General features: G+C 34.2%; 3 protein-coding genes across 4 annotated transcripts; 1 reads left to right on the top strand and 2 right to left on the bottom strand.

Moving 5' to 3' along the window:
* Positions 1 to 35720: 35720 nt before the first annotated feature.
* On the top strand, positions 35721 to 42847 carry LOC131621706 (protein NETWORKED 1D-like). Of its 2 annotated transcripts, none has more exons than XM_058892744.1 (5): positions 35721 to 35924; positions 36220 to 36295; positions 36520 to 36651; positions 37357 to 41330; positions 41559 to 42847. In XM_058892744.1, exons 3-5 carry the CDS (start codon positions 36549 to 36551, stop codon positions 42747 to 42749), a joined length of 5268 nt encoding a protein of 1755 aa, XP_058748727.1. In that variant the 5' UTR covers positions 35721 to 35924; positions 36220 to 36295; positions 36520 to 36548; the 3' UTR covers positions 42750 to 42847. The 2 variants fall into 2 exon arrangements, with proteins under 2 accessions (XP_058748727.1, XP_058748726.1); XM_058892743.1 differs by having other exon boundaries at positions 36484 to 36651.
* Positions 42848 to 42962: 115 nt separating this feature from the next.
* LOC131621707 (protein ANTAGONIST OF LIKE HETEROCHROMATIN PROTEIN 1-like) lies at positions 42963 to 44872 on the bottom strand. The gene is made up of 2 exons (XM_058892745.1): positions 44619 to 44872; positions 42963 to 44416 (listed from the first exon to the last, which is right to left on the bottom strand). Exons 1-2 carry the CDS (start codon positions 44743 to 44745, stop codon positions 43338 to 43340), a joined length of 1206 nt encoding a protein of 401 aa, XP_058748728.1. The 5' UTR covers positions 44746 to 44872; the 3' UTR covers positions 42963 to 43337.
* A 12383-nt stretch (positions 44873 to 57255) lies between these two features.
* Positions 57256 to 63479, bottom strand: LOC131621705 (sulfate transporter 3.1-like). Its single transcript, XM_058892742.1, has 11 exons — positions 62880 to 63479; positions 62471 to 62678; positions 61690 to 61861; positions 61491 to 61556; positions 60258 to 60371; positions 59015 to 59131; positions 58382 to 58795; positions 58101 to 58291; positions 57938 to 58023; positions 57768 to 57844; positions 57256 to 57677 (listed from the first exon to the last, which is right to left on the bottom strand). Exons 1-11 carry the CDS (start codon positions 63220 to 63222, stop codon positions 57492 to 57494), a joined length of 1974 nt encoding a protein of 657 aa, XP_058748725.1. The 5' UTR covers positions 63223 to 63479; the 3' UTR covers positions 57256 to 57491.
* Between the last annotated feature and the right edge of the window lie 8610 nt (positions 63480 to 72089).

The following is a 72089-nucleotide window of genomic DNA, read 5'->3' as shown; positions in this document are numbered from 1 at the left end:
ATTAAATTGTTATTTTTTTAAGTTTTTCTTTTTTAAAATTTATTGTAAATATCAAAACACAAGAATTTTGTGTTTTTATTACAAATTTAAGTTTTATCTATGTTATAGTTTTTCTTTCAATCACTCAATCATATGTATATTGTAATTCTATTTGAATTTATTTTTTGTTGTTTAACTAAGTGTTTTTATTGTTTATTTTTTGTATTCTATCTTTTAATTTACGTATTCTTAATTATTTAAATTTTATTTTAATTATTATACTTTATTATTTTACTTTTGATTGAATTAGTTTAATTTATTTTATTATAAATTATAAAGTTTAATTATTCTTAAAATGAATGATGAAATGAAGTGTACAACTATATTGTGTTATTATATATATTATCGATATTATTATATTAAATTTGTAATTGATTTTTGAAATATTTATTTTATTAAGTTGGAAATATATAATTATGTGTGATATATTTGTAAAAATTTAAATTTATATTATTAGTTTATTTTATAAACAGTTCGACCATTGATTAAATCAATTGAATCAATTAAACTTTAAATCGGAAACTTCACCTATTCGATTTTCAATCCAATTTTTAAAATATCGATTCTATCAAATATACAGGTTTTTTATATTACACATTTTTATCAAATATTTCAATTATTTATAAAAGTAGCTTTACGTAATAGATTTAAATTGTTGTAAAAGATTTATCTAACAGTACATTTTTGTTTAAAACACATGTATTTAATTATATTTCACAAATTTTTTATTTATGAAGATATATTAAAGAAACTATAAAAATTGAGCGTAATTTAAATGACGGGTTTTTAGTATACATAGAAATTAATTGGACAAAACTTAAGTACAATTCTTTAGAAGTGGTTCTTACTATTTTCCAATGAAAATATGATAAATATATTTAAATATTATTAAGCGAGTGAAAATAGAAAAATTTTGCATACGTGTAAGAGAAAATTATACACGTGTCCTATTTTCATTGAAAAATAATAAGAACCATACCTAAACAATACCTAAGTTTTGTCCAAATTAATTTCATAATTAAAACAGAAAAAACTCTAAAATAATTTGTATTTCATTTTTATTATTTAAAGTAAGAGAAAAAAGAATATACATTAACATATTAAAATAAATTTATAATTTTTCAAATTAGCAAATATATCATTTTTCAAATTAGCAAATATATCATTGTATAACCATAACTAGCAAATAATGTTTTTTTATTTTATCCTCTATCTTTAGTATTAATATTCAATTAAAATATGTATGTTATTTTTCTTTCCATAAAAAATATCTTTTAAGAGAAATCTATAATGGTTAAGTTCAAATCATGTAAAATATTTTTAAATAAATAATATTTAACTCTCTTCAAATGGGATATTAAAGTTGCATTTAGAAATTTAATTTTTTTTATCATTAGATCAAATTCTAAAAATTTAAATAAATATTCATATACAAGTAATCCAAAATATCTTTTATTATATTAAATCAAATTCTAAAAATTTGATTAAATATTCATATAAAACTATATTAAACTATATTTTAAATAAATAAATAATAAATTCTTATAAGTGTTGTCTCGTGTATTGCACGGGTAGACGACTAGTTTCTAGGTTTGTTTCAAATATTATAAATTATGCCACGAAACTTTTTATTTCTTGAAATTTTATTTACATTTGGTTTTTTCATTTTTCTTTCTCATGTAATAGAATGAGAATCTTTTATTCCTATGGAAATAAGAGGTAACCACCAATAATTTCTCACCTCTATTCATTTAAGCTTTTATTTTTTATTTTAAATTTTTAAATAAAATATTATTTATAAATATTTTTGAAAACTTAAATTATTTATCAAACACAAATAGAAATAAAGTTCCTAGTAATAATGTTATTTGGAATAATATTTGAAAAATTATATTTATAATCTTTGAAATAAACAAATCCAAAATTTTTAGAAAAGTTTAACCTTTTTTAGTCATATGTGAATAAAATGGAAATAAAAAATTTAAGACCGACACTTATGATTATATTTTATTTATTTATTTTTCAAAATTATTACTAGTGTAGCTATGTCAGTGTTGGTGTCGTATTTATGGTGTTTGTAGTTCATAATTTTCATCTTTATAAATAATAGTATCATATTCTTATGGTATGTAACATAATTACTGTCACTGAAATGGAAGCTTATGAAAGGTCCAAATTTCATCCTTTGAAAATGTTTGCAAAATGATATATATTTTTTTAACTGAAAATATCAATAAAATAAAAAGGATCAAAATGATACATTCATGTTTAAACCAGTTTTCAGTATCTCTTGCTACAACAACATATTGGTTTTGTATGTGAAATTTTTATGCAGGTGACAGGTTCAATCCTAGGTTTTCACCCCCCGTGTGCGCACATATATGGCCACTCGTCTAAAAAAGTTTCCAATTTCACTTCTAAATTTATTCGCAACTAAGGATGCATTCAATTTGGTAACTAAGGATGCATTCAATTTGGTATATTATCTGAGGATATATTGAAGCATTTAACCAAATCATTTGTATGCATTTAAAAATATCCTTGAACACATTAACTTATCATAATGGTGTTTGATCATGAACATATATGGATGTCAAGGTGTAGCAAAAGATAAAGCTTGTTGAAGAAAATGCATATTCCTTTGCTAAAAGGGTATAAATTTATTACAAGAAGCGTCTAGAACTTGTGAAATTCGTTGAGGAGTTTTATTGGGAATGTCGAGCATTGGTAGAAATATATGATCATGCAAATGGAGTGATACGCTAAACCCATCATACGATGCTGAAGCTTTTCCTATTCAAGTCCCACCAGTATCAACAGATGATTTACATGTCGTTTTTTCTATGGAGATTAGACAGCCTTATACGCTAGATACTACCCGCCATTCACATGCATTTTCTGAATCAGATGAATTGCAAAAAAGATGCTTCTACTATTGAAACAAATTTTGCAATAAGCAGAAAAGGTTTGAAACAGCTTAATGATCTCTTCATAAAAAAATTATGGAAGGCCAATACCCGAATAAGTGGGGTTACTTTGAGGTTGTTAACTTAGTAAGAGATTAAGAATGTGATAAATTTAGTTTTTGGAGTGTTAGCCAAGAAATTTCACTAGTCTAACTCGACAAAAGGAAATGGTCGAAATTTCTGCACCAACTTAAGGCAAGTTCAAGAAGAAATGTTAAATGTTCGACTTACTGAGGCTTTGGTCCGGTACTTGGCGAAATTTTCAAAAAGTCTAAAGATGACTAGTTTAACAAATTGAGAGAGATTCGATTGAGGCAATTTCAAAATCAGACAAAGTAACTGTTTTTTGATCTTATCTGAAAGCGTCAGAGAGACATGGAGATGAATTTATGGCAAGCGAAACATGCAAGGATGACGTGTTGATTGGAACGTAGTTGAACATTGAAGACAATTATTTTACAAATGTTATAAGCGAGAAATGAGTCTCTGAAGGAAGTATATGAAATTGCCTACCAATTTTATTTATGATAATAAAGTTTTTTCTTTCCATTTAAATTTGTTAATTTCTTTCTATTTGAACTATCAATTCAACCCAGTTGAATTATTGCTTCCTTTAAAATTTTACATGTACTTTTTCTAACCCTTTTTTTAAACATAATTGATATTAAATTCATGACAACTTTAGTGCACACTTTTTCTCAGAAAAATCACACAATATGCCTCAGGATTTACTAGTTTGGCCCTTCAGGCAATAAATTTAAAATTAAGTGATTGTTTACCAAAATCACGAGTGAACAAATTGACACGCCCAGTAGGACTGTTGTGTGATTCCTTTTCTTTTTATTAAAAAATGGTAAAGTATTATTTTTGTTGTCAATTCTTTTTTTGCAAAAAAAAATGTTTTATACATCTAGACTTGTATGCGCTTGAGAAATGGTAAAAATACAATTGAAATGTTTCACCCTAGGAGTAATTCACTTCCCCAAAATGACATTCCAAAAACCAAACAGCTTGTCAGATCAGTGGTTGCAGCGACATGGACTTCAAATCCCTCAATAACCAATGAACCCATCCTTAACCCAATAATGAGTGTGTCATCGTTACTAGGAGTGATGGTTGCATTGTCCGCGACAACAAGAACTCTAACCACCCCCAAGGTCATACAGACAGGTATAGAAGAACACAAGCCTTTTTATGCTCCAACTCTTACATTACCATAGATATATAGGGATTACCCTTATGGTATGCTAACTATGATGATGGCGGGATTACAAAGTCACACGTCGACGTTTGCATATAACAATGTAGTGATAACATCCCCTTTGAATCTATATCTAGCATCAAAGTTTTCTATCGGTAACCCTGGTCGAACAACACAACCAGGAGGGATTGGATTTTCCCCTCCAAATATGCCTTCCTTAACTACAAATTCCATGATATCCATAAGGAAACAAATTGATGAAAGTAACCATGAAATGGTTAATATGCTTACTTGGCAAATTGGTACAATGTTCAATCCCCAGATTCAGAATAGTAACCAAAGTAACCAATTATTACCTAATCAAATGGGAGGAATAGTCGATTTTTTTGGCACCTCCCAGACCCAAGCACAGTCAATCCCCTAAATTGTGCAAGCTAGGCTAGTAGAAATACCTGACATATATTTGTCCTTGGTAACCAAGGGCAACAACAGATAGGTTCACGACTCGTCGAACCTCTTGCACAAAGGTGAGAGGAAAAAATATATGTCAGTCTAACCCTAGAGTGGTTTTGGTACACACGGACCAAGATGATGAGGAAGTAGTCATGAATTTTCGACTAGACAACCTAAGGGGGCAGATTAATTTAGCCCACATGGTCGAATATATTCTACCCCAAAATGGGTAGAGCGTGGGACTACATAGGCCAAATTTTGTGTATCATATGTTCGAGTATAAATTTCTAGTTGAACTCTCTAGGGGATGGAAAGTCCCTAAATTCGCTAAGTTTGCAGGAGACACAAGTGAGTCGACTGTTGAACATATTGTCTGATACCAAAATGAATAGGGTGATATAGAGAATAATGAAAATTTGAAAATGAGATATTTCTCAAATTCTCTAACAAAAAACGCTTTCTTAAATTCTATACATAATTGGAATCGATTGCATAGAGTGTTCCATGAACAGTCCTATATGGGACAATCAAAGATTTGGCTAGTGTTAGGCGCAAAGCGCCTGAGTCAATTGATGATTATATAAATAGATTCATATTGCTGAAGGCAAGGTGCTTTACCCAAGTGCCTGAACATAAATTGGTTGAAATGGCCGCAAAGGGTCTAGATTATTCCATTTGAAGAAACTAGATACCCAATATCTGAGAGATATGGCCAAGTTGGTAGATAGGGTTCGAAATTTTGAATGCTTAAAGGCGAAAATGGTTAGGTCAAACAAATTTCATAAAAAAGAAAAAGTTTCCTTTATAGAGGCATATGATAGAAGCTAGGAGTATGACATAGGATATGAGGAAGTCGAGGAGAATGATGTAAATGTGGAAGAACTTAAGTCAGGACGTCCTTACGTCTGTAAATTATTGAAACCATCCAACAAAAAAAATCAAGTTGAACCAAAAAATGACAAATTTGTCGCTAAAACCTACACTTTAACCGTAACTAAGTTCGACAAAATTTTTGACCTCTTAGTTGTTGATGACCAAACCATAGTCCCTAAGGGATCAAAAATGCCACCTTTAGAGAAAGGAAAGAAAAAAGGATTCTGCAAGTTTCATAATTTTCTTGGTCATAAGACTTCCTATTGTATCCTTTTCAGGGATTTGGTGCAAAGAACGCTAAATGAAGGAAGGCTAAAGTTTATTGATAAGGCTAAAGCTCCAATGCAAGTGGACTTTGATCCTCTATAGATGAAAGAAGCAAACTATATTGAGCTGCTTGAATGTTTAATGGTTGAGGATATTGAGAGCTGCGACGTGACAATGGAAGTTTCTGAGGCAGAATATTCTGAGAAGGTCAAAGAAGTTTACCCCCATGTTGAGGAAGAACTTATAGATTTCCTAAATAGGTGAAAACTTAAAGACTCAGAGGTTATGTTATATCATAGATGCATCGTTGTGTTTGACAAAAACTCTACTGAAGTCCTTGAAAAAACTAAGCCCTAACCCCTTAACGGGGGCTAATGGTCCCATTTGAGGCTAAATTATTCTTTCAAAAAAAGAGGTTTCCCCTATATGGTACAAAATGTGGCCACAAGTCACAAAGGAGGTCAAGATAAGACCTAGCTATCTTCGTCGAAAGCGCCATTTAAGGAATGGGTGCACCCCCAAAACAAAAGAAACACCAACCAAAAGGATGTAGAGGTGTTGGCGCTAAAATACCCTTAGGGCGCCAATAAATATGCTTACATTCCAAATTACATGGGAAAGAACCCCATGACTAAAATGCAATAGTGGTGGTATCAACACCAAAAGAGCGTTCCGAGAAATGTCGGATTCTAATAGCAACCAAAAACTAGAACCAGACAACAAGATGGCCAAAAGGTCAATGAAATAAAGAATTTTTTCTCAACCATCATGTATCAAACCTAAGGTCAAAGAGGCTAAAATGCCAACGAAGGAAAGTATAAATCTGCCTTTGGCCAATTGATAAGGAAGGTGGTAAAGATAAAAGATTGAGAAATGATAGCATAAAACTCCTCAGAGTCAGAAGACTGTTTTGAGATCTTGTGTAATGTAGTGTTAGTGTTGCTTGTTGAATATGACATGGTGACTGAAGTAACTGACGCAGAAGAGGAATATTCTTTTGAAAATATGCCTGAACACAAGCCAGTTTTCTATTATGTGATGAATGACGGTTGTGTCAAAGAATAGAATGTGGTTTTTGAAAAACCAGATATAGGAATAAAAAGTCATTTAAAACCCCTTTTCATCAAAACTAAATTTGACAACTTTTGTGTCAACAAAGTCCTAGTTGATAGTGGCGCAGTAGTTAACTTGATGCCACATTCCCTATTAAAAAAGTTATGGAAATTCAACACGGATTTAAGGTCTCATGACATGGTACTTTACAATTATGAAGGCAAGACTGGTCATTCCCTAGGGGCAATCTAGGAGGATTTAGCTGTCGGAACTATAATTCGACCAACCCTATTCATGGCCATTCCTTCCAAGGCCAATTATAATCTATTATTGGGTAAGAAATGGATACATTATGTTGGCGAAGTCCATTCATCCCTCCACCAAAGAATATCAATATGGAGAGAAGAAGACATCGTCGAAAACATGGAAGCGCACCAAAGCTACTACATGGTGGAGGTGGATCATGTTAGTAGAAGAACCTTTGGTAAGAACTTGGCAAACATAGTGTCATGGACACCATCTGATCATGGATATTCAAACCCCAGGAAAATGTATTTCACTCAATAAAACTGCACCCAACTCATGGCTTTGTGTGGGAAAGGGAGATTTGGGGAGAACAACCATTAAAAGAAGGTGAAATAACTCAAACAGGGTGGGGGGCAGGACAATGCCTGCTATGTATGATTCAAATGTTTGGACCATGATTACGGCCTATGTGGCCGAAAATTAAATAAAAATGGCTCAGGAATCCAAGTTACAAGAAGAATTGGCCAGAAAGACTAATAATGTAATTGAGTCAAATGCATGGACTCAAATTGCAGCTTACATAGCCGAGAACCAAGAAAAAATGGCCCTAAAGGCCAAGTTAAACCTTGAAATGGCTAGTGAAGATAATTTGGCTGAGGCTGTTGATCACACTCTCGACCAGAGACTCGACTACATTTATGATGATGAGTCTTTGGGCTTCGAGAAGGACCCGATAATTTCGACGGAAAATATTCAAGCTCAGGACCCGTTGGAATAATGTTTATAATAATAAAATAATAACAGCTTGTGTGCCTTCACCACATATATTGTTTCATTTTATTTTTGGCATGAAAAACACACGTGATTATTCTAAAAGGAGCAAATGGACTAGTTTGGGTGGCGAGGTGACTCATGTAAGACCATTTATAATGGGGGTGTTGAAAAATTATTCAATAGTTGAATAGGTGTTGTGAGATATTGGATCGAACTCTAGTATGGTCGAAGGGTAGCTTCTTGGTTCGACAGGATTAAGCATGAAGTCCAAGGTTGTTCACATGCTTGTGTCGAACATGCTAGGGTTGTTAGCATGTTAAATTAGGTTTAGTGTTTAAACCCTAATTTGTTAAGTTAGCTTGTTTATTAAGTTGGCTTGTGTAATGGGCCTTATGGAAAAAGCCCATTAGTTAGTATGTTAGGTTTTATTATAAATAGCATAGTAGTCTCTCATCATTGCTAAGCTGCAAATCCTAATTTAGGGTGAGAGAGGTTATTTGTTATTCTTGTAATCTTGTTTTCTAAGAGAAAGTAAAAGAATAGCAGTTATAACCAATTCTTGTGTTTTTCTTATCTTCCCTAATTCCCTATTACATTTTGTTCTTGACATCGTTTTTCACAACAAATTGGTGCGGTGAGCGTGGAGAAGATGCCTTCAACAAAGTATGAGATTGAAAAGTTCACCGGAGTGAATGATTTCGGTTTGTGGCGCTTGAAGATGAAAGCCCTACTGGATCAGCAGGGTTGTTTGGAAGCGTTGAAGGGAGAGGCGGCTATGAATACTGCATTAACGGCAGCGGAGAAGACGACTATGATCGAGAAGGCACACAACGCAATTTTGTTGAGCCTTGGTGATAAGGTTCTCAGACAGGTATCAAAGAAGACGACGACATCAGGGTTATGGACGAAACTTGAAAGTTTGTATATGACCAAATCGCTGGTAAATCGACTCTACCTGAAGCAAGCTTTGTATTCATTTCAGATGGTTGAAGAAAAAGTGTTGGCTGAGCAGTTGGATATGTTTAACAAGCTGATTTTTTATCTTGAAAATATTGATGTAAAGATCGATGATGAAGATCAAGCGCTGTTACTATTGTGCGCTTTGCCTCGATCACATGCTCACTTCAAAGAAACTCTCCTGTATGGAAGGGAGTCTCTGACCTTTGAAGAAGTTCAATCAGCCCTATATTCAAAGGACTTGAACAAACGAAAGGAGCATAAACCTTTGACTGTTGGCGAAGGTTTGGTCGTTAAAGGAAAACTCTTATGAAAGGATGGTAAGTTTGATAAGAATAAGGTCAAAAGCCAATCGAAGTCTCACAGTGGCGAAGCATCTGGCATTCGATGCTATCATTGTAAGAAGGATGGCCACACAAGAAAGGTGTGCCCTGAACGCCTGAAAGATCATGGAGGTAAGGATAATGGCAATGCAGCCATTGTTTAAGATGATTTCGAATCATCTGATGTTCTTGTGGTTTCAAGCAGTGACTCGAGAAGAGAGTGGATTATGGATTCAGGTTGCACTTGGCACATGACTCCAAACAAAGACTTGTTCGAGGAATTATGTGGTAAAGATAAAAGATCGGTATTGTGATAAGTGCCAAAATGTACTTATTTTGTGTATGTAAATAGTGGCACTTATCGACACTTTTGTTAATACCGCTTGAATAATTCCCCGTTTTGTGTATAAATACGTATACTTTGTGAATAGTTGTATTTTCATATACTTTTATACCATTTGATAGTTTTTCCTTTGTTTTTATAGGTATTCATGCTTATTGGAGCCTTGAGGAATAAAGTGTCAAAGGCACGGCTTCGATTTCGCAATTTTGGTGAAAGCCCGCTTAGCCACCGTCAAGCGGACTTCCAAATACTCAAAATAAGGATGACCAAAATCATCATTTTGGTTTCCATTCATTCATTATTGGATAGAGCATTGAATAAGCTTTCCAACGCTTCGAACCGGGCGCAATTCAGAGTTACGGTTCTCGAGTTATGGCGAAAACAAAATCTGATTTTTAGCAGACTCCGCTAAGCGGAGGGGGTCCGCTGAGCGGAGCTCCAGCGGAGCAAATCAGCGTCTGGAAGCAATTTTGAGTCCGCTGAGCGGAGGGGGTCCGCTAAGCGGACCTGCTAAGACAGCAGCTCGTTAAAAGGGGCCAAAATCACATTTTTAGGTCATGGGTTGGGTATTTTTGAGTCCCAACTCCATCATTTTCATTCTTAGATCAAAATTAGCTTAGAAAACAACTTCGGAGGTTGCATACGGATGATCGGGGGTGGATTGAGCGTCGAACGGAGCTGACAAACCGGGAGATTTTCGGTTCATTTCTCTTCTTCTTTGTGTATTTCTCTTTGGTTGGGTTTGTTTGTATATTTACTTGAATCTTATGTATATTTACCGATTATAATGTTATATTTAACTTGATTTACGAATCTGTGTTGATGTTATCCTGGATTTTTGCTCTATGCTGGGGATTTGGGGTGCTTTAGAGATAAACTTCTTGAATCCTTATCTAGGATGATTATCTGTTGGTTATGAACTCTAGAGATAGATTTAGAGCTAGCATTCACCGTTTGTATCTGTACGTAATGCTTTCGTGTTTGAGCGGCGCGCGAGAGATCGTCGACGCGAGAATACGGATGTTCTCGCGACTTCGCGTTAGAGATAACCTTAGTTGTGAGATGATCTCGTTTGTGCTCCAGAGATGGACGCTTATGTGAGAGATACGCGATGACATAGATGAGTATCGTAGGTTGAGTATAACGGGTTGGTAAGTGTATGTTTGTGAAGAGTGAATATATTTTCATTCCTGATAAGTTATTTCTCTTCTAAGAATGTGTTTATTCTTTTCCTGTCTATATCTTTGTTTACTTTTTGCTCATTCAAACCCAAGTTCGAAACCGTAGAAACTGTTGAATGGCATCTCTCCATCTCTGAGGACGATAATTCCCGGATCAATATTTCCAAATCTTTTTTGTTGCTTGCCCTATACTGCATTCAACATATTGCTGGGAAACAACAAGGCTTGCAAGATTCCAGGTGTTGGATCTGTGAGGTTCAAACTCCATGATTAGTCAATAAGGTTGTTGACTGAAGTCAGGTATGTCCCTGATTTGAAGAGAAATCTAATTTCTCTTGGTGAATTCGACAAGAAAGGGTATCTTTTCCAAGGAGAGAAAAGTATTCTAAGAGTCATGAAGGGTTCGAAGGAAGTCTTGAGAGGCGTAAAGAAACAAGACTTGTATACCCTTGAGGCTGAAGTTGTAAGTGGTTCGACAAATGTTGCATCTACGAAACCTTTGTCGAAGACAGAAATCTGGCACATGAGATTGGGCCATGTCAGTGAAAGGGGTCTGGTCGAATTAGGGAAACAAAATCTGCTTGGTGGAGACAAAGTCGAAAAGTTGAAGTTTTGTGAACCCTGTGTACTTGGAAAATCTTGCAGAGTGAAGTTCAATAAAGGCAAACAAAGAACACATGGATCCCTTTATTACATCCATGCTGATCTTTGAGGGCCTGCAAGGTGTCCATCACATTCAGGAGCATTTCTATCCATATCAGACTGGCAGAAAAGTCAAGAGGTTGAGAACCGACAATGGCCTTGAATTTTGCAATGAGGCATTCGACAGTTTTTGTGCTGCCTCTAGTATTGCAAGGCACAGAACTACTGCAGGTACTCTACAGCAAAATGGTTTGGCTGAAAGGTTTAATCGAACTATTTTGGAGAGAGTCAGATGCATGTTGACTAGTGCTGGACTAAAGAAGGTGTTTTAGGCTGAGGTTGTTTCGACAACAACATATCTGACAAATAGATGTCCTTCGACATTGTTAGATATGAAGACACCTGAAGAAGTTTGGTCAGGGCATCCACCAGATCTCGACAAACTGAGAGTATTTGGTTGCGTAGCCTATGCTCACATTAGGCAAGACAAGGTCAAACCTAGAGCTTTGAAATGCATGTTCATGGGATACCCTGAAGGAGTCAAAGCTTATAGCCTATGGTGCCTGGATCCAGGTCACAGGAGGTGTATCACCAGTCGAGATGTAGTTTTTAATGAAATTGAAATGGATTTTAAGAAAATTGATGATGTTGGTTGAAGTACATAAACATCTGACGAAGAGGTAGAACAGGTAGAGATTCCTGTTGAGGTGGAGCATGTTGATGTTGAATTGCATATCCCTGATGAAGTCGAAGAAGAAGTAGAAGATGCTGAGGAAGTTGAGGAAGCTGACGATGACTACCTATTGTCGAGAGATAGGTCGAGAAGAGTCATCAAGGCACCTCAGAGACTTGGGTATGCAGATCTTATAGCTTACGCCTTAATCACTGTAAGTGAGGTTCTAGACGAAGAACCTAGAGACTACAAGGAAGTTATGAGGAGTTGGAATAAGACTAAATGGCTGAAGGCCATGGATGATGAGATGAAATCTCTTCATGATAATCATACTTGGGAACTGATCAAGAAACCTGTTGGGGCAAGATTAGTCAGCTGTAAATGGATTTTCAAAGTTAAGGAAGAATTGAAGGAGTAACATCAAAAAGATATAAGGCGAGGTTAGTTGCAAGGGGTTTCACTCAGAAAGAAGGTGTCGAATTTGATGATGTGTTTTCTCCTGTTGTGAAGCATAGGTCCATTAGAATGTTGCTTGCCATGGTGGCACAGTTCGATCTTGAACTGGAACAGATGGATGTAAAGACTGCGTTCTTGTATGGTGATCTAGATGAAACGATCCTGATGAGGCAACCTGAAGGTTATGTCGAAAAGGGGAAGGAAGATTATGTGTGCAAGTTAAAGAGATCTTTGTATGGGCTGAAACAATCTCCTCAACAGTGGAATAAGAGATTCGACAAGTTCATGACACGCATAAGTTTCATTAGAAGTCAGTTCGACCACTGCGTTTACTTAAGATTTCGACTTGGTAATTCAGATTTCGACCTGGTAATTCATTTGTTATTTTGTTGCTTTATGTGGATGATATTCTCATAGCAAGCAACAATGTTGAAGATGTGACGAGGGTGAAGGATGAACTTAATAAGGAGTTCGATATGAAGGATCTGGGAGCTGCTTCCAGGATTCTTGGAATTGACATTCGAAGAGATAGAAAGAAGTCTAAGTTATGCTTATCTCAAGAGGCATGTCTATGGAAGATTCTCGAAAAGTTTGGTATGTCGAATTCGAAGCCAGTTGTGACTCCAACAAACCCTTAATTCAAGCTGAGTATTGATCATTGTCACAGTACTGATGTCGAAAGAGCCTATATAAATAGCATCCCATATGCTAATATAGTTGGTTCTTTGATGTATGATATGGTCTGTACTAGACCCGACATAGCATATGCAGTAAGTCTTGTAAGCAGGTACATGGCGAATCCTGGAAAGGCTCACAGGCAAGCATTGAAGTGAATTTTAAGGTACATAAATGGGTCTCTGGACAGGGTCCTAATTTATGGTGGAGCCTTGGGTGAAGATAGTAAAGCAGCAATCAAAGGGTTTGTCGACTCTGATTATGCAGGTTGTATGGATTCTAGAAAATCTATTTCTGGATATGTTTGGCACTGCAATTAGTTGGAAAGCAACACTTCAGAAGGTTGTTGCTCTATCAACCACTGAAGCGGAGTATATTGCCTTAACTGAAGTTGTGAAAGAAGCATTGTGGCTTGAAGGTTTTGCGAAGGAGCTGAAACTTTAAGGTAGAGGTATCACTGTTAAATGTGATAGTGAAAGTGCAATACACCTGTCGAAGAATTCAGCCTATCATGAGCGAACTAAGCAGATTGATGTGAGACTGCATTTCGTCAGAGGAGTAATCGAACGTGGAGAAGTCCAAGTGCTGAAGGTTTCGACTGAGGACAATGCTGCTGATATGATCACAAAGACATTGCCGAGTTGCAAGTTTTTCCACTGTATGTAGTTGATAAAGCTGCATGAAGAAAGCTAATTTGTTCCTTTGATGTTGTAGAGTTAAGTCCAAGGTGGAGATTTGTGAGATATTGGATCAAACTCTAGTATGGTCGATGGGTAGCTTCTTGGTTCGACAGGATTAAGCATGAAGTCGAAGGTTGTTCACATGCTTGTGTCGAAGATGCTAGGGTTGTTAGCATGTTAAATTAGGTTTAGTGTTTAAACCCTAATTTGTTAAGTTAGTTTGTTTATTAAGTTGGCTTGTGTAATGGGCCTTGTGGAAAAAGCTCATTATTTAGTATGTTAGGTTTTATTATAAATAACATACTAGTATCTCATCATTGCTAAGTTGCAAATCCTAATTTAGGGTGAGAGAGATTATTTGTTATTCTTGTAAACTTGTAATCTTGTTTTCTAAGAGAAAGTAAAAGAATAGCAGTTATAACCAATTCTTGTGTTCTTCTTATCTTCCCTAATTCCCTATTATATTTTAATCTTGACATCTTTTTTCACAACAGGTGCAATGAGGTGTTGAATAAAGAGTTGAAAGTGATGTGGATTAATATGTGTTGAAAACATTCACATGTTGAATGAGAAAGTGTGGGTCCACATATATTACTTTGCAAAATTTTATTGGTTGTTGTGATTGTTTTAAGTTGTGGGATTGGGTGTTGAATTTTATTAAACAAAACCATTGTAGTGAGTAAAAATTAAATGAGTGTTGAATTATTATGTGGAAGAAAGAGAAGATGATGTGAAGAATAAAAAGTGAAAAAAAGATGGTGTTGAATATGCAAACCATTGTACGTAGCCTAATGTGAGGAAGAGTGCTAAATGACATATTGCACGAAGGTCACCATCCTTGTGCTCCCTACGTCTCAGCTATTCTACATTTTGTCTATCATATTTGATTGGTGACATAATATGAGTTATATTTATTGTTTTATATGTTTTTTACATGATATTTATAAAATGAAAACTTTCAACAGTGCACAAATTTAAATTTATATAAAAATGATAACAAAATTAAAAAAAAAAAATAAACAGTCTAGAGACTAATTTGGAATTCACCAGGTGAACAAAATTATTTTTTTTTCAAATAATTTAGTAATTGAAATTCAATTTTTTTAAATTGAACAAATAAAATGTCTTGGATTCAAACATCCGCTCTTATACTTAATATCCTTACACAACTACCAACTAAATTAATTTAACGGAACAATTTTCAATTATATTTCAATTTTTACATTTCATAACAAATAGAAATGTTAAATTTTTCTCGCTAGTGGTCATCCCAAAATATATTGCTTCATAAAAGGGGTTTATAGGTGGGCATTTTCTAGCTGCGAGAATTGGGACAATGGGAGAAAAACCCCTGAGTAGAAGTTAATGAAAGGGGGCCAGAATCGTGTAGTGGCCCTATCCTATGGGTATTATCCTTGAGAATATTGCAGTATAAGAATTACTTTGACATCATTATATAATTACAGTTGAAAAATATGTCAATTAAAATCTTTAATACAAATTCAGTAAAAAAAATTTATATATATATATATATATATATATATATATATATATATATATATATATATATATTCTATTTGTCTTTAATAAAAAACAAAAAACAAAAATATACATGTGGATCATACTTTTTTTCATACTAGAATAATAAGAATGAAACAACTATTTCAGTGTAAACTAATAAGAATAAAAAATAGTTATTACAATTTTATCAATAAAAATGGTGGTTAATATTTTTTCTTTCAAAAGGCTTTCTTTGTTAGTATAAATGAAACAAAATATACAATTTTATCAATAAAAATGGTGGCTAGTATTTTTTTTCTCTCAAAAGGCTCTCTTTATTAGTATAAATGAAATAAAATATGTCTTTATAGCTTGGAACAAATATAAATATTTGCATGGGACTATAAGAAAATGTCGGGACTTAGTCGAGAATTGATAGAGGTTAAATTACTCATTCAGTCGGGAAAGAAGCCTATGAAGCTGTTACCAAGGAAGTTTTCTCCAGCAGTAATGTCAAAATTAAAAGAAGAAATAAAAAAGATTGTTGCAAAACAAGTTCATTAGAACAGTCAAATATGTCAAATGACATGCCAATGAACTAACATAGGTCATGTTATTAAAAAGAATGGAACACTAAAAGTATGCATATATTTTAGGGATTTAAACAAAGCTACCCCTAAATATTAATATCCCATGCATCTGGTAGAGAGATGCTTGTCGACTCGGCAGCAGGCCACGAATGCCTAAGTATGCTAGATGGCTATTCTGGGCATAATCAAATCTTCATTGCTGAAGAGGATGTTCCAAAAAACACAATTTAGCTTCCTATTAGTCTGGAATTTCCACGTCATTGAACTCGACAAATAAGAAAGGTGTCTAGAGAAATACCTAGTGAAATTTGGATATTTTTTAGGAGTATTTCAATGTGGACATTCTAGCGCTAGAGGTCGAAGTCAGGAATATTTTGACATAGAAAGTTCTAGCCCAAAAGGTCGAAGTTACTACCTTGGAGTTGAAGTTGAGACTTAGTATTTTTTTATTAAAGTTATACATTTGTGACTTCGACATCAATAGTAGGAGAAAATAGCAAGTTCAGAGCGAATAACTGCTTTTTGGTCTTATTCATGCCAATAAATCACGTGGAAGCAAGTCTAAAAACGAGAATCATGCAACGAAATATGTGTCGATTGCTAAGAAAAGAGCCATTGCATACAGTTAATCATGTATTAGTATAAATAAGAGTTCTAGCGTTAGGATTCAGTGTGTCAAATTCATTACAAAATCTAAATCACTCAAAGTACCCAAGCAAAACGTGAGAAACGATTCAATTGAGCGACTATGAATGATTATGAATACCACTTTTACATATTTAAGTAAAGTTTTTCTTTTACTTTTACTTGTCTTTTTCCCGCAACTCGTCTTTCCTTTTACTTGTCCTTCTATAAAGATTTTGACCACGTCGAAATCCTTTACCTTTTCTGCAAATGTACTTTGTTTGTTTCATATAACAAGTTGGAGTCAATTTACATTTTATACAATAATCAAACACATTTTTAAAAGTGTATGCACATATGTATTAGGATTAACTACGAATCAAAAAGTGAGTGCAGGTATACTGCTTCTTGTTTCTTTTGCTACTATGTTCTTCTAGCTATCTTATTCTCCTGACTTTGTGCAGATTTCCTTGCCCTGTGTATTGTGAGTGTTATGTGATGTGAGTGTTGTGCGATTATGGTGTTAGAACAAGATTTGTTCTGATCAATTATCTTAGTTTTGATGATAACAATAATATGAATTTTGCTTAAGATAATATGGTACTCTAATCCAATGCAATTTCCTTTTCAGGAAATATATAAAGAGTATGCATAATTCAGCGCTCAGAAGCTTTGTCTCAAAGGGTTCAGCATGCAACATCAGAACATGGTCTGGCAAGACATCAGAAGATGGTCGAAGCAGAATCAGAACATGGGTCTATGGAAGCATCAGAAGAACATGAGATCAGAAGCACTGAAGTTCTGATGGTATCACGCACAGAAGCACTTCAAGGTCAGAAGATCAGAAGATGCTTTGCACCAAGCTGTTTGACTCTGATGACATTCAAACGTTGTATTCACAAACATCAGATCAGAAGGAAGTACAAGTGGCAAGCTACGCTGACTGACAAAAGGAACGTTAAAGGCTATTAAAGGCAACGTCAGTAGACACAGCGTGAACAAGGCTCGAGGTAGTTGACAAAAGCGTATAACATTAAATGCGATGCTGTACGGAACACGCAAAGAATTAAATGCACTCAACGGTCATCTTCTCCAACGCCTATAAATATGAAGTTCTGATGAGAAGCAAGGTTAACGATTCTGAACAAAACAACTCATATTAACTTGCTGAAACTCTGTTCTATTCATAGCTCAGAATCTTCATCTTCATCAAAGCTCACTACATTGCTGTTGTAATATATTAGTGAGATTAAGCTTAAACGTTAAGAGAAATATCACAGTTTGTGATTATAGCTTTTAAGAAGCAATTGTAATACTCTTAGAATTGATTACATTAAGTTGTAAGGAACTAGAGTGATCGTGTGGATCAGAATACTCTAGGAAGTCTTAGAGGGTATCTAAGCAGGTTGTAACTAGAGTGATCGTGTGGATCAGAATACTCTAGAAAGTCTTAGAGGGTATCTAAGCAGTTGTTCCTGGAGTGATCAGTGTGTGATCAGAAGACTCTGGAAGACTTAGTTGCTGACTAAGTGGAGAACCATTGTAATCCGTGCGATTAGTGGATTAAATCCTCAGTTGAGGTAAATCATCTCTGCGGGGGTGGACTGGAGTAGTTTAGTTAACAACGAACCAGGATAAAAATAACTGTGCAATTTATTTTTATCTGTCAAGTTTTTTAAAGCTACACTTATTCAAACCCCCCCCCCCTTTCTAAGTGTTTTTCTATCCTTCAATTGGCATCAGAGCGCCGGTTCTAAGGTGCAAGCACTTAACCGTGTTTAGAAAAGATTCAGGAAGAGAAAAACGCTTCAGTAAAAGATGGCTGATGAAACTGCAAAGTCTACATCTACATCTGGCTCTGCTGAGCAACACAACGGTAACAATGGTTATACTAGACCGCCGGTATTTGATGGTGAAAACTTTGAATACTGGAAAGATAAACTGGAAAGTTACTTTCTTGGTCTAGATGGTGATCTATGGGATCTTCTGATGGATGGTTACAAACATCCAGTAAATGCCAGTGGCGTAAAACTGACAAGGCAAGAAATGAGTGATGATCAGAAGAAGCTTTTCAGGAATCATCATAAATGCAGAACTGTTTTGCTGAATGCTATCTCTCATGCTGAGTATGAGAAGATATCTAACAGGGAAACGACCTATGACATATATGAGTCCTTGAAAATGACTCATGAAGGAAATGCTCAAGTCAAGGAGACTAAAGCTCTCGCCTTAATCCAGAAGTATGAAGCCTTCAAGATGGAGGATGATGAAGACATTGAAAAGATGTTTTCAAGATTTCAAACTCTTACTGCTGGATTGAGAGTTCTTGACAAGGGATACACAAAGGCTGATCACGTATAGAAGATCATCAGAAGCTTACCCAGAAGATGGGGACCTATGGTGACTGCATTTAAGATTGCGAAGAATGTAAATGAAGTCTATTTGGAAGAGCTGATCAGTGCCCTGAGGAGTCATGAAATTGAACTGGATGCAAACGAGCCTCAAAAGAAAGGTAAGTCTATTGCATTAAAATCCAATATCAAGAAATGCACTAACGCTTTTCAGGCTAGAGAAGAAGATCCTGAAGAATCAGAATCTGAAGAAGAAAATGAACTGTCCTTGATCTCCAGAAGGCTAAATCAACTCTGGAAGAACAAGCAAAGGAAGTTCAGAGGCGTCAGAAGTTCAAAGAAATTTGAACGTGGAGAATCTTCTGATGACAGAAGATTTGACAAGAAGAAGGTCATGTGCTATGAATGCAATGAGCCTGGACACTTCAAGAATGAATGTCCAAAACTTCAGAAGGAAAATCCCAAAAAGAAGTTTCATAAGAAGAAAGGTCTTATGGCAACCTGGGATGAGTCAGAAGATGATTCAGACTCTGAAGATGAGCAGGCTAACTGTGCGCTGATGGCGACAGAAGATGACGGACCAGAATCTACATCAGAATCAGATTCTGAAGAGGTATTCTCTGAACTTACTAGAGATGAGTTAGTTTCCGGTCTAACAGAACTTCTCGAATTCAAGTCTCAGATTAGTCTCAAATACAAAAAGCTGAAAAAGCTATTTGAATTTGAAACAAAGAAGCTTGAGTTGGAGAATTCTGAATTAAAAGAAAAACTTTTAAAATTATCCAATAATGTTGGATCTCCTTCTGATTCAGAAAAATCCACTCCTAGTCTAAACCATATTCTGAAAGAATATGATTTAAGTTTCAGGAAGTTCTTATCTAGAAGTATTGGCAGAAGTCAGCTAGCTTCTATGATATATGCTGTGTCTGGAAACAAAAGAGTCGGCATTGGTTTTGAGGGTGAAACCCCATACAAACTTGAACCTGTTGATAAAATGAAATTCACATACAAGCCATTGTATGATCAGTTCAAGTATGGCCACTCCCATGATATTAGGCACACTTCACATGCTCAAAGTTTTCACATAACACACACCAAAAAGCATGTGACACAACCTAGGAAATATCATGAAACTCACATTAAAAATTATCATGCTGTTCCTCCTATTGCTTACAATGTTAAACCCAAGTTCAATCAGAACTTGAGAAAATCTAACAAGAAAGGACCCAAGAAAATGTGGGTACCTAAGGATAAGATTATTCCTATTGCAGATATCCTTGGCTGCAAAAAGGACAAAGCACAACATGTCGTGGTACCTGGACTCTGGATGCTCACGACACATGACAGGAAGAAGGTCTATGTTCCAAGACCTGATGCTTAAGTCTGGAGGAGAAGTCAAGTTTGGAGGAGATCAGAAGGGCAAGATAATTGGCTCTGGAACTATAAAGTCTGGTAACTCTCCTTCCATTTCTAATGTACTTCTTGTAGAAGGATTAACACATAACCTCTTATCTATCAGTGAATTGAGTGACAATGGTTATGATATAATCTTTAATCAAAAGTCTTGCAAGGCTGTAAATCAGAAGGATGGCTCAATCCTATTTACAGGCAAGAGGAAGAACAACATTTATAAGACAGATCTGCAAGATCTTATGAGTCAGAAGGTGACTTGTCTTATGTCTGTTTCTGAAGAGCAGTGGGTCTGGCACAGAAGATTAGGTCATGCTAGTTTGAGAAAGATTTCTCAGATTAACAAACTGGATCTTGTTAGAGGACTCCCTAATCTGAAATTCAAATCAGATGCTCTTTGTGAAGCATGTCAGAAGGGCAAGTTCTCCAAACCTGCATTCAAGTCCAAGAATGTTGTTTCTACCTCAAGGCCATTAGAACTCTTGCACATTGATCTGTTTGGCCCAGTCAAAACAGCATCTGTCAGAGGGAAGAAATATGGATTAGTCATCGTAGATGATCATAGCCGCTGGACGTGGGTAAAATTCTTGAAACACAAGGATGAGTCTCATTCAGTGTTCTTTGATTTCTGCATTCAGATTCAATCTGAAAAAGAGTGTAAAATCATAAAGGTCAGAAGTGATCATGGTGGTGAATTTGAGAACAGATCCTTTGAAGAATTCTTCAAAGAAAATGGTATTGCCCATGATTTCTCTTGTCCTAGAACTCCACAGCAAAATGGAGTTGTAGAACGAAAGAATAGGACTCTGCAAGAAATGGCCAGAACCATGATCAATGAAACCAATATGGCTAAGCATTTCTGGGCAGAAGCAATAAACACTGCATGCTATATTCAGAATAGAATCTCTATCAGACCTATTCTAAATAAGACTCCTTATGAATTGTGGAAGAATAAAAAGCCCAACATTTCATATTTCCATCCTTTTGGATGTGTATGCTTTATTCTGAACACTAAAGATCATCTTGGTAAGTTTGATTCCAAAGCACAAAAATGTTTCCTTCTTGGATATTCTGAACGCTCAAAAGGCTACAGAGTATACAATACTGAAACATTGATTGTGGAAGAATCAATCAATATCAGGTTTGATGATAAGCTTGGTTCTGAAAAACCAAAGCAGTTTGATAATTTTGCAGATTGTGATATTGATATATCAGAAGTTGTTGAGCCAAGAAGCAACGCATCAGAAGCAGAGCTTCTCAGAAGCAAAGAATCTGAATATCAAGTATCAGCTTCTCTGGAGAATCTAAGCATTTCTGAAGAACCATTTGTCAGAAGATCATCCAGACTCATCTCTGGTCATTCAGAAGATGTCATTCTTGGAAAGAAGGATGATCCAATCAGAACAAGAGCATTCCTTAAGAACAATGCAGACTGTCAATTAGGTCTTGTATCTTTGATCGAGCCAACTTCTGTTGATCATGCTCTAGAAGATCCAGACTGGATAATTGCTATGCAAGAAGAACTGAATCAGTTTACAAGGAATGATGTTTGGGATCTTGTTCCTAGACCAGATGGATTCAATATAATCGGTACAAAATGGGTCTTCAGAAACAAGCTCAGTGAGAAAGGTGAAGTGGTAAGGAACAAAGCCAGACTGGTGGCTCAGGGTTATAGTCAGCAAGAAGGGATTGACTATACAGAAACCTTTGCACCAGTGGCCAGGTTAGAATCTATTCGTCTATTAATTTCATTTGCCACTCAACATAACATCACTCTCTATCAGATGGATGTTAAGAGTGCCTTCTTAAATGGTTATATAGATGAAGAAGTTTATGTCCATCAACCTCCTGGTTTTGAAGACTCTATGTCTCCTAATCATGTTTTTAAACTAAAGAAATCGTTGTATGGATTGAAACAAGCTCCCAGAGCTTGGTATGAACGCTTAAGTTCTTTCCTTCTGGATAATGGTTTCACTAAAGGAAAAGTGGACACTACTCTCTTTTGTAAAACCTTTAAAAGGGATATTTTAATTTGTCAAATATATGTAGATGATATTATTTTTGGAACATCTAATGCTACACTTGGAAAGGAGTTTGCTGAGTCTATGCAGGCTGAGTTTGAAATGAGCATGATGGGAGAACTCAAGTATTTCCTTGGAATACAAATAAATCAAACATCAGAAGGAACGTATGTTCACCAAACCAAGTATGTGAAGGAACTTCTGAAGAAGTTTAATCTTCTAGACTGCAAAGAAGCCAAAACTCCTATGCATCCAACATGCATCCTAGGTAAGGATGAGGTAAGTAAGAAGGTAGATCAGAAGTTATACAGAGGTATGATTGGATCTCTTCTATATTTGACTGCTTCTAGACCTGACATTCTGTTCAGTGTTTGTTTGTGTGCTAGATTCCAATCAGATCCTAGAGAATCTCATTTAACTGCTGTTAAGAGAATTCTAAGGTATCTGAAAGGTACTGCTAATGTTGGCTTAGTTTACAGAAAATCTAAAGAATACAACTTAGTAGGATTCTGCGATGCTGACTATGCTGGAGACAGAATTGAAAGAAAGAGTACTTCAGGAAGTTGCCAATTTCTTGGAAGTCATTTGATCTCCTGGTATAGCAAGAAGCAAGCAACTATTGCTCTATCAACAACAGAAGCAGAATATGTCGCTGCTGCTGGTTGCAGTACACAGATGCTCTGGATGAAGAGTCAGTTAGAAGATTATCAGATATATGAGAGTAACATTCCTATATTCTGTGATAATACTTCTGCTATATGTTTATCTAAGAATCCTATTCTTCATTCAAAGGCTAAACATATTGAGATTAAACATCATTTCATAAGGGACTATGTTCAGAAGGGTGTTATATCTTTAAACTTTGTGGATACAGACCATCAATGGGCTGATATCTTTACAAAACCCCTGGCTGAAGATAGGTTTAAGTTCATTCTGAAGAACATCAGTATGGATTTATGCCCAGAATGAGAAGATGAGAAGTTCTTACGTATGAGTATCTTCTGAAATGAATGTGGATTTTTTTTAATCAGAAGTTCTGATTGAAATCTTTTAGAAATTATGATTCGGTTATTACTAACGTTTCATTGTCTAAGTTGATTCAGAACCTCTTTTAAAGCAAAACAGCTGTAACGTTTTATCTCGGGATGGTAAACCTGTCGTTACTGTTCATGGATAAGCGCGCGTGCAGTTGAAGGGACGCCGACCATAGGTAACTGTGCTAGTCACCTCATTTGTCTTTATTATCTCTCCTCATGTCACGTAACATTAAATGCTATCCATCATTTGTTTCATTTTATTTTCTTTTAAATACTCTTCAAACGCTTCTCCTTCCCTCTTATATTTTCTCTATTACACTCTGTCTTTGTTTTCCTTCTCTATCTTTTTGCATTCATATCAAACCCTAGCTGTTCATTATCTGCAAATCCATCATGAACTCTTCATCAAGCCCAGGAAACCATGAAAATGATCAAAACAAAAAGAGAAAAGCTGTTGAAACATCTTCTTCCAAACCCAAAAAGATAAAGATCACCTATGACCCTCTCAAGGTGAATCCATTCGAAGCAAAGTTATCTGGAAACTATTCTAGACGTGTGTTTCAACCCCCTGTTGAAAGCCCTCCATCATCTCCATCTTCTTCCTCATCTTTTTACCTTCAAGACTCAACTTCCTCCTCATCTAACCTTTCCTCTCCCTCAACCCATTCCAAAGAAATCTCTTCATTTTCACCTGCTGAGAATGTTGTCTCTGATAAAGATTGTGGAAGATCTGCATCAGAATCAAGTCTCCCTGACCCCTCGCCTGGAAGCCCAAGAAGCAGTCAATGATGCGTTTCACTCCTTCATGGCAAGGAAAACTGCAACTAATGACAGGGTTCAAGACATGCTGGCACAGATTTTGTCTTAGCTAGGGTCTTAGTCTTTGGTCTTAGCAGTTTTCTTTCCTTGTTGCATCTGCTTGTTAAACATCTTCTCATGTAATATCTTTTGATTATCAATGAAAAGTTTCTTTGTCTTACATTCCAGTGATTTTATTTGTCGTTTTATTCATCTGAATCTTTTGAAATATTCTTTTTGATGTTATGACAAAAAGGGGGAGAAGATAAATGATAAATGATTTGATTAATCTATCAGTTGCTGGGTAAAGCTCCCACACATTTACTAACAAGAACTGCAAGTTCTATATGGTTTAAGTGTTTTGCAGGTATAAAGAAGTGAAGAGAATCTTCAAAGCAAACACAAGAAGCAAAACCATAAGAAGTGTTATTCTGTAAAAAGAATAAGCTCATGGAAACTGAAGCAAGCTAAGTGCTGTCAAGCTTCAGAAATCAGAAGCAAGAAAGAAGAATGAATCAGAAGCACTGATAATAGAATTTGATCCATATTTGTCTATTTGCTCTGACAAAATTCTATTTGCTCTGATACATTATTTTAGCCTATATGGCTCTGATACATATCATGTGTTCTAATATACATTTTATGTTCTGACTCGTTCATGCTGACTTTTGTCGTTTAGTTTTTGTTCTGTAACATTTCAGGATGTAGAGATGCTCTGATGATGCTCTGGTACATTCAACAATGTTCTAATACAAATCTAGCATGAAGTGATGTTGGTAGAAATTCAAAGCTCTGAAGCTATCCGAGGGAAGCAGAAATCAGAAGCTGCGAATGTTCTAAAGATCCAGAAAACTCAAGTTCTGAAGCTGTCCTAAATGGAAGCAGAAATCAGAAGCTGTGAATGTTCTGAAGATCAAAGAAATTCAAGTTCTGAAGCTGTCCTAAATGGAAGCAGAAATCAGAAGCTGTGAATGTTCTGAAGATCAAAGAAATTCAAGTTCTGAAGCTGTCCTAGATGGAAGCAGGAATCAGAAGCTGTGAGTGTTCTAGGGATCTAAAGAAATTCTAGTTCTGAAGCTGTCCAATGGAAGCAGAAGTCAGAAGCTATGAATTCTCTGAAGACAGAAGCTTATGTGATCGTCTCTACCGAAATAATCAGGGAAGTCTTTTATTAAAGTTCTTCGAGTATTTATTTCAGGGGGAGATTATTTATCTCAGGGGGAGATTGTTAATCTCAGGGGGAGACATATTCATATGCTTATGCTATAGCTGTGTAATTTGTCTTTTGCCGTCTGCTCTTTCTGATCGCAAATTCATATCATTTATATATGTTTTTGTCATCATCAAAAAGGGGGAGATTGTTAGAACAAGATTTGTTCTGATCAATTATCTTAGTTTTGATGATAACAATAATATGAATTTTGCTTAAGATAATATGGTACTCTAATCCAATGCAATTTCCTTTTCAGGAAATATATAAAGAGTATGCATAATTCAGCGCTCAGAAGCTTTGTCTCAAAGGGTTCAGCATGCAACATCAGAACATGGTCTGGCAAGACATCAGAAGATGGTCGAAGCAGAATCAGAACATGGGTCTATGGAAGCATCAGAAGAACATGAGATCAGAAGCACTGAAGTTCTGATGGTATCACGCACAGAAGCACTTCAAGGTCAGAAGATCAGAAGATGCTTTGCACCAAGCTGTTTGACTCTGATGACATTCAAACGTTGTATTCACAAACATCAGATCAGAAGGAAGTACAAGTGGCAAGCTACGCTGACTGACAAAAGGAACGTTAAAGGCTATTAAAGGCAACGTCAGTAGACACAGCGTGAACAAGGCTCGAGGTAGTTGACAAAAGCGTATAACATTAAATGCGATGCTGTACGGAACACGCAAAGCATTAAATGCACTCAACGGTCATCTTCTCCAACGCCTATAAATATGAAGTTCTGATGAGAAGCAAGGTTAACGATTCTGAACAAAACAACTCATATTAACTTGCTGAAACTCTGTTCTATTCATAGCTCAGAATCTTCATCTTCATCAAAGCTCACTACATTGCTGTTGTAATATATTAGTGAGATTAAGCTTAAACGTTAAGAGAAATATCACAGTTTGTGATTATAGCTTTTAAGAAGCAATTGTAATACTCTTAGAATTGATTACATTAAGTTGTAAGGAACTAGAGTGATCGTGTGGATCAGAATACTCTAGGAAGTCTTAGAGGGTATCTAAGCAGGTTGTAACTAGAGTGATCGTGTGGATCAGAATACTCTAGAAAGTCTTAGAGGGTATCTAAGCAGTTGTTCCTGGAGTGATCAGTGTGTGATCAGAAGACTCTGGAAGACTTAGTTGCTGACTAAGTGGAGAACCATTGTAATCCGTGCGATTAGTGGATTAAATCCTCAGTTGAGGTAAATCATCTCTGCGGGGGTGGACTGGAGTAGTTTAGTTAACAACGAACCAGTATCTGTCAAGTTTTTTAAAGCTACACTTATTCAAACCCCCCCTTTCTAAGTGTTTTTCTATCCTTCATATGGTTGCTTTGAATCTTCTTGTGAATTTTATGTGTGAATGTGTGTCAAATATGGATGGATATTGAGGGGTGTTATGAGGGTATTTTGATAGGGTTTTGCTGTGGTGATTGTTGATGATTTGAGGGATTGAAAGGGGGGTGATTTTATAGGTGAGAATGGTGAGGTTAGATTCTCAAAAGTTGAGAGATATTTGAGATTGATCAATGGAAAATGAGTGAAAATGAATTTGGACCCCTTTATTAGAGTTATAGATGAAATTAGATGTGAATTATGTTAGATTTTGTGTTAGCTTGTAATTGTTTTTTAATTGAAAATTGAATTGAATTTTTGTATTGATTGTGAAATTCAAAACGCGTGTGAATGCTAATAATATCTTGTGTATTTATGTATGTATGAATTGTAACTGATTTGGATATTATGTGATGGTGTATATTGATGAACTGATAGCTGCTTTTCAATTTTACAGCTCATTGATGACATGGTGTGAACGAAAACTAGAGAGATTGCATTGAAGAAGAAGAAGGCAAAAGTTTTATTTCACAAATGAACTTACAACCATACACAGTGTCAAGCATATATAGTTATTCTGAGTCAGTTACACTATAACTAATTCCTATAACTAACTTAACAAACTATGTAAATGGCAGTTACTTATACAACAAATAAGATCAATATATGCCTTCTTTATTGTGCTTAACACCCCCCTCAAGCTGGAATAGATGTTCAGCATTCCAAGCTTGCTTTGTAAGACATAAAAGGTCCAACATGCAGAGATTTTATTAAAATGTCTGCTACTTGATCCTTTGAAGCAATAGGAAGCAAGTGTAGAACTCTTGCCTGCACTTTATCTCTCACCATATAACAATCAATCTCTATGTGTTTTGTCCTCTCATGAAACACAGGATTAGCAGCTATATGAAGTGCAGATTTGTTGTCACAATAGATCACAAATGGTCCAGAATGCTTGACTTTAAAATCTTGTAGCAAGTATAAGATCCATTGGCCTTTACAAGTAGCCTGTCCCAATGCTCGATACTCTGCCTCTGATGATGACCTGGATACAACCGTCTTCTTCTTGCTCTTCCAACTAATCAAGGAATCTCCAAGGAAAAAGCAAATGCCAGTTGTTGATCTTCTTGTATCTGGACATGCTCCCCAATCTGAATATGAGAATCCTTTGAGTGTGAGGTCAGATGATGAACCAAAGAACAAACCATTTCCAGGATTGCCTTTGAGATATTTTAGGACATGAATGCCAGCAAGCATGTTTTCATCAGTAGGATTACTTAGGAACTGACTAAGTTTGCTAACTATGTAAGAAATATCAGGTCTGGAATGTGTGAGGTACAACAATCTACCAACCAGTCTCCTATATTTGGTAGGATCTGAAAGAGGCTTACCAGATCCTTGATGTAATTGGAGATGAGGTTGCATAGGAGTATTACAAGGCTTGGCTCCAGTCTGGCCTGCATCTTGCAATAGATCCAATGTATACTTTATTTGCAGAGAGAAATTCCTTCTTTGGATCTGCTCACTTCAAATCCAAGAAAGTATTTAAGGGCACCTAAATCCTTGATGCTGAACTTGTTATGTAGACGGGTCTTAATTTTAGTGATTTCATCAACATCAGTCCCCCTAGGACCAAATCATCTACATAAACAAGGATGACGGTGAAGTGAGGACCATTGGATTTGTTGTACAAAGAATAATCTAACTTGGATTGCATGTAGCCAGATTGCAAAAGAGTCTCAATCAGTTTTGTGTTCCATTGTCTGCTTTCCTGCTTCAATCCATAAAGAGATTTTTGAAGCTTGCAAACAAGATTAGAATGAGGAAGTGTGATGCCAGGTGGAGGCTGCATATACACTTCTTCATTGATTTCACCATGTAATAATGTTGTGTTGACATCAAGTTGAAACAAGGGCCAATGATTAAAAGCAGCAATATCTAGAAAAACTCCTATGGTGGTCATTTTAACAACAGGACTGAAAGTGTCCATGTAGTTCAATCCTTCAGTTTGGGTGAAACCCTTAGCAACTAATCATGCTTTGTGCCTCTCTACAGAGCCATCAACATGTTGCTTGAGTTTGAAAAACCATCTACATCCAATAGCTCTTTTATGTTAAGGTAATGGAACCAGTGTCCAAGTGTTAGTCTTTGTGAGAGCATGTAACTCAGATTGGATGGCATCACTCCAATGCTTGTTACCAATGGCTTCTTCATATGTATTAGGATCATGGATGGAGGAAAGATGTAGAATATATTTATTGTGAGCAGGAGGTGTATTATGATAAGAAAGAAAGCTGGATAAAGGATACTTACTTTGGGAAGAAGATTGTGTGGCAGCTGACTTGTTGAATTGGACTGTATTCTCAATCAGATTGCAGTGGAAATATTGAAGGTAAGTAGGGACTTTGGTAATTCTAGTAGATTTCCTAAGTGGAATGGTAGGTTCAGAAATGGGCACAAGGAGAGTAGAAGGTATGTTAGAAGATGGAGAAGGGGAATTATAAACAACATTGTCAGGAAAAGACTGATTGGTAGTTTTAGTGGAAACATTATGTGGTGGAGGAATAGTAGGTTGAGGAATAGGCTCATGGATGAAAGGAAAATCAAAGAGTTCATTTGAAGGTTGAATGGATGGAGAGGAATATGTAAATGGATGTGGTGGATAAGGAAAATTATGTTCAAAGAAGACAATATCTCTAGACAGAAAAATTTCTTTGGATTTCAAATCAAAAAGAATATGACATTTGACTCCAAGTTTGAGTCCTAAGTAAAGACATTTTCTGGATCTAGAATCAAGTTTCTTTCTATAGGCTTGCAATGTGGTAGCATAGCATAAGTCCTAATTGAATTTTTGTATTGATTGTGAAATTCAAAACGCGTGTGAATGCTAATACTATCTTATGCATTTATGTATGTATGAATTGTAACTGATTTGGATATTATGTGATGGTGTATATTGATGAACTGATAGTTGCTTGTCAATTATACAGCTCATTTATGACATGGTGTGAATAAAAACTAGAGAGCTTGCATTGAAAAAGAAGAAGAAGAAGAAGGCAAAAGTTTTATTTCACAACCGAACTTACAACCATACACAGTGTCAAGCATATATAGTTATGCTGAGTCAGTTACACTATAACTAAATCCTATAACTAACTTAACAAACTATGTAAATGACAGTTACTTATACAACAAATAAGATCAATCTATGCCTTCTTTATTGTGCTTAAGAGTATATGACATGGAGCTTGCTGGTTTATGCTTGGATGAAGGATGTGAAGTATGAAACTTTTCTTTTTGTTATTTCTTTTGTTTAATGTATGATGTAATAGAAGCTTAAATTGTGAAAAAAAATGCTTAATGAAAAAAGATAGGACTTTGTCTAATCCCATTTGGTTTATTCAAAATTTCAAATAAACACTTAATGCAAAACTTAATTACTCTTATTAAGAATGCAATAAAATGCAAATGTATTTAAGATGCCAATTTAATCAAATAAACCTATTATAAATGTGAAAATTCAATGTTCATCAAATGCAAATGCAAGTTTAATCATTCAAATGAAAATTCAATAAAAAAATGCCAATTCAATTCATTTAATAGAAATATGCGAATTTAATCATTTAATCAAAATGCAAAATTCAATTCTTACTTAGAAATGCAAATTCAATTATTTATTAAATGTGGAAAAAAATGAAATATGAAAAATGATTGGACAATAACTTGCAATGCAAAAAAATAATCGAACAACAGTTAATTTTTTATTTTGATACAAATGAATCAGGTAAAAAGAGTTGGGGAAAAATTAGGGCATGATACTGCCCTTGTTTAATTATCTTTAGCCAATAAACATGAATGACTTTGGTCTTTATGATATAAAGGGAGGAAGGTAATTAAATACAAAAGACCCGAATTTTTTCCCTTGATGCAATGAGATGATGTAACACCCGAGGCCGAAAAAGGCGAGGGGTGGTTACACCGCATGTAACACTCGAGGCCGAATATGGCAAGGAGTGGTCGCCACATCGGAATGAGAGGGATCCTAAGGCCGTGCAGATATGAGACTGCATGGTTGAAGGAAATCTTATAAGGATTGATGGGTACTACCTATACCAACAAGATGCATCTTCTTTTTGGTAGCCTGTTCCATAAGAACTCCATAGTTAAGCGTGCTCGACTTGGAGTAGTATTGGGATGGGTGACCTTCTGGGAAGTTTCCCGGAAAGCGTGCGAGTGAGGTTAAAGCATGCTGAAAAGACCCGTGTTGGTTTGTGGGGTCAGTCGATCATCCCAAAAGCAGCCCGGGGCGTTACAGATGATATGTTACACTGTGAATGGACTATTTTTCTTTTCTTTTTTCACTAGGGATATGATATGAGAAACAAGCTTTGTGGGGATTATTAGATGATTGTGACAAGGAATTTAAAGGAGGTAAATTGGAAGACTTGTCGGAGAAAGGCAATGGCGCCGAAAATCGTCTTCAACTAATGTGTTAATTCAGATCAACAAAAGATATCTGTCATCAACTAATATATTGATGAAAGTCAATGAAAGAAAGACATATAACATCAGCTAAAGTACTGATGAAGAGAAACAAAAGATGACAAACATCAACTAATGTACTGATGAAGGGAAACGAAAGATGACCAACATCAACTAATGTACTGATGAAGGGAAACGAAAGACAACCCACATAAGCTAATGTATTGATGAAGGGAAATAAAAAACGACCAACATCAACTAATGTACTGATGAAGGAAAACAAAACATGACCAACATCAGCTAATATACGGATGATGGAAAATGAAAGACGACCAACATCAACTAATGTACTGATGAAGGGAAACGAAAGATAACTAACATCAACTAATGCACTGATGAAAGGAAATGAAAGACGACCAACATCGGCTAATGTACTGATGAAGGAAAATGAAAGAAGACCATCATAAGCTGAATGTACTGATGAAGTTAAACAAAAGACGACCAACATCAACTAAATATACTCATGGATGTAACCGAAAGATGGTCAACATCAGCTAAATATAGTGATGAAGGCAAACAAAAGACGACATACATCAGTTAATGTACTGATGAAGTAAAACAAAAGATGACCAACATCAACTAAATGTACTGATAAAGACAATGAAAGATGACCAACATCAGCTAAATGTACTAATGAAGGAAAATGAAAGACGACCAACATCAGTTAAATGTACTTATGAAAATAAATGAAAGACGACTAACATCAGCTAATGTACTAATGAAGGCAAACGAAAGACGACCAACATCAGCCAATGTACTGATGAAGGTAAACGAAACAAAAGACAAATAACACTAACTAAAGTATTGATGAAAGAAGATAACCAACATCAACAAATGTATTGACGAAAGTCGATGAACACAAGATAATCATCGTCAACTAATGTATTAACGAAAAAGATAACCAACGTCAACTAATGTATTGATGAAGGTCGAACAGAGGACAAATGATTAACCTCAACAAATGGGTCGACGAATGTTAACAAGAAGTGAATGATTGCAAATTGATTTGTTAGGGATTATTATGGTCTTCCATGAGCGCTCATCAAATGCTTGCTTTGTGATGATGCATGAGATGTCTTTGTTTTTTAACATATTGATACGCATGAAATGATCCATGTGATGACTGATCAATGCATGTAAATATGATGTTTCCCTTTATCCATCCATACACCAGAACATGGGAGCAGATTGTCCTAGTAACATTATTATACAGTGCAATCTCATCCTTTTTTCAATTGAATACAATAAATATTGTTATATAAAAAACATCAATTGGTTAGTCCTCCTGATGCTGTTAGGAAGAACCGTAAATATTTAAGGAAATAGTGAGAATCGATAATTTTTGGGAGGGATGAATGGTCATCATTGTTGGTGGTTCAAGGTTTTTACGTGTGTTCTGTGTATTCTTTTTTTAGACTTTATCTATGAGTTTTTTAGATCGTTTCAGGATCCTCTTTTACGTTGTTGAAGGCCCAATTCATAGTGCAACCTCTCCTCTTCCACTAGACAGTATATATGCATGATTTAATAAGCGTAATAGTCATTCATGGCCATAACGGACGTAACCGCCACATTCTTTAACGATGGTCATAATAAATGAATTTTGAGCATCGTAACGACTATCAACCTCATCTTACCATTTTCCTAGAATATAACGCAACACCCAGATTTTTGTTATTGTCATCGTGTCATCCATTAATTGGAGGTGTACAATCCCGACCCTTATCCGAGTTCCCTAACAAAATATGGGATGTACAAATATATTTGAAGATGATTTAATGGTCAAGATTGTCACATTATTTCCTCCCGTGAAATTCTCAAGGTAGACAATCCTTATCCACCAGAACATCTCTCCTCCAATGGGTCAGTCAAAATTTAGGGAAATTAGGGATTAGGGTTTTAGATAACTATAGTTACTTTATAGGTGCAGACTTATGCAATTTGGTCGGACGGTGTGAACAAAGCTTTTGTGTATTTTTCTCTACTCTGATCACGTTTCTGTTTGAACAATTATCCGAGGAGTAAGGTCCAAAAGTGTCAATAGACCAAACGTTCATAGTTATAAGAAACTCTGACGCAACATATTTATCAAAAACCTTAAGATAGTGGATATATGTGTCACCTCTCTTATGAATCTAATACTTTTTCCATTTTTAATCGATATGAAATTTTACCTCTCACATTTAAAATCCAACATTCACATGTACCCTTTTACATATTATTAATATGACTTTTTTTTTAAGTAAATAAAAATGAAAAGAAAAAACAATAGTTATGTATTTGTATTTTGTGATGAAGTTAACGTGGGAGCATTGGAATTACAACCGTTAGTTTGGCACACAATAGTAGTGTTGCTTTTCACTTTTCAGTGTTTGCCAAAAAAGCACTGCACAAACACCATTATTCAGAAACAACTTGTTTTTATCATTACATGGAATAATCAAACCCGAAAATCACGTCGTATGTTTTATTGCAAAATCAAACGTATTTCTTTTTTCTTTTTCCTTTAAAATCAGTACGGGTGAATTTTTTTACCTTTAAGAATAATTGTGTACCCAAATATATTTACCAATTGAAAATTTCAATGATTAGGATTTTGCAGACAACCTTGCTAAAGTTTAGGTTTGTTGATGATGGAAATTATTTAGAAGCTTTACTAAAGTTTTTTTTTAATTAAGAATTTATTTAAGGATAAAAAATTCATATACATTTACTCAATAAAAAAAACTTAGTGTTAGATATAGTTCTGAAATGGGAATATCTCTAATGTTACATCTTATAAAATATTTATGTATGTGAGCAAAATAAAATATTTTGGTCATTTTATAAAAATTTCCTATTCATTTAAAAATACAAAAGAGCATTAGAACTTTAATGGTTTTCAATGTTTTAATATAATGCACTTTCACATCAAAATTAATAATAAAATATAAATATTTATTAAAAATTAAATTAAGTTTTTTTTTTCATGTGAATAAATTTTATATTGAAATAATATAATATGATATTTTAATAGTTTTTATTAATTTAAGGATAACCCCACCATTAATTCTGTCTTTAAATTCATTAAATGATGATGGCTGAAATATCATTTTATTTTAAAAATTTATAAGTAAAATAATTTTTATTACTTTTTAAATGTTTAAGTTACTTGAAGGTATATTTGGTAAAAGATAAATACTGTAGTTGAAATGTGAAAAAGAACTTTATAATAAAAAGAAAAAATACTAAAAAGAAATTGGGACACATGCATGGTACATACATATGTATATGATATATTATCATTTAATAAAAAAAATTGGAACAATAAATATGTAAAAGAAAAATACTTAAAAAAATATGAAAACAAGAAAGACAAGAATAAATTTCAACCACTCATTAACACCATCACCCTATGATCCCTATTAAAAAAGAAATTAAATTTAAAATCAATTTAAAATTTATCTCTAAAATAATAACATATATACTTTCTTGCATTTCTTCTTTAAATTATTTCGTACTAAATAACAATATCACTAACATAGTCTATATAAAAAAGCCGAACAATGAAATAGTAATGAATAAAGTTACCTAAAACAGCTGCCAAATTTTTTATTTTACCTAAAGATAGGCCGTTTTGCTTCCTAAATGTCATATGCATCTCATTTCTATTTTTTGGAAAATGTTAACGCAGATTAAAAAATTAAAAAAAAAAAATTATTGTAAAAAAATGAGTTTTTTCATATAAAAAATGAGAGTTTGTCACTTAAAAAACTCAGTGATCTTTAATTCTTAAGAAATCTTTTTGTTTTATTTGATGAAAAATGTATTTGATAATTCATGTAACACAAGTTCTCCCCCTGGTATGATACACACAACTAAGTTTGCAAAATAACTGTTACTGACATTACGGTTAATTTGGCATTTGCTTCTTGTAACGAAATTTCCTCCACGTTCTCAATCAACCCTAAAGAATGTGCGTTATGCGTATTCAACTAAGTAGTATTTATTAATATAATATAATAATAATAATAATATATTATGACTTTAATTGTTATGCACGTAAAACATTTTATATAGTTAACATATCATGAATCCAATTAATAAAAAAATTAAATTTTAAATAAATATAAAATTTTCTTTTTTCTTATTAGTTGTTTCTAACATTCATAATTTATGTTTGTATTCATGCATATTTTTCTCATATAATAATAATAATAATAATAATAATATATTATGAGTTTAATTGCTATGCACGTAAAACTTTTTATACTGTCAATACATCACAACCGTTAATTTATTAAAAATTGCTGAATTTTTATTTTAAATTTTTTTTAAATAATAATATAATTAAGTAGTTGTGATTTATTGATATTGTAAAAAATTTAACAATAGTAATTTTTTTTCTCCTTTTACTCTATCATTCCTTTTTGGTCGGTCTTAATTTCCTTTTTTACCCCTGCCAACTTTATTTTTTTTGTATTTGTATTTGTTTTAGTTTTCGTTTTCACTTTACCAAGTTCTCAGATTCTTAGAGACAGTACCAACCTATAGTGCCTAAAAAGCAAAGCATAACAAAAGTGTGTGAGAGAGAGAGAGAGAAACACAAATAAAACAACATTGTCTACATAACACAGAGATCTAAAATCAACATGGGATGAACTTGTTCATCGATGATGATGGTGTTATTTAGAACAAAAAGGTTTCCTCAATTTTTTCTGTAAGTAATTTTAACGTGAATTATGTGTTTTGTTGTTGTTTATGTGTTTATGATGTAGTTAATAATAAGTATTGATCTCATTTTTAATTAAAAAAATGAAGATAAACAAATACTGATTTCTTACGTTATTTTATTGTTTGAAATTCAATTATATCATGATCTTCATAAAAATAATGAGAAAAGTTTTGTTTAATTAATTTTGCTTTTGCTTTTTTTTCTCTGACTAATGAAAATTTATGTTGTTGTTTATTGGTAAAATTGTGATGACTTTACTTGGAATTTTGTGTTTGAGCAGGGCTGATTCTGGTGTGTCAGTTGTTTGTTCCTTCATTCTTGGAATTTGAGACTTGAGATAGAGTTTAACCGATCAGGTATTTTATTTTATTTTCTGGTTTTGTTTCTGATTATTTTATTTTTACTTTGGATGAGAAAAAAAAGTTGGAAAAAACGTTTATGATGTGATTTAACTGAAACTGAACCGTTTGCATTCCTAGAGAGAGAGTTTAATTGATCAGTTTTTTTGTTTTTGTTTTTGTTGTTGTCGTCGTCACATAAGCAGAAGGATATTGATTGTGTTGAGTGATTCTGGTTTTAGTTTCAACATCAGAAGAGACAGTGTTGGTAATGACTTCTCTGGCTCGTAGTGATTCTAATAAAAAGTATTCATGGTGGTGGGACAGTCACATAAGCCCCAAGAACTCAAAATGGCTTCAAGAAAATCTCACAGGTAATGCATGCATACTCTCTCTTCCTGCTCTTGCTACTGCTAGGTAGTAATTCTGTTATCTACGATGTTAATTTTGTTATTAACTGTTTGAATGGAGATTAAATTGTAAAATCTGATTGAATATTTTTTAACACGGACACCTCTGAAAAAACACGTATTTGTGTCCATGTCGGACACCGATACATGTGATTACCTTTAATTTATTCATTTTTTCAAATTATTACTGATTTCGCCATTTCAGCGTCAGTGTCGGTGTTATTGCTTCATAATTTCTTCTATTTTTTCTTTTTAAACAATTGTTTCCTATTCTTTTGGTATCTAACATAATTACTGAAATCGGATCCGGGCTTATAAAAGGTCGTACATATTTCAGTTTCACTCTTTGAAAATGTTTTGCAAATGATGCATTCATGTTTAAACCAATTTTCGGTCTCCGTGGCTACAACCTAGTGGTTTGCTATGTTGACGTTTTATGCGGGTGCCAGGTTCGATCCTAGGTTTTCTCCCTTCTCGGTGTGCGCGTATGTATGGCCACTCATTAAAAAAGTTTCTAGTTTCACTTCCAAATTTACTCGCAATTCATGATGCACTCGATTTGGTACTTTATCGGGGGATATATGAAAGCATTTAACAAAATTATTTGTATGCATTTAACAATATCCTTGAACACATTAACTTATCATAATGGTGCTTGATCATGAACAGATATGGATGTCAAGGTGAAGCAAATGATAAAGCTTATCGAAGAAGATGCAGATTCCTTTGCCAGAAGGGCAGAAATGTATTACAAGAAGCGTCCAGAGCTTATGAAATTGGTTGAGGAGTTTTACCGGGCATATCGAGCATTGGCTGAGAGATATGATCATGCAACTGGAGTGATACGCCAAGCCCATCGTACGATGGCTGAAGCTTTTCCAAATCAAGTCCCACCGGTATCAACAGATGATTTACATGCCGTTTCTTCCGTGGAGATTGGGCAGCCACATACGCCAGATACTACCCGCCATTCACATGCATTTTCTGACTCGGATGAATTGCAAAAGGGTGATTCTACTCATGAAACAGATGTTGCAATAAGCAGAAAGGGTTTGAAACAGCTCAATGATCTTTTCATGACAGGAGAATCAGTAAGCCATATAAAGTTTGCCGAAGGACGTGCTAGAAGGGGGCTTAATTTTAATGACACACAGGAGACTAATGGAGTAAGCAATGGAAGCCATGAGAATGATCTCTTGTCGGATTCCGACCGGATGACCAGAACCGAGACAGAAGTTTTGGCATTAAAGATAACCCTTGCTAAACTAGAAAGTGAAAAGGAAGATGGCTTGATTCAGTATCAGCAGAGTCTGGAGAGATTATCTAATCTGGAATCAGAAATGTCTCGTGCAAGAGAGAATTCCCAAGGACTTGATGACCGAGCCAGCAAAGCCGAAGCCGAAGTTCAAACCTTGAAAGAAACCCTTGATGAATTGCAGTCTGAACGAGAAAATAATCTTCTTCAGTACCAGCAGTGCTTAGACAAAATATCTAATCTGGAGAAAAATATTTCTTCCGCTCAAAAGGATATAGGAGATTTTACTGAACGGGCTACCAGAGCTGAAACTGAAGCCGAATCCTTAAAGGCAGACCTTGCTAGATTAGTTGCTCAAAAGGAAGCTGCTCTTTTTCAGTATAACCAGACCTTGGAGACATTGTCAAAACTAGAGGAGGAATTAGTACAAGCCGATGAGAATGCAAGGAGAAGTAATGAGCAAGCTAGTATTGCTAAAAATGAAATTGAGGACATGAGATTAGAAATCGGTAAACTTACCAAAGAGAAAGAGGAAGCGGCTCTTCGTTATCAGGAATGCTTGGAGATAATTTCTAGTTTGGAACATAAACTCTCTTGTGCCCAAGAGGAGGTGCATGAGCTAAATTGCAAGATAAATGATGGAGTGCAAAAGTTACATATTTCTGAGCAGAAGTGTGTTCTCTTGGAAACATCAAATCACACTCTACAATCTGAATTGCAGTCTTTGGCACAGAAGATGGGGTCTCAAAGTGAAGAACTTAGTGAGAAGCAGAAGGAATTGGGTAGACTTTGGACTTGCATACAAGAGGAGAGGATGCGATTCATTGAGGCTGAAACTGCTTTCCAAACTCTTCAGAATGTGCATTCTCAATCTCAGGAAGAACTTAAATCTCTTGCAGCCGAGCTTCATAATAAGGTTGAAATTCTCGAGACAATGGAATCACGTAAGCAGGATTTAGAGGATGAAGTACACAAGGCCAAGGAGGAAAACAAAGTTCTAAATGATTTCAAACTGTCTTCATCTTTGTCTATGAATAATTTGCAGGATGAGATATTAAATCTCAGGGAAACAATAAAGAAACTCGAAATGGAGGTTGGATTGCGAGTAGATGAAAGAAATGCTCTTCAGCAGGAAATTTACTGTCTTAAAGAGGAACTTAATGACGTGAACAAAAGATACGATTCCACGGTGGAGGAGGTCAGATCAACCGGCTTAGATCCACAATGTTTTTCCTTATCTGTGAAGGTATTGCAAAATGAAAACTCAAAGCTGAAGGAAACAAGCGAGGCTGAAAAAGATGAAAACACAGCTCTCAACAAAAAACTGGAGATCATGGAGAAGCTTCTAGAGAAAAATGCTAATTTGGAGAATTCCCTTTCAGTGTTGAATGCTGAGCTGGAGCATATCAGAGGAACACTAAAGGCATTGGAAGAAACTTGTGAATCCTTGCTGGCGGAGAAATCAACTCTTGCTGCTGAGAAGGCAGCCCTGTTTTATCAGCTGCAAACCACAGCTGAAAAGCTAGAGAAGCTTTCAAAAAAATATCAGATTTTAGAAAATTCACTATTTGATGTGAATGCCGAGCTTGAAGGATTAAGGTTAAAGTCAAAGATTTTGGAAGAGACTTGCCTCTCACTTGACCATGAGAAGTCTAGTCTCGCCTCTGAGAAAGAAACCTTAGATTCGCAATTGAACATGACTCGTCAATCACTTAAAATTCTTGAGAAACAACATAGTGAGTTAGAACTGCAACATTTGGAATTAAAAGCAGAAAGGGAGTCTGCTCTTCAAAAGGTGGAAGATCTACTGGTTTCATTATATGCTGAAAGGGAAGAACATTCTAGAATTGTGCAGTTGAATGAAGGTCACTTGGTTGAGAAGGATTTTCAAATTCATATTCTACAAGAAGATGCAAATTACCAGAAAAAGGAATCTGAAGAGGAACTGGACAGAGATCTACGCACTCAAATAGAAATTCTCATCTTGCATGAATGTATTCGGGAATCGGAGCAAAATAATTTCTCCCTTCTAGTTGAGCGTCAGAGATTCTTGGAGGCATCCAACATGTCTGACAGATTGATATCTAAATTGGAGAATGACAACGTTCAAAAGCAAGTTGATGCAAATTTGTTGTCTGAGAAAATTAACGTGCTAAGGAATGCGCTGCTTCAAGTGTTAAAGACTCTTGACAGTAACAGTGGGCATTTGCATGAAGAAAATGGGAAAGATGACCAGAAGCTTCTGAACACTGTACATGACAAACTTCAGGAGAAAGAAAATTCTTTTGTCGAAGTTTTTCGTGAAAACCAGCAAATGGCCATTGAGAATTCAGTTCTTGTTACATTCCTTGGCCAGTTGAAATTAAAGACTGAAAATATTGCAACAGAAAGAGAAGCTCTTGATGGAGAATTGAGGATCCAGTCTAAGCAATACTATGCATTGCAAGAAGAGGTCAAAAAGACGCTAGAGAAGAATCAGGCATTGAAGTTAACAGTAAGAAAGGGAGAAGAGAAAATGGAAGTAATGACAACTGAAAATTTGATGGCACTTATGGAGCTAAGCAAAGAACTGGATGAACTTGTTTCAGTAAATACCAACCTTGAAGAGAGATTGAAATTAGTGATGGGAAAATTAGAAGATGTGCAAATGGAAAACTCATATCTTAAGGAGTCATTTGTAGTGTCGAACGTTGAACTAAAATTAGTTGAATCTGTCAATGATAAGTTAAATTGTCAGATTAGGAATGATAAGGATTCATTGTACCAAAAGGAAAATGATATTTTGGAAGCAGCAGAGATGTTTAGTGCTTTACAGGAAGAAAAAAAAGCATTGCAAAAATTGGTGGTAGATCTAAAGATTAAGTACAAAGAGGCGATGGCGTTACTTGAAGACCAAGGCAGTCAAATTTTAAAATTATCGTCAGACAAGGATCATCAAATTGAAGAGCATGAATACCTTCGTGAAGTGAATAAGAAGTTGGAGGCAGATATGAGGCACCTGCAACAAGAGCTTGGAGAAACTAAACTGATGGAAAAAAAGCTAAGTAATGCATTACTCAAGGGAGTGGATGAGATGGAACAATGGGAATCTCAGGCTGCCACATTCTATACTGGAATGCAGATTTCTACTGTCAATGAGACATTCTTTGAAGGGAAGGTCCGTGAGCTAGCTGATGCGTGTGAGAATCTTGAATCCAGATGCAGCTCCAACATTATGGAAAGTGAAAAGCTGAAAGAAAGAGTCGACAAGTTGGAAGATGAAAATAAGAAATTACGGGTCCAGATGGCTGCTTATGTCCCAGCTGTCAGTGGTTTGAATGATTGTATAACATCCTTGGAGATGCAGACACTTGGTCAAACAAAATCTCATGACTTCAAAGAATCAAAGGTATTTTTATTAACATACTATCTCTAGTGTGCTGGGGAAGGAAAGAAACGAAGTGTTTTTTGGATCGATTAAACTAGTTGTGTTTTTTAAGATCGCTGAAAACTTGTGTGCTAATGACAGATCATTTGTGATAAAGTGAAATTTAATTCCCTCTTCAACTGAGATCCAGCATCAATTTTATTTTTGATATAGATATATAACATAGTTCGTGTAAATCTTCGTTTCCAGGTTAAAAAGTTTGTGAATATCAAATACGCTGAAGGCGATCCACGAACAAGTGAAGATCAAAATGCTACGGAAGCAGATGCAATTCCCAACTTCCAAGACATGCAGAAAAGGGTTAATGCAATTGAAATGGCTATTAGACAGATGAAAGAAAGTTTCAAACCTAAGGATGAAATGAGAGAGATTCAAGTTTTAAAATCTGGACATAGCTGGCGCCAAGGAAATGCTCAAGCAAACATGCATTCTACTCAAATGGATGAAGCCAAGGAGAATCAATATGGAGCTGTTTATGGACATAAGACAAGAAAATCTTTGCAAGATATTCCTGTATCAGAAATCGAAGTTCTTCCAAAAGATATCATGCTTGATCACACGTCTGAATGTTCATCGTATGGGATTAGTAGGAGAGGAGCTCATAAGTCTGATGAGCAGATGCTTGAATTGTGGGAAACTGCTGATCAGCATGGCATTATTGGCGTGACAGTTGGCAAGGCACAGAAGGACACTTCACCTATTGGATACCAACAAAGGAGACTATCCAAGGAATCCAAAAATAAATATCCTTCGGTAGAGTCCTTGATTGAAAAGGAATTGAGTGTGGACAAATTAGAGATCTCAAGAACACAGTCGCGGCCGCTGCTGCTTGAAGGCAATAAGAGAAAGGTTTTAGAAAGACTCGACTCAGATGCTCAAAAGCTGATGAACCTTGAAATCACCGTACAGGATTTGATAAACAAGATGGACATTATTGAGAAGACGAGCACAGTGGGAAAAGGAGTTGAGTACGATGACGTGAAAGGAAAGCTTGAAGCTGCTCAAGAGGCCATTACAAAGCTGTTTGATGCCAACCGCAGGTTGATGAAGAATGTAGAAGAAGGAACTTCGTCCTTTTCTGGGAAGTCTACAACAGTGCCAGATGAGAGTGGAAGTGTCGGCGGCAGAAGAGTTTCAGAACAGGCTCGAAGAGGATCTGAAAAAATAGGACGGCTACAATTGGAGGTGCAAAGGCTTCAATTTTTACTTCTAAAATTGAATGATGACAAAGAAGGCAAAGGAAAAGCAATGATTGATGATGAAAATCCAAGAGTCCTTTTGCGAGATTATCTCTATGGTGGGACAAAGAAAAGCTACTACAAGAGGAAGAAGAAAGCCTCCTTTTGCGCATGCATACAACCTCCAACTAGGGGAGATTGAATCAGCAAGATTTTTAACATAGTTTAAAATACATGGGACAAATGATTCATTAGCCATCTTCTTTGTAAACTTGCCTTTATAGTCTAGACATGTTTAAAGACTCTTGCATTTCTTACTATGGAGAGGATCTAGGGTAACTTAGTATATAGATCCTGACATCCTGTTGTATATGTAGCGTATCGTTTACTCAGTAGAAAGAGGCTGGGATGAAATTCTCGCCATTTCATTTTCTGAAAATCTCCTCCGTCTTATTTCCGTATTGGTTGGATGTGCAGTTATCGTTTATCTAGTAGTACCATTTTAACCATTGCGGTGCATTGCAATTATCGATTCTGTTTGTTACACCCGTCTCTTAAAAGTCATTTGTTAAGCATAAAGTGAAATACAAATGAAGATTATTAGGATTCATTTTTGCCGGAATGTTACTGCTAACATTTCTTCCAATAATAAGAACAATAATCAACATTCACCAATAACAATGGGGATAAGAGAAGCTTTACTTAACCACAACTCTCATCCAAAAAAAGAAAAAAGAAAAGAAACTCTGTCTAAGTTCAACTACAGAATGCGGAGGCCAGAAGTCAAATTCTAAATACGATGACCAGCGGTAGTAGAAGTACCATGACCATCTAATTGCACTCCATGATGTAAATGCTTGGCCAAATTTTCTCGTACGGTCTTGCCTGAAGGATCAACTTGCTTGCAATACTGTTCTCGGTATCCTGAATCATGATGACCAGGCAATGCAACCTCTAGATGTATGGTGTCTCCGCAATCAATAACTATATTATGAAGCAAACAACAAGTCAAGATAATGCTTGGCAATTTCCTTTTATCCGGTCTCCACATAACCTTACTAAGGATTCTCCAACTTCCCTTCAACAGCGAAAACGCCCTCACTGCAAGTAGTCTTGCAGCTTCATGTTTGTTATTAAAAGTGAACTGCGAATCTGATATGCCATTAGTTTCATACGGTGTCATAAGCCACGGAAGAAGAGGATAACTATATCCACCAACTACATATTCTCTCATCACATCTCCATCTAAAGTTCTCACATTTCCATTCAAACGCTCTCCATTTTGCGAGAGTTTGAAAAACGATGAACACTTCAATAATCTTGAAAACGTCATGCCACCAGGCAAACCTGTCACGATATCAATGAACCTCATTTCATGATCAACAATTCCTTGTAACAACATACTGTAATTCTTTTCTTGATCACACCAATCATCCGACGTTTGAACTGCCGGAAGTGTCATCATGACATGCGTTGCATCAATAGCCCCACAGCAATTAGGCAAACCACAAGCCGCTTCAAAACCAAACTTGATCTCCTGCATTCTATCAAAATCAGGCCAACAGAGATGACGTTTACCACGTTCCTCAAGCGCTTCAATGAATCGCCAAGTCACCTGAGAAACCGTCGACTGGCCAACACCAAAAGAAGCTCCAACCGAGACCTGAGATTCACCCGATGCTAACCTTCTAAGAGCAATAGCAACCTGCTTCTCAACACTAAGAAGCCGTCCCTCGATATTGATAAGGCCGGACGGAGGCCTTGAAATGAGATCCTCCCTTACAAGAGAACATATGTAATCAAATGTAGTCTTTGACACTCTAAAGAAATACTTAAACCCTTGTTCCTCATCATTAGGTACTGAGTATCCTGTGCAGATGTTTGCATCAATCATATATTATCAATAACACATCTTAAAAAATCAATTAATTAACTATAATGATGATATCATTGCCCTTTACTCCCTATTTTGAACTGAAAAGGAAAGGGTTTTTCCATTCTAGAACAACATAGTCAAAGCAAAGATTGAAACTTGATAAGGAAAATGGAATGAAGAGAAAGGAGAAGATACCTGGGGCAGTAGAATTTTTGTGCCAGAAATATTCCCACCAATCAATTTCATTGGGTTTGGGTTCAACAGGGACAACCAGGCTCACTTGTTTGGGTTTCTTCTTTGATTTCTTGTGGAGGGGTGCCATTGATTGATTCGGTGTTGAGGGATAATGGGTTAAGCTTCAGCTGAGACAGAAGAGAGACCAATGTCAAAGACAGGAGGAGTTCGCACAGTGATTCAAGTCAAGTTGAAATCTATTTAATGTTCACACTTTGTCTGTTTCAAAGACAGTGTACTGTGTCTCTTTAGTTTTTTTGCTTTTGTATTTTTTTTTATTTTTTATTTTATGATCTAAGACTTTTTTTGGTTTTTTCTTTATCCACCTCCTTATGGAATCACCCCCCAGCGAAAATCCCACTTTATCCCTGCTTCGGAAATGTATTTTTGAAGTATCTTTTTTTTCTAAATTTTTCCAGACTTCGGAAGTGCATCTCCGAAAACACCAAAATGGGGATGTTTTCGGAGATGCACTTCCGAAAACACCTTTTTTCAGATTTTAGGGTGTTTCGGAAGTGCACTTCCGAATTATGCAGAAGTCTCTTTTTTTTTATGCTTTTTCTAATAGTCCCGTACGAAATATATACAAAACGAAAAAGCCGAACAAAACAAACGACATATCAACGTAAAATACTAATATAATAAATAAAATTCAAATAATATATACAGACGGAGTCATAGTGTGCGAAATATATAATCCGAATACAAAAAAAAAAACCCGAACCCCTACTGGGTATGCCTAACCCTCTCTCCCTGGGACCTCCTCTGCCGCCTGTATGCCGCCGCACGGCCCGCATCACTGACGATCCTCTCCATCACGGCAACTGCCTCTGGACCGCCCTGATCAACGATACCTCGATCCAACGCGTCCCGCCCAAGCATCTCTATCCGCTGGCATGGTATTCCTCGGCCTGTTGGTTCTCCAGGATCTCCTCGTATGCTGGCCTAGGAGCGCCGGGAGCATCGGATGTCATCAGAGGATGTGACACCCGATAGAACCATGTGACATACCCCTCCACACTGTGCCAGTCCTGGGTGACCTGCATGCGACGATACTCCTCCGGGACCACATGACGCTCCCAATCCTCAAATATGTCAGTGAGCTGCACTCGGGTCACTGTGTCAGGAGCAGCCTCAAAAGGTGACCTGGGTATCATCTGCACAAATCCAAACTGCCGCATGCACCGCTCAGGGAGATACCGCAGCATGGTGTTGGTCCCGCATGCCAACCAGCCAGAATATAACGAGATGCTGTCAAAGGCGACAACATCAGTGTAGTCGCTGAATGGCCTCCAACTGATGTCATCGTGCATCGTGCGGTCGAGCTACCCACGGTATGGTCCCACTGCATTGTTCCCCCTCTGGAGAACGTATCTGGCGGCCCTGGGCATGGCGTCCTCGTACTCAGGATCAACGCGGAAGCCGTGGATGCGGGGGAAGTAGGAGATGATCCAGCTTTGAAACACAAACACGATAATGTATTGAAAATAAATATGAAACATAAATAAATGTGAAATAATTAAAATGAAACGTACCGTCAATAGTGTGCAGGATCCGGTCAACTGCCTGGTCCTCCAATTAGAGGCCTCATTCAGCTTCTGGTATAGGTATACTAGAATAGTTTACCCCCAGTTCCACTGGTGAATGGTAGTCAAGTCCATGAAGTAGCGGAGGTAGGTCACGTCGACATATCTTGCACTCTTGTCCACAAAGATTGCAGCGCCTACCACAAACATGAACCAGCACCGGAGAGCGCAGACACGGTGATACTTCACAAATAGGGCGTTATCCGTCTCCTCGGATTCGGCCGCCGCCACCAAGTGGTTCTCAAAATACACGCTCAGTGTGGTGAACCGGATATGAGGCCCATTTGTCGTCTCGCACTCATAGTCAGCAATATCTAGCTCCATACCCAAATAGAGCGTCATCCACTCACTGGCTTCGATCCTCTGAATACAGGAATGGTCCAGCTGCATCCCCCTAATCGGCAAGTGGAGAAGACACTGCACATCGTGCAAGGTGATCGTCATCTCCCCAACCGGTAAGTGAAAAGAATACGTCTCCCTGTGCCACCTCTCCACAAAGGCCCCCTGCATGCCGTGGCTGATGGTGGTGTACCCCGTCATGCACATCCCACCTAGCCCTGAAGCTCTCACCGCGTCGTTAAACCACTGCGCCTCTGGTTTATTGAGACTGGAAATCTTCCGGGCGTGGTTCACCTGTTTCAAAGTCTGTCTCTCCTGTTACAACAAAAACAAATAAAAACACTGTTAATTAGACTGTTAAGAAAATGTTGAATAAACAGCTAAATTAAAAACGGTTAAATAATAAAGTCGTGCAAATTATAAAATATACCTCTCCCCCCAGATACGCCGAGCGACGTGCTCATGGTAGGTAATCAGCAAGGTCGTGTCACTGGGCCCTCCCGGGTAGCCCTCCTCCTGCTCATCCTCCTCCCCGTGTGGAGGGTCAACATCTGGTACCTCCTCAGCCTCGTGGTATGTAACTGCCTCCTTCTCCTCCTCCTCTTGTACCTCCTGCTGGCGGGAAGAAGAGACCCGAGTCAGACGACTCCTGGATCCAGAAGAGGATGTACCCTCATCCATCTGCACGGGTACTCGCACACGACGACCCCGTCCCTGCGCCGACCGCTCGCGTCTAGCCGACACTGTCTAGGTCTCTCTCCCCTGTCTGATGCGTGCTGGGTTGTCTGCCATGTTCCTGAAAACAATTGAAATCAATAAGAATGCGAAACAATTGAAAAAACAAAAAAATTCAATTCTGGACCACTTCGGAAGTTCATTTCCGAAACTGGGAATGAAGGTGTTTTCGGAAATGAACTTCCGAAACACCCCTGCGAAGCAATTTCTGCAACTTCCATGACAGACACCAAAATTCAACATCAAAACTACATTTAATCATTCTAAACAACCTAAATAGCAGTACCAACCTACCCCAATATAATTTTTGCAATTTCTAAACACCCTAATGGAGATTTGAATCATAGATCTAAAAATCGAAAAACTTACCGATTGAAGAGATTGAGATGATTTAGGTTGAGATTGAGTAGCTTTTGGAATGCCTAACTATAGACTACACACTTGCTTTTGCAAAAATTTTGAAGAGAGGAAGTTTGAAGATGATTTAGGGTAAAATGAATGGGGAGGGGGGCTGTTTTGCTTAATCTCCAAAACGCGCATTTTTTCGGAAATGCATTTCCGAAATGCTGTTTTCGGAAATGCATTTCTGAAATAAGACAAATTTTGAAAAAAAAAAAGGCGTTTCGGAGATGCATCTCCGAAAACATCATTTTTTTGCATTTCAGAAATGTATTTCCGAAGTAAGGGGTATTTTGGGTTTTTCACCAGAGGAGACCAAGAAGACATAGGGGCTGATAAAGAATTTTTTTTTTTTAATAATCTTGCTCTGCAAAGGTTTGAGTAGAAAAGTTGACGATTTCTCAATCCAGTCCATGAATATCACATACACCGCGGAAAAATTTAAAAATATCTCTAGTTTTTATAGATGCATCTCTAGAAGTAATTTTTTTATAAAAAAAATTGGTCTTTTCTCCGTAAATGCATCTACGAGAGCTTTAAAACATAGTAGAACTTGAGATTTTTCCAATTAATTGAAAAAATCATAATGTTCCGTAGATACATCTACGGAAGATTTCATGAACCTCTCTTTTCAACGCCTTTCGTAGATACATCTACGGAAGATCCCATGAACTTAATTTATTTGCAATTTTTTCAATTAATTGAAAAATTAATTTGGGATTTTCCCAATTAATTTGTAACTTAATTTGGATTTTTCTCAATTAATTGAGAAAATCGCACCCTTCCGTATATGTCATGAACTTAATTAATTTGAGATTTTCTCGATTAATTGGGAAAATCCAAAGAATTACTATATTTTAAGGCTTTCAGATGCATCTACGGAAGAGTTCCGTAAGTACAGATACGAAATAAAACAACGTTAAACAAAAAAAATGATTGCTTCCAGAAGTACATATACGAAAACATAAGAGTAGTTTGGTCAATTCGATGGTGCGTAAAAAATGTATGGAGTGGGATGAAAAATTAAAAAAAAAATCTTTCAAAAGATTTAACAGTGTAGTATACTCAGAGATATTATTTAATGGATAATGGATTTTAGAATACTACACTGTTAAATCTTTTGAAAGATAAATTTTTTGAATTTTAATAATATTTTAAAAGTATACTACACTTACTAGTGTAGTTTTTCTGAGTATACACTTTTGAAACCAAACTACGCTAGTCAGTCAAACCGCGAATCAGAGAGGTGGTGACATTTGATAAATTTTTAGGCTTAATAACACTTTTGGTCCTCGTATTTTGACCAATTCACGAATCTGGTCCTTCATTTTTAAAATAGAACATTGGATTTTTAGTCCTAAAGTCCATTTTCCCCTAAAAAAACGTTGATGTGTCCAAATTTTAATGACATGACAATAATGACTAGTATAATTTATTATTTAATATTTTTTATATAATAAATTAATATCAATAACTTTTAATTAATTATTTTTTTGAAATTAATTAATTAGCAATTAAAATTATGAGAAGTCCATCGAGCCTCCTATCCATTTTATTTCAACACTAGCCCATTGTCCAAGTTTGTAAAATATAATATTATTGAACTATATAAACACTATACATTTTTGTTATATACTCAATGTGGGACTTTATTGGCAAACAAAATTGACATTTCACCTACAATCATACATGAGATTAGAGGTGTCAATTTAAGGGGCCAAAAAATTTAAGCCCTAGCCAATTTAATGAGGGGGCCTAAAAATATCTAAGAATAATGAGCCCCTAAATATATAGGCCCAAAAAATATAAGGCCCTAAAATTTAGAAGGGGGCCTTGGGCCCCAAATAAAAAATTAATAGTTTTTAAAAAAATATTTTAATTTCAAAAAATTTTAAAATAAAAAGTCAATAAAAAAATTTAAAAAAAAAACTACTTTTTTATATAAATTATATGAATTACTTTTATTCATATAAATCATCTCTTAATATGGAAGATATACTCTATATAGTTAGCTTAATTAGTGCATTATAATGAATTACTTCTATTCATATAAATCATCTTCTTTTTTTTCCTACAGAATAATACAATATATCCATTAAACTTATGGACATAGAACTTTGCTAGGAACACTTAAATGTCTCAATGATTTCCTATACAATTTTCAAACTAGAAATGTACCAACGAAATAAATATGAAAAAACATGAATATGAGCATATATATATATATATATATATATATATATATATATATATATATATATATATATATATATATATATATATATATATATATATATATATATAAAATACCAAATTTTTTATATTACTTGAGACAATTTACATGTGTGTTTGTGACAGGTTGAGTTATTTAAGATTAATTAAGCAACATCTTTTTATATATGACATTTACATTTGAAAGAAAATAACAAAGCTCTATGGATAATTTAAATCATCTACTTTATTTGTCTACTAACAGAGGTGGAGTTTTTTTATGTGCGGTGGAGTTTTATCGTTAAAAAAACAAAGGAATTAGTGTAAAGTTACTATAGAGATAGAATTTTTGAAACAGAATAAGGCCCCTTCAATAGGGCCCAAAAATAACATATTAACTAAGGGGCCTAAAACTATAGGGCCTGAAAAATTTCTCATTAAGAGGGGGCTTAATAAAGTGGGGTTTTAAGGGGTCAAAAAATTGAGGCTTTGAAAAATTAGGCTTATTTGACAGCTCTACATGAGATACTGCAATTAGACTGAAAAGAAATAAAAGTTGCAGGTGAAATGTCAATTTTGTTTTCCAAAGAAGTCCCACATTGAGTATTTAACAAAAATGTTTAGTGTTTATATAGTTCAATAATACTATATCTTATGAATTTGGATAATGGGCTAGTGTTGAAATGAAATGGATAGGAGGCCCAATGGACTTCTCATATTTCTAATTAATTAATTTTAAAAAAATAATTAAAAGTTATTAATATTAATTTATTATATAAAAAAATATTAATATAAAAAATTATATTAGTCATCATTGCCATGTCATTGAAAAATGAACTTTAGAAACTGCATGCGTAATAATTTTGTAGAGACTAAAACATCATTTTTTATAAGGATCAAAAATAAAATATGGTAATTTATAGGGACCAAAAACATAATTAATCCTAAAATTTATCCGACACTGTATTTATTTTGTTATTTAGTTTATGTTGCAATTAGATTTTGTTAATTATTTATTGTGATTTATATTTTGTACTATTTTGTTGTGTGATAATTATGTTTCTAATTTGAATTTAAAGAATGAACTAGTAAAATTATTATATTTTAAAATTTTGTAGGTGTCGTGACTTTTTAGAGATCGAGTCATGTAGCTCGACCAATTTAATCACTATGTATTTTTCTAATATAGACCCGTTTATTCAATTGAGTTATATAATTTATTCAACTAAATTACTCAATTTAGTATACGGTTAGATCGGTAACTCAGTAATTCGATCAAAAATTAGTTATCCATTCTCATCAATTTGATGACTGGTGCAATTTTTAAAATATTAAAAAGAGAGAAAAATGAAAGATTAGTGTGTGTGTATATATATATATATATATATATATATATATATATATATATATATATATATATATATATATATATATATATATATATATATATATATATATATATATATATATATATATATATATATATATATATATATGAGGAGGGATATATTTACTCAAAGAGTAAGTGTTGAACATTTACTCCAAATCTTAACCATTGATTTTCATTAATCTAACAGTTTTAATTGATTATTTAATCTAATTATTTTTGGAAATATTTTTCTATATAAAACTTATATATATATATATATATATATATATATATATATATATATATATATATGAAAAAAGAAAAAAAATGGTGTGGCTAATGAGTGTGCCTTATGGTAGGTCCGCCCATGCCCTAATGGCAAGAGAATTGGCGCATGCATTGACTGAATAAGAGGAGCCACAACTCAAATTACACTGATTTGAAACATAACTTATACTGATTAATATTTTTCTAGGATTCTACAACTCATCATTCATCTCATGTTCTTTTATCATTAAAATCTCTCCAATACTTCTAGTTTTTGTTCAACTTTCTTTCATATTTGTTATTTTCCAAAGCATAAAAAATTATGATTTCTAGAATAAATTAGTATAAAAGGAAGGAAGAGTTAAATAAAGAACTTGAAACATTGAAGAGATTTTAACAGTTAAAGAACGTGAGATGGACGATGAGTTGCAAAATGCTTGAAAATATTAATTAATGTAAGTTATTACTCCTTCCGTTTTTTATTATAAGTCGTTTTGAAAAAAAATTTATATTTAAATATATGTCGCTTTACAATTCCAATGAATAATTAATGCTACTTTTCCTATTATATCCTTAAATATTTATTATTCTCTCTCCTTTCAATTATATAAATTTATCTTCCACATGTCATTAATGAAGGATAATTTTGTAAAAAACTTCGTAATTTTTCATTTTCATACAACAATTATTATTTTTCTTAATCTGTGTGAAAAGTCTAAAACGACTTATAATAAAAAACGGAGGGAGTATTCAATTATAACACAATTTTTATTATAATTATTTTCTTAAGAAATTTTGAGAAGTTATATGTTCAGTTAGGGTTTAGTTAAATAAGAAATCCACATTAGATTTAATAAACTCAATCATATTTTACATGTCGGTTGAATGTCAAAATCGAGGTGAAAGGTGTCATACTCATCGTTGGAATGTCAAAATCGACGGAAATGTGTTTTCTCCATTTAAAAATTCCAAAAAGGACCTCCATATGGATCAAACCCATGACCTCTATACATTACCCATAAGTTGAGTAAAAACTGAGAGGTAAAGTGACACATTTTTCATGACGCCCTTCGTTACCTCACATATGAAACCTAGGTAAAACCTCTTTCTCAGCCAAGGTAAAAGGCATTTTTTATTGTAGTGAGGGGAAGATAAAAGTAGAAATAGAGGGTAGGGAGAGGTTAGAGGGAAACCATGGTACTCATATTTGATGGTGAATACGCATCCAAAATAACCATCCCTTCGTTCTCTAAATAAGAAATCACCATTTCCTTCCGAAAGGAGAGGGTATGATCTTCCGAAAGGAGAGGATATGCTTTTTAGTGATATAAGAGGACCTAATATCCACTGCCTCTTTAGACACGACGGAAGGGTAAGCCACTATCTCGTTGTTCATGATAAAGCAGAAGAACAAAAATAAATCACTACCACCATCACAATTGCTAAAAGGACTATTAAAGCCCTCAAAATTTCATAGATCTATGCTAACACATATCCTACTACAAGTCCATGTCTAAAACCCCTAACTACAAATTGCTTCAAAAGGGAAAGAAGTGGAAAGGAACCATACCTAGGAAGGTTACTAATGATGGGGTAAAAGCTTGTAGAAAAACTAGGCAAATAGAAAATTTAGGGAAGCTTGCATAATTTATGTGAGCAAAATGAGAAAAGAAATAACAAAAGGAGGAATAAGGAAGCCTTTATAAGTTAAGGCCACAAGCTCTTAAAAAACCTTTTAGGCTCCCCCAAAAACTTTGAAAAAGCTCAACACATTTATAACACGTGTCATGAATGTTTAGCATCTCGAAAATAAGCCATCACTGCTTATAGTAAATGATACCAAGTGTGTCTGTCTGAGTGATTGATGTTTGACATCCAATTGACACTCTGTCTACTCAAGAGACATATGGCTACGGGGGAATGTCTAACCCCTAACTAAGGGACTCACCTCCAACCAAAGGAGTCAGATTCACCTCAAACAAAAGGACTCATCCCTAGATGAGGGACTCACCTCCAACTAAAAGGGCCACCCCTAACTGAGGGACCCGCCTATAACTAAAGGAATTTCCCCTAGCTGTGGGACTTGCCTCTAACTAAAGCAGACACCCCTAGTTAAGAGACTCGTCTCCAACTTATGAACTATCCCATGACCATAAAGTATAATACAAGGGAAGTTTAAAAATACTTTTTCATTTACAAGTTTTCATTCTTGAGGGACTGTGTAGTAATATATTTGTGAGGTCCCCAAATAAGGGTGACATATGTCCTTCGTAGGATGCCCTCCCCATGAAGTATCGCATTTGGCGTGGCCTTTATGTAGCATGGTGGATATCCTTTAAGGGATAAGTGCATAATGTTGTTAATTCAATCACTAATTGTATGTACGGAGTCATGCCATGACTCCCTAGGCAATCAATAGTTTCCTGCGGTCAAGGAGGAGCAATTACCACCTCTTAGGGTTTCCTAGACTTTAGACCCAATATCCTATATAAATACCTTATCTCTCGAGGATAAAAATATAAGATGATAACAATCTTAGAATATCGAATAAACTCACTTCACTTAAGCTTGCTCTCTTCATAACCAGAAACACCACCAAACAGTGCCTCTGGCCGCCGCAGGAAAGCCCTAACCACAAAAAAAACTACAAAGGCCTTTAACCATTCCTGATAGCATATGGATATCACACTCAAGTAACCTTTGACAATTATAAAGTCAAAATCATCCTAACTAGACAAATTGCATGGTATCTTGCCGGGAGGTTACAATGACGAAGCAAGGATATGACTAACACATGAGAAATAGAAGAAAAAGAGTAAAAATATAAAAGAATGGTAGATAGTGACACTTCCATATCCATAAGCGGTACTATTGAAAAACAAATGATCATAGCGGTGCTCCAAAAGTCAATTGACGCTATTTCGAAACACAGGTTTCCAAAGCGACGCTTAACAAAATTGAGTGGCACAATTTCCACGATTGAAAATTACTAAGTTAGCAAAATCGCAGCATAAAATCAAGGTATAAAGTGGCACAATTTTACAGTTTCAAGATTTTTCATATATAATTTAAAACATGTTTATTTGTTAGGATTCCGAATTTTTATGAGAAAAACATTATATTATAAATCAAGGGAGGAGGAAAAATAAACATCATATCTAGTTGTAGATTTTCTTATAGAAACGAAATAAGATTGTGGGAATGTTTATGTTTGTTAAAGATATGGTATATTGGGTCGTGACAGTCGATACTTTACGTGCAATAAACCTTCTCATGATTTCATTAGGGTCACTAGGGAATATCAATAAAAAAGAAAGTTACGTGATGATGAAATCATTTGTAACTATTTTGTAAAATAATTGTGATTTAAGAGGAATCATTATGGGTTATAGCAGAGATTAAACACGTGAAAAGGGAAAAGGATTCAAATGGCAGACTTAATTGTTTCTCTCATAGAATATTTCAAATCTTAGTCTAGTCTAGTTATTTACACAAGGAAAATGCTTATTGTTAAGAAAATATGAAAGCAAGAAAGGCAAGAATAATCTCAACCATTCATTATCACCACTACCCCATGATCCCAATTTAATAGGAAATTAAATTTAAATTAAAAATTCTGCTCTAAAATAATGACATGTGCACATTCTTGCATTTCTTCAATTTCTTTCGTAATAAATAGAATTACTATTTACATAATTATAGCACAACCAAATCAATCGCACTCTATGCACCCCCATTGTAGCTACGTCTTTCATGCTTCTAATAACAACTACAATTTCCTCAATGTTCTCAAAATAACAAAAATCCATTTGGATAGGATTTAAATTTATTCACATTTATGCTTTTTGTTGGCTCAAATAATACTAAAGTTTACAACCAATAAGATCCGATTCTAAGGATGAATATCATAGGAAACCATAAAAAGAGTGAATTGTTCATATTCCAATCTAGTGGATTGAAGAAAGTGGTGGAGCGATTTAAAATGTATGGTGCTAAACCATAAGTACCCTTTTGGATCATCATATGAGGCTTTAGGACACGCGATGTCCTAAAATTGAAGAAGAAATAAGATTATGAAGAGTACTTCCTATGCAAGTGTAGTTGGAAGTATGATGTATGATATGGTTTGTTGTAGACTAGACTTAGCATATGAGATTATCATAATAAGTCAATTTATAGAATATTTTGGTCAAGTTAATTGGGAAGTTTTAAAATGGATGTCGAGACATTTCAATGATTCATTAAAGGGTTGTTTAAAATAGACAAAATCAACCCAAAAGAAAGACGTTTTTGTGGGTTTTATGGATGCAAACATGCGGAAAATATGGACACTCGAAAATACTTATCCATTTTTTGTGTTTAAATTGTTTGGAGCAACTATAAACTGGAAGTAAAATCAATAATAAATGTTTGCATTATCTACTACTCAAGGGATTAAGGAAGCCATATGATTAAACGTCAAAAATAGAGAGTTGAGAATCACTCAAGAATGTATGCAAATACATTGTGATAGTCAAAATGTCATTTACTTGGTCAATCATCAAATGTATCATGAGAGAAGAAAAAATATTGGCATTTGTTTGCATTTCATAAGAGACATGATCGAATAGAAGAAGATCGTGGTTCAAAAGGTGGCTTTAGAAGAGAAACCAATTGATGCATTCTCGAAATCATTGATTATATCAAGGTTCAAGCACTCCTTGAACTTGATCCAGTTTGCAGAAGAATGATTTTAGCTTTGGAGAAAGCAACTAGGTGGTTGACGGGAAAATTGACATCACCATCATTTTTAGAGTCAAGGTGGAGAATTGTAGAGATTGACTCAAGAAATCTTATGAAATATTTGCTAGAACACAATGCGTTTCAGGGTAACGTAATGAGTTTCACCTGAAACTTATAAAAAAAGAATTTTCAACCATTTTTCTGGTCGAGGTCAAGAGAGGTGAAATTGGAGAGAGAGAGAGAGAGAGAGAGATTATTAAAATTCAGTGTTCTAAGAATTGGAAACCTTTAGAATTATCTAAGAGAATTAAGAAACACTTCTAAATACCTTGAATTTGTGTGATTAGAAACACTTGCGTAGATGAGACATTAGAAACACTTGCGTAGAAAATATGAGGTGTTCTTATGAATTTGGAATGCTATTTTCTTGTAAGTCATCTTGAAATCTCTTGTAACACCTCTTTAATTATAGTGGATTGAATAGTTGTTATCTCTCCAAAATAGATCAGTTTGATAGAATTAGATAAACAAATTGGGATGTACCTATTCATTATTTTATTCTTACTCTTGTTGACGTGTTTACTCAGTTTGACAAATTAATTTTACTTGAAGTTGTTTAATCTAATTGTCATTATTCTTTATTTTACACATCAAATTATTTTAGTTGTGTTTGACCTTTCAATTTCACGACATGGATTTATTCCGTCACTAGACAATGCAAGACATTGATTTCTTGCCTCTAGTCGGAAATTAGAATACATTATTAATTTTTGTCTATTGAAGTGAATCTGCAAAATATCGAAGCATTTCATCAATAATCTTATCTGCATGTTTTGTTAAGTGTTTTGCATCTTCTATACTCTTCTTATATAGTGGGATACTACATTTGTAATTCATACTTAATGCTTACTTATTCGAAAATAAAATACAATTATAAGAATAAGTATGTAATCTCTACTAACATTTCCAATTTCATAACAGCTATTTTCCATTTAAAAACAGATTATAAGGATACATAAACATTCAACAGCCTATGTTGGAAACATTCTTCCAACTCAAGATGCAAATTTGAGAAACTTATTAATTTATAATACTCTAGCACTCTCTATGCCTCACTATATATTCTGTAGCATGATTCAGAAACTAACATGCCACATATAGTAGCAATTAGTAGCTAAGATAACTCTATAATAAACCTGCTTCTTCTCACACACTATTCAAACCTTCTGATTCATCTTTAGGGTTAGCCTTTTGTGTATGAAGCATGAAGCTGCTGCATACTCCAACAGCCTCTTCAACTGTCACATAAACCCATTTATGTCCTATTTCATCTAGGAACTTTGATTTGTTCAGCTTCTTCGTCACCTCGCTTCCGGGATTGACCAGAACAAGCTAAACACATAGGAAAAGAAGTGTACAAAAATTTGATTAATACCCGGTCGATATTATAAAAGGACAAATATTTGATATTAAAATAATTACTTGTAGTCCTTTTCTATCGACCGTCTTCTTGAACTCTTCAAGCATGCTTATTCCACTTGTATCAATGTTCGCAACAGCTGCGAATCAAAAATAAACTTCAAGTTAAACTCGAAATCTTTTGAACCAGATTGTTAATTAATCTCTTAATCACTTTTTAATCAAGATTTTACCTGTCATATCCACTATAACATACTGCAAACTAGTAGTTCCTGCACCTTTGATTTTCTCTTCCTCTTCATCAATCCACCTTGTAATCCTATAAACAAAATTTCTACTAAGTTTCGAATTTTATTGAAAAGAAATATTTTTGCATGCAACTATTTAGTATCTCACCGCTCTCTTAAATAGCTTGCATTTGCAAAGTAAATCGGCGCATCAATTTCAAGAATTAGTATTCCAGGAACATGATGCACATTTGGATAATGTTCTACATTTCTGTATGCTGATGAATTAGGAATGTTTCCTAACACAAATGTTCTTGGCCTTGCTACAAATAAAAGTACTCTAAGTACAGATATTGCAACCTGCATATTCACAAAAAAAGCATATATTAATTTTAATATGAGAAATTCATATCAAAACAGAAAAAAAAGAAAGAGTATAGTGATACATACTGCTAGTACTAAGCCAATTTCGACACTGCCAAAGACAACTCCAACATATGCACTGAAACATACTAGAAAATCAAATTTATCGATTTTCCACAAATGGATTGCGGCTTGATAATCTATGAGTCCAAGCATTGCAGATACGATTATGGCGGATAGTACCACTAGAGGAGTGTAATGGAACAAAGGAGTTAGGAATAATAATGTTAACATCACTGCTATTGACATTACAATGTTTGATGCTGCAGTTTTGCAACCAGCATTGTAATTCACAGCGGAACGCGAAAACGGGCCTGTTGTGAGGTAGCAAGAGGTTAGTGAACCAAAAATATTCATGGTACCAATAGCTATCATTTCTTTATTGCCATCAATATGGTAATTCTTGAACATTGCAAAGCTTCTTCCTACTGCTATTCCTTCCTGCATAATCATGAATTCAGTTTTCAAAACCTTGTTGGCTTGATAGAGAGATAAATAAATGTACAGAAAGCTACTGTGTCCTGACATTTGTAATTACATTTAACTAATTTATTTTTTTAAATTATTATTAGTGTTGATATGTCAGTGTCAGAATCGTGTTCGATGTGTCCATAGTTCATTCGTAAAAATAAAAAGAAATGAGAATTGAGATGTACTCACCGCAAGAGCTATTATGCCAGTAATGAGTCCAGTTTTGATGGCTGTGCCCAAATAAGGTGACACAAACACTAAATCTGATGCTGAAGGTGGATTTAGCCCTTTCTTCAAGTTTCCTATCTGTAACAAGATTTTAAAACTCAATAAATAATAATATTTTCACTTAGCTTCACATTTTTTTTTCAAAATCACTAATGTATCTATTCAATTTTGGTCTAGAATTAATTTTTTTTTTAAATTTTAAAAACACTAAATCTTTTGAAATTAACTATTAATTTTTTTTAAAATTTTTCTTTTGGGGAATACATACTCAATTAAATATATATTGAAAAATGTAATGATTCAAATTTGATCATAAAATCTTACACAAAATATTCTAGACCAACAAAAAATTCAAACATGTACTTTTAGTCTACCAATTTTACATTGATAAAATATTTTATTGTAATAAATCGGCCTCTAATTTAATTTTAGGTGTAGATTTTTTTATATTAACATTAAATATTTATTGAACCATCATTATTAATTTTGTATTAAAATACTAATAGATTAAAAAATATGTTTGGATTATTTTATTTGAACTTCTCTACTAGTATAATAAGTTTTGTGACATTACTCAATTTTTTTTTTACCAAAATAGCTTATGAAAAAACATATATTTTATAAAATAATTTAAATTAATTTTATCTTTTAATTTATGAAAATTTAGTCTGAAACGCTTATTTTAATAGTTACTCATACTATAAACTATAAATTAGTTTGTTTATCCAATTAAATTATCCAATAAGCTAATATAATAATAAAAAAAAGTACATATTCAATCAAATTATGTGTCATATTATAATATTACTTTGTTGTGTTAATTTCTAAAATGTGACTACAATAATTTATATGATGATTTGATTTGATACATTTATAAAAAAAAAGTTTTATACTAGTCATGTATCGAAATTAAATGTCTAATAAAATAATTTTTGATCAATAATACAAAACCAAAACGACAACAACAAAACACTACCCACAATAAGTGAATGAGGGCCAACATGAATCGTACTTATAGGCCCACAATACTTTTGGGTTGACCCAATAACGTCAACAACCCAAAAGGCCCCTTTAAACATGAGATTGTGACTTATGAGACATATTGTGGTTGTTGTGTCTGTCCTAGTGCCGTGTTTGGCTGTGTGTGAGAGTCACTCAAGAAAATCAATTATTATGAAATTAAGTGATTTTAAAAAAAGCTGACCACTTCAACGCCGTGCTTCTCAGCGTGAGTTAGATAAACCAATATACTTCCCAATATCACCGACGTCAGTGGTGCCATGGCTGACACCCAAAAGAACCTTGGTTGTCGTTTGCTCTGTCATAATAATCACAAATAAACAAAATTAATCATTAAAATAATGTGGGACCCGTTTTTATTACCATAAGAAATAAAAAACAAAATCTGCACCTAACATGTATGGAAGAACTACAAAAATGAGAAAGAGATGAGAATCATGTGGTGGTAACATTATAGAGACACATCTATACCTAAGAGCATCTTTCAACTTCCATGCATAGTGCATCTATGTTTTGCTTTTTTAACTTATAAGACAAGGGTCCCACAATTGTGTTAGAGTTTGTTTCAATGTGAAAGTTATCCTTAATTAAACGTGGATGTCAATTCACTAATCACCTAAGACCAAAAATAAATAAATATTCACATCCAATTTTGTGAAAAGTTAAGGACTATTTTAAAGTTAAGAATAATAATATTTTTGAGATATTCTAGTTAATTAATATTCATTTTGTACTAAAATGTAAGAAAACATGGTTTGCGAAAAAAGTTGTGTATTTGATTTAAATATATAAACTTTTTATATACCTTTTAGTTTATATAGTCATATATATCAAAATGAATATGTGTGATTTGAGTGTTTGGAACATCCATAATTTTATATGGATCTTTAAATTTAATTTTGAGATGTTGGATGACTTTTGAGTAAAAATAGTTTTGTTTTTAAAATAAATTCTAACTTAAAATTAATATTTATAATTTTTAAATTTAAATTAATTTTTACGCTAAAATTTATAATCAACTCACTTATATGTAAATATATATTTAATTTTTTAATCAATATTAATTTTATATATCCATCATCATCATAAGATTCATGGAATATTTGTTCTAAAGTGGGAATCGAATTAATGTCTATAAGTTAAGCTAAAAGAATATTATCTAACATAAATATATAAAAAAATAGTATGTATGTTTACTATAGTCTATGGTGTAATATACCAATTTGTCATGGCTGCAGGTGGAAGGATCAAAATCTAATGTCAATTTACTTTATAAAGAAAGCATAGTTTGGTTAATAAGATTTGACAACATAAGAATAAGTAGGTTTTAAAATTCCAATCACCAGGAATATCAACATAGAATCATAATCAATACGAATAAATTAATTAATTAAAATGTGTGTTAGGTAATACTTACGAAGTATCTTGTAACAAGGAGGAAGAAAATGAAACAACATCCTAACACTGCACTTTCCCACCTCCACTGCATTACATGAATAAGAAAACAAAATAATTTGTGTAATTAGGTGCACAATAATGTCTTGTCTTATTGCGTCACGAGGTAACAAAACAAATACATACAATGTTTCAAGTTTCAACAAGTTGTATATATGTACCTCGTGAGTTTGGCTGAAAACAGAGTTCATAACTGACACAATATCAGCTTTATGTGTGAATTTTTCAAGTCCTAAAATCGATTTTAGCTGTTGTAGACAAACTACTGTAGCTGCTCCTCCCATGAACCCTACTATCGCTGCATGTGATAGAAAATCCACAATAAACCCTAACCTGCACCAAACATTCTTAATTAATTAATAATTCAAAAAATTATAATTATGTTAAGGGAAGGAATAATAATCATACTACAAAGGTCAATTATTCACACTCATGCTTATTTAAAATAAATTTCGGGTATGTGAGATAGTGATAGTACTGTTGTACATCAATATATGAATTGGACTGAAATAGATCAATCGCACTTAACAGTTTTATTTCAGAATTTAGTTTATATTATAATCTTTATATACGTGGTGAATCTCATAATTGCGAAAATACAAAATGGTTTTGACAAAACAAATTATTAAAAGACAAAATACTCCAGCGCACCTCATAGCCAATTTGTTCAAACATCATTCCACCAATTTTCCCTCTGTCTGCTAATAAAATTTTACCAAAATTGTGAATGAAGTAATATATCACAATTTTATAAAAAATTTCATATTAACATAAATATGATATATTTATTATACGGAACGGAAAACATTTGATTGCTGATATTCACCATTTTTATGATAAAAACTACTATGATCAGTGTCGCAACATTTATACCAACCGAAATCACAGAAGACTTTACATGACCGATATTTAAAACGTTAGTTTATATGCAATAGTAGTTACCTGAAGAGGCCAAGTGATAATTGTAGAAGTCCAGCAAAGAATGTAGCAGTGAAAGCAAGGTGGAGATAAAGCGTCGGATTCTCTGTTGGACTAGCTTCACGACTCAACATCGACGCCATCAGAAGCGATCCAACCGCCACAGTTCCCACCGCCAAATCCCTCGAGCTACCCATCATGGCATATATCAACGGCGGTATAAAGCTTGAATCTGCATTCATCCACACACACCTTTAATTTTCTCTCTAAACTAGTTATTCTATAGGAAGTATAAGGGATACTCCAACCCAATACAAAAATAACTGAGTCCAGCATCACAAAGAGTAGGAGACTCTCGCGATCATATACTCGAAAGCTAGACCAATCTAAACTAGATGAAGATGTGAAGTTCAATAATAATTTATATACTCACAAAGTCCAAGAATTGGAGGAAGATTGGCAAGCTTAGCATAACTGATCCCTTGAGGAATAGCCAAACTAGCAATGGTGATCCCAGCAATAAGATCAGATTTAAAGAACCCAAGAGTATATTTTGGACCCCACTCCAAAATGGGCAGAAAGTGTTGAAGAGCAAGCACAAACTTCTTCGAAGCTGGTTGATTCTTGAACTTCCTCAATGGATCATCCGGGAATAAAGTCTCCTTCACAGAATATTTCAGAGACTCAAAAAACGGTTGCGGCGGCGGAATAGCCACACGGTGAACACTCTCAATGTTCATACCAGAAGAGTAAGAAGCATAGTCACCATTACCCATCTCTTAAGATAACTTTGGCAGTGTGTTATAGTATATAGTTTTTATATGTATGTAACTTAATATAGAAAGGTTATAGCTTGTAGGGTGGGACTATATATATAATTATACATATGATACCAAAATAGTGGCGGTTTTGTTTTGAATAACTAGAATCAGAAAAGGGTAAGGGATGGTTGGATTGAGAAGAGGTGGGAAGTGAGAAGGGATAAGGATGAAGGAAGAGGAGGTAAGTTACACTGATGGGTTTGAGAGAGTTGTGAATTATGGCATGGATTTATATTAAGAAGTTTTTGACTTTGTGATGTGTATGGTTGGCGAATTGGAATTATTGTGTTATGGGATGATTAATTAATTATTGTTTTATAAGATTATTAACTACTAATTTATACGGAAAAAAAAAACATATATCACTAAAAGTTGTCAAAACAGTGTCTTTATAAATTTTGGATATAGCCTCCGGGTTTAAAAGGGGTGTTCGACACTTAAAATGTCTAAGTAGTGATCACACAATATATAAAAATTTTAAAATATCTTTCATATATTTAAGATTTTAAATTCGGGACACATCTATATCAACAAAACAAGTTTATGACTGAGACATCTCATTTATCATGAATTTTGTTCGAATTTCAATCTCTGTATTATAGGTCCTGATTTTAATCTTTGAATTTATCATTTGACAATATTTTTTACCATTTCATATTAAGATAGATGAAATTTGACATTTTTTTATAATAAACTTGATTATAAGTCATTTATAAATCAATCTCATGATAAATCATACACATTTGTCATTCAATAATAAGATAAAATAGAAGAATTACTACGTATATATAAATGTCAAATACAAAATATCATCATGTCATAATCAATTCAAGTACCAACCATAATACAATAATGTCAAAATATACAAAATAAAATCCCACTTATGACTATATCTGACGCCCATAGTTCTCTCTTGTCGCTGGTACTACAACGCTTGTAGTGCCTCTGCTAAGATGGCATGTAGAGTGGTCATCTGAGGGATGTCTTCCACAAACTCAGGCCTAGATATAGCCTTTGTTCCAATAGTCACAATGTTATGACATGCATGTAACACATTAACGACATGCTCCGCCCTCGCCCACTCCTCCTCTAAGATCTCTTGATGAACTTACCTTAGGGGATATCCTTATTCATTTGAGATCATATAAAGATATGACACTCTATAAAATCATTAGATGTAGCTGTATACCGTACTCCATGGACGGGGAACTGACATACAACGTACATCCTCTAGCACCATCGCTGCGAAGTACAGTGGCAAGAACAACAACAATGGGGTCTCTAGGTTGTTCTTGCCACTGTTGTTGTTCTTGCCACTGTACTTCGCAGCTAGTAGTGGAGTAGAGATGTGATAAGCTTAAATGCAATGGATAGAAGCTATGAGAAGGCTTGAAATGAGGAGAAATTGTTCTGTACTCGCATAGGAGTACACTTTCTTCATATTCTCTATTTTTTCTCTTTTGCATAAATGAAAATGTGAAGGGAGAAAGAAAGGTGCAGGTTTACTTAAACATAAGCATCTGAATTTCAATCTCCGGATTAAATTAAAACTTAGAATCCAAATTAGTTTGAAAGTTGTACGGTCATGATTCCAATCTGAATGGTATCTGTTAGGCGCATTTGGATTTCAATCTCCAGAGTTTTTTAATATCTAACTTTGAGGGTTATTTCCACTATACTAAAATAGTTTGTATTTTAAATGCGTTCGAATTTTAAGATTCGAAATTGAAGAATATATTTAGAATTTTTTTAGAGTGTGTGAGTAACAATGGGGTGTGAAGAATAACCCCATTTAAATTTTTACAATATTAATTAGTCCAAAATAAATAAATCTCTAGATAAAGAAAACTCGAAATTAAAGTTGAATCGCTAGATCCAAACTTTTTTTAATCTATTTTTGTATAAAAAAGAATACTTATATGTTCGAAAAACTAAATTAAAAAACCTAAACTTTTTTCTTAGAAATAGTGTTTTTTTTTCAAAAATTTATTTATTTATTTATTGTAAAAATAAAAAGAACATATGGATTAGTTTTGCATTTTCCCCAAATAAATATGATTTTGAATATGATATCTAAGCCTTAAAAAATATTAGAAGGTTGAAGTAAAAAAAATTGGCCTTTTCTTTCCTTACTCCTTAAGATTTTGAGAAATCTTTCGAAAATCTAAAAATTTATTTTGAATTCTAAAACTCATAACATATTTTTTAAGTGTTTGAATTTTAAAATTTGACCGTTCTATATAACTCACAAAAACTCCCGTCTTACCCCTTACTTAATAATTTTTTCTTTTAATCTTTGAAGTTGAATCTAGAATCCTTGCATTGTTTCATTTTTTCATCAGCTTGATTGATTCAACATGTATAAAATTATTTAACATTTTACTACTGCTGTAATTATGGCGGTTCCGTTTGTCGGAGCTCCGACCTTTGTTACCGTGGTTGCTATTTTTGCCCATGTTGTTATTATTGCCGCGATAACTACTGTTATTGATGGTTGGATGAACGAAATTGATTGGAGGAGCTGCCGAAGAAGATGAAATATCATCAGAGTTTTATGATTTCACAAGTAAGGCTACAAAAGAGGAGGTGTTGTCATATTCATGTGCAACACGTTGGGAATTAGTTGATTCTTCTAATTCTAACTTTGATTTCTTTGTTTCAAACACAGACAAAGGATCATGATGTTGAATATATGTGATAAATCCTGCATATGAGTCGATGAGTCCAGAAATCATCTTTAACACAAGACGAGTGTTGTTGACGGGAGAATCAACAAGAGTGAGTTGATCGACGAGGAGTTTGAGGAGATTGCAATAGGCTTTGGTAGACGGGAAATCCTCCAAATTTGTGTTGGTGAATTGATGTTCGAGATGGACTGCTCTTGAATGTTTATTATCTTGAAACATTGCAGAAATTCGTTTCCAACAACTTTCATCACTATCATTGATCACTAGAATTGAGTTGAGATTATCCTATGTGACTATGGCATACATCCACTGCAAAATGATTGCGTCGAGACAATTCTAGAGATCGAGATCATCAGTCTTTGTTTATTCGATTGTTTGTTGAGCTTTTGCATTAGTTGGAGAAATAATTTGATCAAGTATGTGTTGACGCAGTAAAGTGGCAAACAAAAGTTTTGGAAGTATTTTGAGTTTTATCGTATCCACAGGGATCAGTGCGAGGAAAAAAATGTCGTTCAACGTTTTCCGCGTTTCTGAGCTTGGGTTTGAATGGTTTAAAGTAAATCCGAGTAAAAGATATGAACATAAAAATAATTACATCTTTGAATCCAAGAAAATTTGATAAGTTTGTGTTACATCCACCTATCAACTGCTTAAACCTACTGATCCGTTGCACTCAACCCAAATCACTCGTCAATACCTTCATGTATCACTCACAACCTAGGCTATTTCTAACACCGAGCTGAGAGAGCAACCATGTCATCTCGGAGGCGATGTCTCGCACAACTCAATAACACAGAAGCATTAAGCTTCGATACCAAAGTAAATATCAAACCTAAATCTATATCTAGAGTCCAGAATCTAACAGATAATCATCCTAGAAAGAGATTTGAGAAGTATATGTCTATAGCAACCCAAACCCCAAGCAAAAAGAAAAAATCAAGGATAATTACCGATAAAGATTTGAGAAATAGATTTTATACAACACCATAATAAGTAGATATATATAGAATCTAAGTAAATATACATACAAAACAACACAAGAGGAAAATACATAGAGAAGAGAGAAAAGGAATCAACCAACTCCCACAGTATCAAACGAGATTGAAGGTTAATCCGACTTCGAATCCTCAAGACGTAAGCTCCAAATTTGTTGTAGAATCATCCAAGAATCAAAGAAATGAAGGTGATGGTGTTGAGACTCAAAAATACCCCAAAACATAACCCTAAAAATTTGTGTTAACACTCTATATACAAGTTCTGCCCAGAAAAATTCGCCCGACGCCCAAATATTTCTCCTGGCGAATTGTCACTTACCCAAAATGCAGCGCAAAAACAGACAGATTCATCCCGAGCTTGCTTGACAGCAAAGAGAAAAATGATTTCTTACTTTCACCATAACTCGAGAACCGTAACTCCGATTTACGCCCGGTCAGAAGTGTCGGAAAGCTTATTCAATGCTCTATCTAACAATAACATAATATCATTGCTTTAATACCTACAAAAAATGAGATAAAAATCAATCAAACTCAATGATATTTTCATGCAACTATACACAATATTTACATGATAACGAAATATAAACATATTTACATACAAAAGTCGGGGTTTAACTATAAAAACCAAAAGAAAAAGTCAATAAGTGCCACAAATTAATGCTCAAAATAACGATATTTTGGCACTTATCAGTACGTTATGGACACAGGCTTAAACTTGAAACAGGGAAAACCGAGAGAGGTATAGGCTCTAATAGTTGTCCAACGTGATTGGGATGATTGATTTCACGTTGGTAATTGCAAAAGCGGAGGGAAAATTATATTTTTCTGGTGTTGTTTTGATGCGTTGAGTGGAGTTTTGTAAAGAGTTTGCAACAGATATGTGTGCTTTAGGCATGGTCGCAACAACGAATGAAAGAGAATAAGGATTAAAATCGACGGAAGAATAAGGAAGAATAATAACTCAAGTGGTGGCTAAGAGGAGGTATGGATCAAACCATAGTTGATACCATATAGAAAAATATTTCGATGTATAATATACCAAAATTACAAATTGTATAATAGAAAACTAATCATGGCTAATCAATACAAATAGTCCGTTTAGTATATCATTAGTGCACAATATATATTTCAAATATGTGTGTGATGTCATGTTCTATCACGATCGATGACTAGTCTAAGAGTCTGTTTGGTAAGACATAAAAAGAGCTTTTAGCTTTTAGCTTTTAGCTTTTCAGCTCGTATTAATAAAAAAGCTCTGTTTGGTAACTCTATTTTAGCTTTTAGCTTGTAGCTTTTTTACTATCTTTTAGCTTTTTTTTCAAAAGCTATTTGAAGTAGCTTTTGAGCTTGTAGCTTTTAGCTTGTGAGTTTTTCTTCCATTAATACCCTTATTATTTTAACTAAAATATATTATTACCCTCATTAATTAAAATGTCATTAATGTCATTTTGTATCTATCAGCTAATGAAACAGCTAATTTACCAAACACTCACATTAGCTTATCAACTATCAGCTACCAGCTACCAGCTAAAAGCTACCAGCTAAAAGCTACCAGCTACCAGCTAAAAGCTACCAGCTATCAGCTATCAGCTAGTTTTACCAAACAGAGTCTAAGGCTCTGTTTGGTAAAACTAGCTGATAGCTGATAGCTGATAGCTGGTAGCTTTTAGCTGATAGCTGGTAGCTTTTAGCTGGCAGCTGGTAGCTGATAGCTGGTAGCTGGTATTTGATAAGCTAATGTTACTGTTTGGTAAATTAGCTGTTTCATTAGCTGATAGATACAAAATGACATTAATGGCATTTTAATTAATGAGGGTAATAATATATTTTAGTTAAAATAATAAGGGTATTAATGGAAGAAAAACTCACAAGCTAAAAGCTACAAGCTCAAAAGCTACTTCAAATAGCTTTTGAAAAAAAAGCTAAAAGCTAGTAAAAAAGCTACAAGCTAAAAGCTAAAATAGAGTTACCAAACAGAGCTGTTAATACGAGCTGAAAAGCTAAAAGCTAAAAGCTAAAAGCTCTTTTTTTTTTGTCTTACCAAACAAACTCTAAAGTGATCCAATAACTTGATCGGATCGATATTCAAAACATTGCTAATAAGAAAAACTTTGTGATTTGATGCCTTTAAAACACTTCTAATGATCACTTGAAAAAAATGTAAGATCTTTTTAAGTGCATATGTGAGACTTTTCTTCTTTATAGTATTAAATTAGATTGTTTGTCTTTCTTCTAGTTTTGAGTGCGCCAGGTAGGACCTAGGAGAAACCATAACGTTCAATATTAGTGGGAGAAGAGGGAGGTGTATGTATGGCATGCTTTTTCAGATAGATAGCTGGGGAAGGTGACATACTAACCAACATGCCCTCAACTTCAAGATATGATTCCCATTTATCAATGGGGAATAGTGGTAGTAACAATAATGTTATTATTATATGCTGCGAACAGATCGAGTGGACGGTGTATGAATGCAATTAACTAAAAAGAAACAGAAAACATAAAGAAAATGAGAGATGTAACATTTCATTTGACTAGTAATAAGTTGAGAGATTAAAAAGTGAAAGCGAATCCATATAAATATTTCATATTTTAAAATTACAAAAAAAAATTACAAATTTATGTTGCTGGAATGGTGATAAAAGAATTACAAATTTAGGCTGATTATACATGCAAAGTTTAAAGGAATTTATCATAAAATTTATATACAAATTCATGTTCTTGAATATAAGCTTCTATCAAATTATTAGATGTAATGTACGAGTTCAACCAAAAATTTTTAAATTTAATTTTTACAAAAATCACTTTGTTTATTTCATATAATTCACTAAATATAATTAATTTTTTTTATGAAAAGATAAATTACAAATTATTTTATACAACTATGATTCAAATGATATAAGAAAAAAAATTAAAAGAAACTAAAAATGGAGTAAAAAACTGCAAGATTATTATAAAATAATAACCATAAATCCATTGGTACCATAATAATGGTCACATAGGTGAAAAATATTTGTCAAAATAAAAATTGTGACTTTTGTTTATGATATCATTTTTTTCAATTCTACTTTTAATCGATACTCTCTTCCTTCTTAATCAATATTCTCTTTATTTAATTTATTATATTTTTATGTAAAATAATAAATGTAATGATTATTACAGATATAATAATATTTGGTTAATACTCTAAAATGATATAAATTAAAAATTTAAAACAAATACATGGTTCTTTTAGCTTTAGAAAATTTTTTTTTTTTTTTTTGTATTTTCAAAAATATATTTTATAACTTTTGTATGAGATACTAATCAAGATTTTAAACACAACTCTTTATAAATGGAGAGACTAATTTTGACATCAACTATCATAAATATAAATTATTAAAAAATCAAAAAAAATTCAAAATCACATATTTTATATAAGATATATTTCAAAAATAATGTTTACAAAGATATCATCATGAAATCAAGGAGGCAGGTAATGTTGGATATTGTCTTGGTGGAAATGGTCTCATGCTAAGGGGGGCAGTAACTTCCATAAGAACCTACCTCGAGAACATAAGATTTAGTTGTTCGTATATTTAATTAAATTTGATCAAAATTCGTAGCTTCTATTGTTCTACTTCTACATGACAAGGTTAGGCAGGAATTCGTCTTTCATGTTTTGTGAAGTGAAATGCTTTGATCCTTAGTTTTACCTATAGAACGCGAGAGTAGTGCTAGTAAAATGCAAAATAAGGATAGTGAATTGTGTAGGACCGAGTTTACTCATAAGATAGTGAACTACATTGAAATACAGTTATCTCACCTAAATTATGTTGTTGGTTTTCTAGGAATTTCGAAGAAGGATTACTTATCCCAATTATGTTATTGGTTTTCTAGGAATTTCAAGAAGGATAAAGGAATGGTAAGAAGACCTAGAGACTTAAAGACGTAGTTATATTTTGTTTAGTTTTAATATGTATTTTCGGTTAGATGTATTAGACGTTCATTGTATTAGTTCTTATTTACTACGTCATGTACTTAAATTAATATATTTTTTTGAAGTAATTGTACTCCATATTCATATTTCTTGGAGTGTTACATCAAGTAACAAAAATTTTCTTTATTAAAAAATAAAACATTCTCAAAATCACATGTTTTTATAAAATATATCTAAAAAATGATTTATCGAAAAATTATTCAAAATAACATAAAAATTAAGTAATATTTTAAAATTTTGATATTTAAAAAAGTTAAAAGAATAAAAGACATAAAATAAAAATTTACCAATAATAATTTTAAGCTAATCTTTTATTTGAATTTTTTTAAAATTATTCATAAATTATTTAAAACAAAATGTATAAAATATAAAAATCAATTTTAAATAAAAAACTGAAACAAAGCATCTCATAACACTTCGTTAATGGATGAACTTAAAACTATAGTTACACATGCGTGAGCACCCACTGTTATTAACAAATATTCTCATTTTAGATCTATTGAATAATTAGTTATCTGTTTCCTATCGATATAAGGTGAATGGTGATCTCTCTGAAATCTTGGTGGCTAAGAGAGGACTCAGACAAGGAGACTATTTACCCCCATTGTCTACTGCTGGTGGAGAAAATGGTGTGCGGGAAAAGACATTGGAGTACAAGACCCCTCATATGTTATGGGGGAGATAAGATAACAAGAAAGTCACATGTTGCTTGGGGAAAACCTGCAGGCCTAGGAACCAAGGGGGACTAAACATCATTGCTTTGGACATCTGAGGGACTGTTAATAATCTTAAAATCCTTTGGCCTGTGTGGGAAATCTGATAGTCTTTGGATCAAATGGATCAATTGCTATTATGTCAAACATGATGATATAATGACGGTTCCCGTGAAGTCGAGTTGCTCTTGGATCTTGAGAAGTATCCTGAAAAGTAGAGACATTGCTACCCAGTCTCAAGTTTGGAATAGGATGCTCCAACAGGTGAAATTCAAAATGCAAGAAATGTACCATGAATTGCAGGAAACCAAACCGGATGTACATTGGAAAAAGATCTTTTTCAATAATGTTGCAAGGCCTAAAGCCATATTCATCCTTTGGGTGGCGTGTCACAATAGACTCGCAACGAAAGATAGGCTTCATCGGTTTGCACTTATTGACAACGATGGTT

The sequence above is a fragment of the Vicia villosa genome, unplaced genomic scaffold, assembly GCF_029867415.1.
Source record: "Vicia villosa cultivar HV-30 ecotype Madison, WI unplaced genomic scaffold, Vvil1.0 ctg.000010F_1_1, whole genome shotgun sequence".
NCBI lineage: Eukaryota > Viridiplantae > Streptophyta > Magnoliopsida > Fabales > Fabaceae > Vicia > Vicia villosa.
This window is presented reverse-complemented; position numbering and strand designations above follow the sequence as displayed.

Coding starts and splice junctions, on each gene's coding strand:
- LOC131621706 (XM_058892744.1), top strand. CDS start 36,549: ATGACTTCTCTGGCTCGTAGTGATTCTAATAAAAAGTATTCATGGTGG. Junction 36,652..37,356: donor GCTTCAAGAAAATCTCACAG/GTAATGCATGCA, acceptor GATCATGAACAG/ATATGGATGTCAAGGTGAAG. Junction 41,331..41,558: donor ATGACTTCAAAGAATCAAAG/GTATTTTTATTA, acceptor CTTCGTTTCCAG/GTTAAAAAGTTTGTGAATAT.
- LOC131621707 (XM_058892745.1), bottom strand. CDS start 44,745: ATGGCACCCCTCCACAAGAAATCAAAGAAGAAACCCAAACAAGTGAGC. Junction 44,417..44,618: donor CAAAAATTCTACTGCCCCAG/GTATCTTCTCCT, acceptor ACATCTGCACAG/GATACTCAGTACCTAATGAT.
- LOC131621705 (XM_058892742.1), bottom strand. CDS start 63,222: ATGGGTAATGGTGACTATGCTTCTTACTCTTCTGGTATGAACATTGAG. Junction 59,132..60,257: donor AGAAGCACGGCGTTGAAGTG/GTCAGCTTTTTT, acceptor ATCTTGTTACAG/ATAGGAAACTTGAAGAAAGG. Junction 58,292..58,381: donor AAATTGGCTTAGTACTAGCA/GTATGTATCACT, acceptor GTGAATATGCAG/GTTGCAATATCTGTACTTAG.